The sequence below is a fragment of the Sminthopsis crassicaudata genome, chromosome 3 (genome assembly GCF_048593235.1).
Source record: "Sminthopsis crassicaudata isolate SCR6 chromosome 3, ASM4859323v1, whole genome shotgun sequence".
Classification (NCBI taxonomy): Eukaryota; Metazoa; Chordata; class Mammalia; order Dasyuromorphia; family Dasyuridae; genus Sminthopsis; species Sminthopsis crassicaudata.
In genome coordinates, this window is record NC_133619.1 from 647572382 (window position 1) to 647644470 (window position 72089).

General features: G+C 39.6%; 2 protein-coding genes across 6 annotated transcripts; one reads left to right on the forward strand and one right to left on the reverse strand.

Annotated features, from left to right (window-relative positions):
* The first annotated feature begins 10891 nt into the window (after nucleotides 1–10891).
* On the forward strand, nucleotides 10892–28818 carry LOC141564574 (uncharacterized). 5 transcript variants are annotated; one of them, XM_074307203.1, is made up of 5 exons: nucleotides 10892–11051; nucleotides 11599–11667; nucleotides 22413–22539; nucleotides 25201–25258; nucleotides 25399–28818. In XM_074307203.1, the coding sequence occupies exons 3-5, from the start codon at nucleotides 22516–22518 to the stop codon at nucleotides 27390–27392; spliced, it is 2076 nt and encodes a 691-aa protein (XP_074163304.1). In that variant the 5' UTR covers nucleotides 10892–11051; nucleotides 11599–11667; nucleotides 22413–22515; the 3' UTR covers nucleotides 27393–28818. The 5 variants fall into 5 exon arrangements, with proteins under 5 accessions (XP_074163304.1, XP_074163302.1, XP_074163305.1 ...); XM_074307201.1 differs by lacking the exon at nucleotides 25201–25258; XM_074307204.1 differs by lacking the exon at nucleotides 11599–11667.
* Nucleotides 28819–30795: 1977 nt separating this feature from the next.
* Nucleotides 30796–52379, reverse strand: LOC141564573 (uncharacterized). Its single transcript, XM_074307200.1, has 5 exons — nucleotides 52072–52379; nucleotides 51475–51591; nucleotides 44808–44934; nucleotides 42972–43067; nucleotides 30796–35624 (listed from the first exon to the last, which is right to left on the reverse strand). Exons 2-5 carry the CDS (start codon nucleotides 51493–51495, stop codon nucleotides 33442–33444), a joined length of 2427 nt encoding a protein of 808 aa, XP_074163301.1. The 5' UTR covers nucleotides 51496–51591; nucleotides 52072–52379; the 3' UTR covers nucleotides 30796–33441.
* Nucleotides 52380–72089: the final 19710 nt, after the last annotated feature.

The following is a 72089-nucleotide window of genomic DNA, read 5'->3' on the forward strand; positions in this document are numbered from 1 at the left end:
CTTGGGGTGACGATTTCCATTGTGGACATGTTGCCTTTGAGCTCCCTAAGGGTCATCCAATTCAGGTTATCTAGTGGACAGTTGGTGATGAGGGACTGGAAGATAGGAAAGAGCCAAAAGCTTTATATTTAGCTTGAAGGTCATCTTCATTAAAAAGATCATTTAATCCATAAGCTCTGATAAGACTATTGAGAGTGTTTAGAAAGAGAAGCATGGAATTCTTTAGGAAACTTTTCAGTTAGGAAATTGGAAATGGATGATGATCCAGCCAAATAGGACCAGAAAGACAGGAAGCCTGTCGAGAGTAAATAAGCTCAGAGAACCATAGAAAATAAGATTCCAAAATGAAAGAGGTAGGACTGGCTAGTGATCTCAAAGATGGAAGACACTGTGTTTTCTGATTCATGTTCTCATAGTTTCCTCTATAAGAGACACCACATTTTTGTTCTAAGGACCTAGAACTACATTAAGTGTTTTCTCAGAAAGTGCCTAGTACCATTTGGGACAATTGTCCCAAAGAAGGATTAGGCTCCTCAATCTTGGTGCTTCTCCAATCTTTCAAGGCCCATTAATTTCTTTTCGATCCCATTCTGCCTTCAACTCCTAGAAGTCATGGGAAAAAAATTATAATCTCCCCATTAGGCCCCCATCAGCCTCCATCAGCTTTTCTTTCAAGGTTTTTGCTCTAGTATACACTGGTATACTCACTCTTCCCCTTCATTATCTTTGTGCTTGGGACAACAACATAGTCTGTCCCTGTGCCCCAACTACTGCCTGCCATCCCCTCTGCCTCTCAGAATCTCTGGCTCCCTTTCATGCTTTGCTCAGAAGCTACTTCTGGAAAGAAACCTTTCTTGATTCCCCAGTTATTACCTCTTGCCCCAGATCCAACCCAATCACTTTACATAGATATTTTTACCTGTATTGTATTCCTCAGGGTTCATTAGGAACTTGCATTGCCTTAATAGTGTCTTCTGCCTTATGGTGTCTTCTCCCTTGTTGGTTGCTAAATCTCTTTTTCTTTGCTAAAACCCCATATGAATTTAGCCTGCCATGAGCAGCATAATAAAAGCTTTTCCTCTTGATTTGCAAAACCTTCCATCCCTCAGACCACAAAAACCACTGCACTACTCCAAAGCATGTTTATTGTATAATATTTCATATGAATGGTTTCTGAATTCCAATTCAAAAACATTAATCATCTTAGAAGAATCAAAATGAGAAATTGCAATATTCCTCCAGTTATCCCTCAGCTATACTGTGAATCCAAAGACAGAGCCCATGCTTACCTTAATGTGGTGTCTCCCCACTTTGTCTAGTATAGTATTCTGTACCCAGAAGATCAATAACACCCGAAAGACTGATTGGAGGCCTCATTAAGGTGCTGAGAGAGCATGAATGGCATGGGGGATAATAAGGCCTCATGATGATTCCACAAGGGCCACCTTATGATAAATTCTAGTTGTACAAAGTTAAGACTTTTCATCTTTAAACAATGGACAATATGGCCTGTCTCTCATTCTTTTTTTCTCTGAGTATTAATAGCTTTTTCTATTTCAAAATACATTCAAAGATAGTTTATAACATTTACCCATACAAAAATCTTGTGTTCCGAATTTTTCTCCTTCCCTCTCCCTCTTTCATCTCCCCTAGACAACAAGTAATCTAATATAGGTTAAACATGTGCAGTTCTTCTAAACATATTTCCACATAATGCTGCCCAAGAAAAATCAGATCAAAAGGGAAAAGTGAAAAAGAAAAGCAAACAAACAACAAAAAAGGTGAAGATACTATGTTTTGATCCACATTCAGTCTCTATAGTTCTCTCTGCTTGCAGATACCTCTTTCCATCACAAGTCTATTGCAACTGCTTTGAATCACCTTATTGTTGAAAACAGCCAAGTTCATCATAGTTGGTCATCACATAATCTTGTAACTATGTACAATGTTTTCTTGGTTCTATTCCCTTAGCATCCGTTCATGTAAGTCTTTCTCAGCATTTCTGAAATAGCCTGCTGATCCTTTCTTATAGAATAATAATATTCCCTTACATTCATACACCATAACTTGTTCAGCCATTCTCCAGCTGAGGGGCAGTCACTCAATTTCTAGTTCAAATCTGGTCTCAGACACTAAGCAATTCCTAGCTGTGTGACCCTGGGCAAGTCACTTAACCCCAGCCTCAAAAAAAAAAAAAAAAAAAAAAAAAAAAGAAAGAAAGAAAAGAAAGGCCAAGGTTACCCACTGGGGGGGGGGGGGAAGGAGTTGTTCTCTTTTTCCTTGTCAATTCTATTTTTAAGGAGTTGTTTTCTTTTCCATTTTACCAAATCTAATTTTATTTTTAATTTTTTATTATAGCTTTTTATTTACAAGATATATGCATGGGTAATTTTATAGCATTGGGGGCAAGCTAGGTGGTGCAGTGGATAGAGCACCAGCCTTGAATTCAGGAGGACCCGAGTTCAAATATGGTCTCGGACACTTAACACTTCCTAGCTGTGTGACCCTGGGCAAGTCACTTAACCCCAGCCTCAGGGGGAAAAAAAATTTATAGCATTGACAATTGCCAAGCCTTTTGTTCCAATTTTTCCCCTCCTTCCCCCTACTCTCTTCTCTCAGATGGCAGGTTGACTAATACATGTTACATATGTTAAAGTATAAATTAAATACAATATATGTATTCATGTCCAAACAGTTATTTTGCTGTACAAAAGAATTGGACTTTGAAATAGTGTACAATTAGCCTATGACGGAAATAAAAAATGCAGGTGGACAAAAATAGGGGTATTGGGAATTCTATGTAGTGGTTCAAAGTCATCTCCCAGAGTTCTTTCTCTGAGTATAACTAGTTCAGTTCATTACTGCTCTTTTGGAACTGATTTGGTTCATGTCATTGTTGGAGAGGGCCACGTCCATCAGAATTGATCATCATATAGTATTGTTGTTGAAGTATATAATGATCTCCTGGTGCTGCTCATTTCACATTTCACTCAGCAGCAGTTCATGTAAGCCTCTCCAGGCCTTTCTGAAATCATCCTGTTGGTCCAAATCTATTTTTCAGAAATTATTTTTCAATATATTTTTCCATCTCATCAAATATATTTTATTGAAGCTTTTTATTTTCAAAACATATGCCTGGATAATTTTTTAACACGAACTCTTACAAAACTTTGTATTCCAAATTTTCCCCCTTCCTCCCCACCCCCTCCACTAGATGGCAAGCAATCCTATATATGTAAAATATGTTAAAGCCAATATATGTATACATATTTATACAATTATCTTGCTACACAAGAAAAATCAGATCAAAAAGGGGAAAAATTAGAAAGAAAACAAAATGCAAACAAACAAAAAGAGTGAAAATGCTATGTTGTGGTCCACTCAGTTCCCACAGTCCTCTCTTTGTGTGTAGATGGCTCTATTCATCACAAGATCATTGAAACTAGCCTCAATCATCTCACTGTTGAAAAGAGCCATGTCCATGGAATTGAACATCATATAATCTTGTTGTTGCTGGTACAATGATATTATGTTTCTGCTCCTTTAATTTAGCATGAGTCCATATAAGTCTCTCCAGGCCTCTTTGAAATCATCTTGTTGATCATTTCTTATAGAATAATAATATTCCATAACATTCATATACCTTAACTTGTTTAGCCATTCTCCAGCTGATGGGCATCCACTCAGTTTCCAGTTTATGCCACTACAAAAAAGGCTGCCACAAACATTTTTGCACATGTGGGTCTCTTTCCCTCTTTTATGGTCTCTTTGGGATATAAACCCAGTAGAAACACTGCTGGATCAAAGGGTCTGCACAGTTTGATAGCCCTTTGGGCATAGTAAACTTGCTCTTCATAATGGGGATTGGATCAGTTCACAACTCTACAAACAATGTATTAATGTCCCAATTTTCCCACATTCCCTCCAAAATTCATCATTATCTTTTCCTGTCACCTTAGCCAATCTGACAGGTGTGTAATGGTATATCAGAGTTGTCTTAATTTGCATTTCTCTGATCAATAGTGATTTATAGCACCTTTTCATATGGCTAAAAATAGTTTCAATTTCTTCATCTGAAAACTGTGTGTTCATATCATTTGACCAGGAGAATGGCTTGAATTCTTATAAATTTGAGTCAATTCTCTATTTATTTTAGAAATGAGGCCTTTATCAGAACCCTTCCAGTCTTGTCTGCATTGGTTTTGTTTGCACAAAAAAATGTTAACGTTATATAATCAAAATTAAACATATATATATATATACATACATACATATGTATATATATATATATATATATATATATATATATATATATATATATATATATATATATATATATATATATATATATATATATATATATATATATACTTAATATAACCAAAACAAAAATTTTGTGTTCAATAATGAACTCCAGCTCTTCTTTGGCCATAAATTTCTTCCTTCTTCACAGATTTGAGAGGTAAATTATCTTTTTTTCTTCTGATTTGCTTATAATATCACTCTTTATATGTAGATCATGAATCCATTTCGACCTTATCTTTGTATACAGTGTTAGGTGTGGGACAATACCTAGTTTCTGCCATACTATTTGCAATTTTCCCAGCAGTTTTTGTCAAATAGTGAGTTCTTATCCCAAAAGCTGGGGTCTTTGCATTTGTCAAACCCTAGATTACTATAGTCATTGACTATTTTGTCCTGTGAACCTAATCTATTCCTGTAAGGGTAAAAAAGCCTCTAGAAGCAAGGAATGCAGTTCAAGGATTGTGGGAGGACCTGAGGGATGAGAGGTTCTGAGGCACAGGCGAGTCCTACGTGGAGGTGGGACAGAGCCCCAGGTGTCTGACTCCAGGTACCACGCCTCCCTCCTTAGTGCTCTCAAAGCACTAGCATTAGCATGCATCCCTCCTTCTTCTCTGGCCAATCCCATTATACCAGGTTCGTAGAGGACCTCCCCCTTCCCCCAGATCCTCAAGGGGGTATAAATATATTCTATCTAAGAATAAAGCTCTCTTTTCCTTTACCCCTTCCTCCTGTGGTCTGCCTCTGTTGTGCCCGAAGACGGGTAAATGTGGCCTAGCCGTGCCATTGACAGACAGGCATTAAGAATAGCTCTAAGGGGAGCTGCCAGGTTAGAGAAGTCCATAGGGGTGTAACAATTCCACTAATCTATTCCACTCTGTTTCTTATTCAGTGCCAAATGGTTGTGATGACCACTGCTTTATAATATAGTTTTAGGTCTGATAAAGCCAAGTCACCTTCATTTACTTTTTTTTCACTAATTCCCTTGAGATTCTTGACCTTTTGTTCTTTCAAATGAACTTTGCTATTATTTTTTCTATCTGTGTTTCTATCTGTAAAATAATTTCTTGGGAGTTTAATTGGTATGGCACTGAATAAGTACATTAATTTAGGTAGTATTGTCATTTTTATTATATTAGCTCAGTCTATCCATGAGCATTTGATATTTTTCCAATTGATTAGATCTGAAAGTGTTTTGTAGTTGTGTTCATATAGTTCCTGACTTTGCCTTGACAGGTAGACTCCCAAATATTTTATATTATCATCACTTATTTTAAATGGAATTTCTCTTTATATCTCTTGCTGCTGGACGTTGTTGGTAATATAAAAAGGCTGATATTTTTGTGGATTTATTTTATATCTCACCAAGGAGTTGGTTTCTTTAGTCAATTTCTGTGTCCCCTTTTCCAAACTTTTCTACAAAGCTCTCATTTACTTCCCCATTTTTCTTCTATTTTTCTTTTAAGATCCTTTTTGAACTCTTCCAAGAGAGCCTTTTGAGCTTGAGACCAGTTCATGTCCCCACTTTGAGGATTCATTTAGAGGTGTTTTATCTTTGATGTTGTCTTCTGGGCTTGAAGTGTTCTGGTATTGCCTATCTTCATAGTAGCTCTCTATGATCAGTCTTTTTTATTTTTTATATTTTTTGATAATTTTTAAAGATTACGATCTTCTCCTAGGGCACAAAGGAGATTGTTCCAAGCTTTCTGTACAGGTGAGTGTAATAGAAAATCACCATTCCTAAAGAAATGATCACAATGAATACAAAGAAGCATGGAAATATTTCAATGAATTGATGCAGAGCCAAGAAATGACTACATTATACATATATATATATATATATATATATATATATATATATATATATATATATTTATTTATTTATTGAGGCTGGGGTTAAGTGACTTGCCCAGGGTCACACAGCTAGGAAGTGTTAAGTATCTGAGACCAGATTTGAACTCGGGTCCTCCTGAATTCAGGGCTGGTGCTCTATCCACTGCACCACCTAGCTGCCCCTACTTAATAATTATAATAATGTAACTAGAGAGATATACCAAGACAAAAACAAAAATAAAATGTTGTAAAAAATATAACGAACAGGCCCTAAATAAGAGACATGAGAAGGCGCCTCTTCTTCCTAGATCTTTGCAGGGATTGGGATCCATAAATGTGGGATGCTACATATAAAATGCTATTTTCCACTCTTGGCCATATTTCAGAAGTTGTGAAAAAAAATTAAGAAAATTTGACAGCCTTGAAGGAAAAAGTTCTGAAAAGAACAGGACTAAAAAGACTGTTTTTTTTTTCCCTTTCAAAAACTTACCTCCATTTTCCAACAGATTCCCTCATCTCCCACACAAAGAACTTAACTTAAAACCAGTGATGAAGAAAGCCAGTTCAGCAAAACTAAGCAATATATCTGCCAAGTCCATCTGACATGATGTGTGTGTTCTGTAACCCCTTGTAACAAGGATAGGGAAGGGATTGAACTGCATTTCCTAGTGCTTCCTCCCTCCCAAGCTTGTTTTATTTAATTACTTTGTTAAGTTTCAATTGATTTTGTGCTCTGCCTTGTTACATTGCTGGAGTCATTGTATAAAGAGAGATGATTCCTAACCATGATAAGGAATATCTGCTTAAAATTTATTGATGACAGCAAATTGGAGGACAAAGAACCATTAAAAGTGGAAGCAAGTCAAGGATAGACTGTGACTCAATCACATGAACTTGGATGTTTTTGCCATAAATGAAAGCAGAGGCCCAAGAAAAAGGCAGTGAAAGCAGAGGTGATACATCTTCTCACTGCCAGGAGAAAACTTGCTTTTTATCAAGTAGTCAAAGACAATAGGAGACAATACTTCCTACCACACCATCAGGGCCCATGGCAAGAAGAACACAGAAAAATAGCAAGCAAGAAGAGTTTTAAATTTTGAAAAATCACTTCCAAATATTGCCTTGAATCCTCTCACTCTGGGAGGTAGGGCTATCATTATCCTTCTCTTGCAGATGAAGAAATTGAGATAGACAGTAATAAAATGGCCTGCCCAAGGCTGCAGAGTAAGTCTCTTTAGCTGGATTGGACCCCAGGGCTTCCTGATCCAAAGCTCTACCCAGTGCCCCATCTAGCTGCCTCTTAAAGACTCCCAGGAAGATACTGAGCTTAGATGCACACTCCCCATATAGAAGATGAGGGCATGGAGGGCAACTGAGGCAAGAACTCCAAAGACCCCCTGACACTCAGTAACTTCATTGCTGTGGTGGCCACTGGGAAGCCCAGTGAGATCAAAGACTTGTAACCCCTGGAGAAAGTCAAAGCCAACATACCTGTGGTCTCCCACTGTGATTGGTCAGGACTCCAGAAGCTATTTCTTCCTCCTCAACCTCTTCCTCTTTTAGGGTCCTTTGTTGGGGAAAGGGAGAGTTCTGAGAAGGCAGAGCTATAGGAGGAAGAGAAGCCATGGGAGAGACTAAGACGGGCCTGCAGCTCCCAACCTTTCAAGCTCCCCAGACTGGAATGCTCCCCAGAGAGGCTGGACTGACTTCTATGAGCAGAGCACAAAAACAGGGCTGAGGAATAGGTGGGCTGCCTTATGAAATGAGAGAGAAGAGTTGTGGCCCTGAACACCAGAGAGCCCAACAGGCCCTGGCTCCCAGAGGTTTCAAGAGCGCCCTCCAGAGAGTTAGGATGCCCTATGCCATGCAGTAGTCCTCAACCTTTTTAAATAGAGGGCCAGTTCCCTGTCCCTCAGACTGTTGGAGGGCTGGACTATAGTAAAAACAAAAACTCACACTCTGTCTCCACCCCTCAGCCCATTTGCCTGCAGGCCGCATAAACGTCCTCAGCAGACGGCTTCTGGCTTGAGAACCCCTGCGCCTTGTGGAGACCCAGTCAGCTTCACAACTAGGAAGCCCTGGTACAAGACCCACCACTCACATATTGCTTCTTGAGCACAACAAAGTCACAGTGTCTTAGTGCCCAAGGCAGATCTCCCAGACTCGGAGTGAAGCTCCAGTGAGGGTTCTTGAGTTTGGCAGTCTGGGGTTGGCCAAAAAAGAGTCGAATGGCAGTGCTCCCTCATGGGAATGGCTCAGCGCTACAAGGGTAATGGGGAAAACAGATCAGGTCCAACTGGCGGGTGGGATTCCTCTCAGGGAACTCAGGGTGCCAAGGCTGGAACTTTTGGAAAGGGAGGCTCTCCAGGAAGAGTGTGCTGTCCCTGCTCACCATTTGAAGGGCAGAGCTACCCCCAACCACAATCCTGAGGGCAGCTTGAGCAACCCTGCTGCACCAGGCTGCAGGATGGGACCCAACCCTGAAGGGTCCCCCTTCCCAAAGGGTCAAACAGACCCTTTGTCCCTCTATCTTAAAAAGTTAATTTTAATATCTTGATATTGATATCCCCTGCATTTCCCACCTTGCCACCCTAAGGAAACCATTCCTTATCATTTAGAATAAAATAAGAGGAAGAAAGTCAAACAAATTTCAAAGCACATTAGCAACTCCAATGTCTCAGATTATATGCAGTTTCCTACGCCTATGATATCCCCTCCCCTTTCCTGCACAGAAGTAGTCCTGAAGTGGTCAAGAAGTCAAAAATACCCAGACTCAAACCCATTCCATTCCAGTGGAATAGCTTTATTGTAATTCCACAAGGCAAAGTTCCCTAGCAGAATTCACCATTAACAAGGGGAAAGGGGAGATCTTTTATAGTAAAGGAATCAAAGCAAAGAATGTTAACTGTACTAGTGACTTGCCTCAGAAAGTCATACAAAGTAACCTGGGGGGCGGCATCTATTGCTTGGCCTCCTGGTTGAATAGAGCAACTGTGGGGTCAAGATGATCCTGCCAATGCCCTGCCTGGGCCCAGCTGGACACCGGGACACGCCCTCATGCCGGGGTCTTGTTCTCCCCATCAATCCTTCTGTTAGCTAGTCACAGTGCATTTATAAACCTGTGATAACCAGCCCCACTCACACAGTGGGATGATACGTTTGAAAATCACATACGTACATATACAGATATAGATATAATAGAAATCGTACAATGCAGATGTAGATAGACCATGTAGGATATATAATGTATATGGTAGATAGACTATTCATAGCAATTATTCTGATATTAAAGAGAACAGGCCAGGTAGACTTGAAGGGGATAGTGGCTGGAGGAAATCCAGACCCTCAGTTGGACTGCACTGAAAGAGATCAGGAATGAACAAAGTAACCTATCTGGCCAAAAATGATCTGCCACCTTAGTGTGAAAGGTCATGGTATAAAAAAAGGAGCTCTGGGAAGGAGATGGGATCTTAAGCCATCTGGAGACAGAGACAGTTACAGAGGAGAAAAGGCTCCGCTGGATTACCTAAAGTTAAAGGCTTCTGAAGCAGAAAGCATTGGGGACCAAGGGAAGAGGTCAGATGGGAGAGCGCTCTGTAGCCAAATCTCTCGGGGAAAAAGGGTGGAGTCCAAGATGTGGAGACCCCTGAGCTGCGTGTGTCTGTACATGTACACATAAATAGGTGCATGTGCACCCGCACAGGAGTACACACAGGTAGCCTGGCTCTTTTGGTTTTATTGGCATCCCCAACATTCCCTCTGTCTCCTACTCAGCTAAGCGGAAGCGAGAGGAAACCCCGCTCTGCCCCGGCACCGCTCCGGGGTGCCAGTCTATGCCCTAAGGCTGCCCTCCCCAGCCCTGGCACCTGCGGGCCCCTGTCCTCCGCTGTTCTTTGAAAGATAAAGTGAAAAGAAAAAAGCCAAAGAAGGTTCGCTAAGGATCTCGTGGCGGGGTTGGAGCTCCGTGCACCTCCTCTGGCCTCCGGCCGCCATCCAGGCTTCCTGCCGTCCCCTGCTCCAGGACCGGGACGCCCAGCTTCCTGCCCCTCTCCCCTCCCCATTAGCACGGGGTTGGGAGGGTGGAGAGGGAACAAGCGGGGTGCACTGCAGTTGCTGCATCAGGTAGCAGCCAAGCGCCCGCTCTCGGAGGGGGGCGTCAAGGCTCGGGTAAATGAGAAGGAGGCTCATAACCCGGGCAGGGGCGGGCGCCCTGGGCCCCGGGGGTCCCGACTTCCCGGCCGCAGCCGCCCCGGAGGATCCGGCTGGGTTCCTGCTGGGGGAGGGGGAGACAGAGGGAAAGCTCCTCGGTGAGGCCGGGGAGCCAAGGCTGCCGGGGCCGGAGAGCGAAGTTGGATGCGCGAGGCCGGGCTCCGGGGGCCCAGGGAGGCCTGAGGGGGCGGGGCCGCAGGAGGGGCATGTCCTTGGCAGGAAGAAGTGGAGTGAGGCGGGGGGAAGAAAGCCTGCTTCTGCTGGGGAGGGACCGAGGCCTAAAGCAGGGGGGAGAGTGGAGTAGGAGCACAGCCCTCAGAGAAGACGGCCAGGTGGGTGGGGCCCGGGTGGAATCGGAGCCTGGGGGTGGGGTCTGGAGGCCTGGGAGGAGGAGGGCGGAGAAGGGGCCAAAGCAATGACCAAGGCGTTCCATGTGACGGAGGCGGGGCTTGGGGAGGAAAGGTGGGCGGGGCCTGAGGGCCTGGTCCTGGGTGTGATTGGAGGAAAGGGGCCGTGCCGGGGGCCTCCGGGGTGGGCGGGTGGAGCTTCGGGGCCCTATCTTCGGGGCCACTAGGAGACCCCTGCTAGGGAGGGCTGGCGGAAAACAGGAACTGAAACAAGCACCGCGCCACCTTCTTCCCTTGCCAGTGAGTCTCTTTCTTCCCTTTTGAGCTGAGATTTCTGCTTCTCTGCCCCTACAGTCCCAGGTAGGTCTGGGCCAGGCCCCTCCCGGCCCCCGCATCCTCTCGGGCAGTGTCCCCCGGGGAAGAGCTCCCTCCCGGCCCGGCTCCGGAGCTGCTCCCTCCCGGCCCGGCTCCCGGGCTGCTCCCTCCTGCTCTTGTCACATCCCAAAGGTCCCGGGTGCTGTCCCCCACTTTACCAGTAAGTCGCAACTTCCGAATCTTCATTTTGCCCCCAAAACATGAGAAGGAAAGAGAGCTGTGGGTCCGGGAGAACTGAGGCCCTGCCTGGTCTCATCTCACCTGGGATCCGAGCTCCTTCTGCCTCCCGCTCTCTGGAGGAGGTCGGGCTAGAGCATGATGGCAAAGAGAAAGAATTGGGGGAGAGGAAAACCCTCTTCCTGCTCACACCCGGCTGCTTCCAGGCCTGACCCTCCCCGCCTCCTCCTGGGGAGCAGCCGCTCCCCACCGTCCCTCAGAGCTCTGTCCCTCAGTGTGGGCAGGTCCGCATCCTCCCCCCGCAGAGGAGCCTCAGGCCCCGTCCTCCCTGTCTGAGCTCCCTCTCCCTCCCCAGCTCCTCAAGCAGAGGACCAAGCCCGGAAGCAGAGCCATGGCCCCCGGCAGCCGGAGCCCCTCGTGCCAGGTGAGTGCGGTCCCTCCCCGGAGCTGAGCAGCATCAGTGCAGGGCGAGCCCAGGAAGTTTCCTTCTGTCAGAGGGAGGGGGTCCCTGGCAAGGGTGGCAGCAGGGCAGGAATCGTTCCCCAGGCACTGCCCATTTCCTGCCCCCTCAGGCCACACGGCTGCTCCTAGGACTCTTTTGAGTCCTTCTCCTTTGCCATTTCTTAGATCAAGTCAGTAAGCATTGAGAATGTGGCACCTCTGTGCCAAGCACTGTGCCAACCTACTGGGGATGCAAAGAAAAGTTGAAAATAAAGCAGTGCCTGCCCTCCATGACCTAACAGTCAATTAAAAAAAAAAAAAAACATCTCAAAACAAGGTCTCTATAGTGTGGATGGGAGGCACTTGTAGAGGGAGGCTCTACCAGTTTTGAGGACCAGCGAAAGCTTGTTTTAGAAAGTTTAGCTGAGATTCAAAGGAGGAAGGAGGACATTCCCAGGGTGAGAGAAGCCTCTGGATGCCAGCGTTACGGGAGGGAGGGTCTTGGTGGAGACTCAGCCACAGCCCAGTGACCCTGGCTCCAGGAGGAGGAGGGGAAGAAGAGGGGAGAAAATTGGCAGGGCTTTGGGGATTAGTTCGGTGGTGTCTGCCATGTACCAGTAGCCATGTAAATATGATCTCGTTTGCTCCTTCAGAGTCCTTGCTAGGAACAGCCAGAGACTAAAGTGTGCTTTACTTATCCATTCAGGAGGGTGACATTTTCCACGAGTGGCTGAGGGATATGCGTTATCTCATACTTCCACAGGTGACAGAGACCCACACTTTATCTCCTCTCCGAATCTTGAAGTCAGATTTAAGATTGTGTGAACCTTAATCTTGTCGGATTTGGTTCAAAGAGAGAATATCAGACATATTTAGTTTCATAGAGAAACTTTTTTAACCTAAAGGGAAGTAGGAAAGAAAAGGGGAAGGGGCTGTTTGAGGGAAGTGGTGGGCAGAAGTCCAGAAGTCTGGGTGAGATCTGGTTAGGACCAAAAGAAAGAAATTATTTGGAAAAGAAAAAAAGATGTGAACCTGTGGATTTAGAGTTAGAAAAGTCTGTTACAGAGGGTTTTAGCGTGGCTTCATACATCAGTCCAAGGAAAACTGTGGCAGGTTGATTAGTCCAGGAAGTTAATAAACATTTTCTAAGCCCTTTGTGCCTTTTTAGACTCAATAACAGGACAGGAAGTGATCCAGGAGTTTTTTTTTTGTTTTGTTTTGTTTTGTTTTGTTGGTTTTTTTTTTTCCAAATCTTGGTTTTTATTAAGATGGAAGCAAAAGTATTTCTTTTTTTTTTAATTTTATAATTATATTTTTTTTGACAGTACATATGCATGGGTAATTTTTTTTTTTTTTTTACATTATCCCTTGTATTCACTTTTCCAAATTTTCCCCTCCCTCCCTTTACTCCCTCCCCTAGCTAACAGGCAATCCTATACATTTTACATGTGTTACAGTATATCCTAGATACAATATATGTGTGTAAAATCCAATTTCTTATTGCACGTTAAGAATTGGATTCTGAAGGTATAAATAACCTGGGTAGAAAGACAGTTGTGCACACAGTTTACACTCAATTCCCAGTGTTCCTTCTCTGGGTGTAGCTGTTTCTGTCCATCATTGATCAACTGGAACTGAATTAGATCTTCTTTATGTTGAAGATATCCACTTCAATTAGAATATATCTTCATACAATATCGTTGTTGAAGTGTATAGTGATCAGGAGTTTTCTTAAAAGGATTGAGAGAAGGGAGATATAAAAGAGGACAAAGCACATTCATATAACAACAATCAGTGTAAAATCAAGTGGAGTCAATTATATCTTCTCAAAAATTAACATTTAAATGCTCCACTTGCCAGATGAAAGCCTTAGCGTTAAATGTTATGAGTTATGAATACAAATGATATGATTGTATTTCCCAAAGTTCAAAGAGGAAAGAAATTGGGAAGGTGAGAGAAAGAATTAAGATCTTTTGTTCCCCTGAAAAGGGGAAATCACAGGGACTAGTTAACATTATACTTAATAGGATGTGGGTGTCGTCTCCTCCAAGTCCTAGAGCTATGTCTACCTTAGGAAATGTGTAAGTAGGACAAAGGTTAAGGCTTGCATTAACTAAGCAAGCTTACTAGTTTATGAATATTATTTTCTCTGCCTTGGAAGAAGCTAAGGCTCATTTTAATGGACACGCAACACATGTGGTAGGAGAGGGTGATATATCAAGGATCAAATATGTAATGACCAGACCAGGAAGTTTTGCACTCTGTAGTACTTTGCTAATGGGGAAACAGAGCAGAGTTGTGGCAGCTAGAACAAAAATAAAAGGGTTGGATCTTACTTCTAAAAGTGTGCCTCTTCTATAGTCACCCACTTTGCCAGTTGCATAATTAAAGACTTTTAACTTCACCTCTTCCATGCCCAGTGGCTTGAAATTTCTCACAAGTGATGAACATAGACATATATATATTATATATATAAAGATATTTATAAAGATGGACAGAGAATAGTAGTGGGGGTAGAGAGGAAGATAAGGGTTCATCCAATTGGGTAGTCTCCTCAGTCAAAAGAGCATAAATTCGCACACCCTTTTGAATTCCAATAGGAGATATTGGGGCTCTCATAACCCCCACCGGGATCTGAGCCAACTTGGGCTGTCCCAGCCCCCATTCTAATGATCTTCTCAGGTTTCCCAACCCCCACCTAGCAAATTATAGCCCTCAATGAAACCCATTGAGGAACCAACTTAGGACTCCACCTATAGGCCCCTTTAGCTAAATCTCTCCTTATAAAAGAGCCAAGCTGGAGTCCTCTCTTTGCAGAGGGTCAAAACAGGCCAACTCTCAGCCTACTGGAACACTGGGTCTGGTGTCCTCTTCTCTTTACCTTTTACTAACTAAATTTAACCTTACTTCCAAACCCCATAATAAACCTCTTTTATCAATCTAGGTTTTCGGGTCTGCAAATTCCTTTACAGGGGACTTTGTGCTACCACTAGACCTCATTTAACTCTGTATCCTTGCACCAAATCCAAAGGGGTTGCAGGGAAGCTCTATTTGACTCCTTGTACCCCAAACCTACCACTAGACCTCAATTAACCCTAATTTCATTTAGTTACGCCATTCTAGATTTCATCAAGGTAACTATAAATTCTTTGTTTCTAGGAAGTTCTTTGGCCTTTTGCAGATAGGGCTGGGATAAGATCTTAAAAATCTTAATAGCCTTGAGTCATTGCCTAAAGAATATCAAGTCCTACAATAGTCTTATGATGTCTCAGAGAATCCAATGATTCCTGAGGGCTTTCAAGTCCTACAATGATCTTATCATGTCTCAGAGAATCCAATGATTCCTGAGGGTTTTCAAGTCCTATAACGGTCTTATCACACATCTCAGAGAATCCAATGATTTCTGAGGATTTTCAAGTCCAACAGTTTTTGATGTCCATGAGTCAAATGCCATAACTGCCAGGTTCTTTCAGTGATGGGCACAGTCAGCAACGGAACCACCCGATGTTTCTTGGGTCTTCTTCCTTTCAAGGGTCTGCTCCATCTCTCTCCGATGGACAAGGTGAATATGGCTCGTTGGCACCCATCTGATTCCTTCTCCATCTGTGGAGATGAAAGCAAACCCTTTCCCCCAAGCAATTAACCTATCTGGTCCCTTCTATTCCCCACTTTCTGGGTCTCTCCACTTCACCTGGCGATTATCTAAAGACAGTGGAGCTGCTAGCACTGGATACTGCCCTTCTGGTGGGTTATAAAACCTGTCTGCCGGAGCCAATGCATCTTTTGTCAAAAATTTAAAAATTAATGGTATAGGGAACTAAATTTAGAAGTTCTCTAGGGTTACCCGTGGCTCCTCCTTTCTTTTGTTTTTGGAGGAGTGTCTTAATATCTCTGTTTCTTCCCTCTACTATTGCCTGCCCTTGAGGATTAAAGGGTATGCCTGTGGTATGTAAAATCTTATACTGTGCACAAAAGTGTACAAAATGTTTAGATGTATATGCAAGTCCATTGTCTGTTTTTATTGCTTGTGGCACATCCATAATTGCAAATGCTTGTATAAGGAATTCAGTGACCACTCAGGCTGTCCCTTTTGCTGCTGGCATTGCAAATGTGAATCCTGAAAAGGTGTCTACCATGACATGGATAAAAGATAGATGACCAAAAGATTTATAATGGGTCACATCCATTTGCCAAATCCCTGGAGGGAGTGTAGGAGCATGGAAAGGAAGGCAATCTGTACAGGCTTTTACTATGCTTTAGCATCTTTTATTATTCCAAATTGTAAACGTAAAGCTCGGGCAGCCTGATGATATTTAGAATGAAGTTCTTGTGCTTCTTGAAATAAAGGAGTACTGGCCAACATGGTCAGAAGACTATCTGCCTTTGAATTACCATCAAAAATAGGACTTGGAAGTCCACTATGGGAGTGGATATGCAAGATATAAATCTTACCTGGGTGCTTTCTCACTCACTCTTGAAGTTCCTTAAAGAGGTGATATATATTGGAGGCTACAAATTTTATTTGGGCTGTGGCAATTCTTTGTACCACACCTGTAACGTGCTGTTGTCAACAGAAGTTGCCGATCGCTCTCTGGGAGGAGATCTGCTGTGTCAACTCAAATCTCTTGGACAGATTCTTCTTCCTGTAGAGAACCGTTGTCTCCAGACAGTTGCCGTTAACTCTTATCCAGAGAAGTGATTTCCCTTCCTGCAGAGAGTTGCTTCAAGTCTGGTCTAGAGCAGAGACTTCCTTTTTCCTCCAGAGCTGCCCTCTTTATCCTCCCAGAGAATGGGTGTGGGATAATGCAAGGGCTTCTAGGAAGAATTACTTCAACCAATGAACTTGCTCCTCCTAAGCATGCAAGCTCTTCCCCAGAAAAGGCCGGAACTAGAGAATTGTCAAGTACCGACTTAGCACTTAGTAAGAACCTAATATCTCATTATCTCACTAGCACTTAGTAAGAACCTAACACACACCTACTGAATAGGCCGAATCAGATATTATATTTATGTCTCCCGGATAATAAGCAAGAGCTAGAATGATTGAATACAATTCATTCTGCTGAGTGGACTGAAAAGGAGTTCTGATCACTCTCTTTATAGTTAAGTCACAAGAATATAAAGCGCAAATATTATGCTTGGATGCATCTGTAAAGATAGTTGGTCCTTTAAGAGGAACTTTAGAAACCTTTTCTTCAAGAATCCATCGCAAATTATGTAACAGTCTGGTTATCTTTAAAGCAGACCTGGGTGTAAAATTTGGAGCCACGGCCAATAAAATTTGCCACTCTGGGACGGTTTCACAGCACACATTAACTTGTACATTAGTATAAAAGATGTATATCTTATCAGATTTTATCCCAGATAATTTTGCTGCTCGTTTAATGACCTTTAATAAAATTCTAGCCACAAGCACTGGGTAAGGAATAAGGCTTTGTTTTGGTTGTGCTGGGAGGTTCACCCACTCTATCACACTGTCTCCTTGATGAAGGACTGCTGTGGGTGCCTCTTGTGTAGCAAAAACTGATATTTCCAAGGGTTTTTGAGTGACTGTTTCAACCACATTGGTTATAGCCAGTTCAACTTGTCTCAAAGCCTCTTGAGCTTCTTTTGTAAGCTGGCGTGGTGAATTTAAAGCACTGTCTCCCCTTAAAATGTCATATAATGGTTGCAATTGACAGGTAGTCAAGCCTAGCACGGGACGCATCCATTGGATATCTCCTATCAATTTCTGGAAGTCATTTAAGGTGTTTAGCTTCTCTGTTCTTAAGGAGAGTTTTTGTACTTTAAGCACCTTAGGATATACTTCATATCCTAAATATTGAAAAGGAGCATATCTTTGAATCTTTTCTGAAGCTATGTGCAATTTATAATTCCTTGGTGTTTCTATGGTTTTTTGTAGACATGCTTCTAACATTTGTTCCTCAGGTGCACATCCCAATATATCATCCATGTAATGTAATAACATTACTTTTGGAAATGCTTTTCTTACTGGACTAAGAGCAGCAACAACATACATTTGACGCATAGTAGGGCTGTTTTTCATTCCCTGTGGCAAAACTGTCCATTCATATCTTTTATAAGGCTCAGCTAAGTTAATGTTGGGCACTGAAAAGGCAAAACTTTTCATATCCTCCTTATCTAGAGGGATAGAATAGAAACAATCCTTAATGTCTATAACCCACAGAGGCCATTCTCTAGGCAACTGAGTAGGAGATGGAAGTCCAGGTTGAAGAGTTCCCATAGTTTCCATCTGTTCATTTACCTTTCTTAATAAATCAGTCAACATCTTCCATTTTCCAGATTTCTTTTTTATAACAAATACTGGGGAATTCCAAGGACTTAGAGAAGGTTGTAAGTGTCCTTGGTCAAGTTGTTCCTGTACTATGTTTAGTAAGGCCTGAATTTTATCGCTACCTAAGGGCCACTGTTCTATCCACACTGGTGTTCAGTTTTCCATTGCATAGGAACAGGTTAAAGTGGTGGCAGGCCTTCACCAGCAGCCCTGCCTAAAAAACTGAAGTACTCATTTTTAACCCTAATTGTTGTAAAATGTCTCTTCCCCACAGATTGATGGGGATTTTTTCAACTATAAAAGGAGTAAAAACTCCTGTTTCACCTTCAAATATCCATCTTAAAGGGGTAGCACTAGCTTCAGCTGCTATTGATCTTCCTACCCCAGACATGTAGGTGTCTGCCTTAGTCTTTGGCCAGTGACTGGGCCAGTTGGCACCCCTAATGACTGTTCGATCTGCACCTGTGTCCACCAGCCCTTCTAATGTTATGCTATTTATATAGATGGTGAGCATAGGTTGATCAGCTGTTACAGCTGCAGTCCAGTATATTCCTGGGTTTTGCTGCTTGGAGTCAGAACATGGGTGACTGTCATCAGATTGCTTATTAGGGGTCTGTATCAATAAATTCAGTGCTACTACTTTCCCTGGTTGATAAGTCACACATTGTCTCCCTGTGTTAGTGACTGGGATATTATCTACACATTCCCCAGTTTCCCACATCAGTGTATGAATAAACACTGTCTTGTAAGTACTCTCAGGAGGTGAAATGGTCAAGCCTACTGTCCCTGGAGGCAAAGGATCCATAGGTTGGAGAGGAACAGATTTCACCTCTCCAGGTCCATACAACTCTATCCTCCCTAATTGTAGTCCCTTTCTCCCATCATGTTGCTTCCTGGCTGACTGATTGTGTAATCCCTTTCTCCTCTCAGATGGCTTCCTGGCTTATTGGTCATGTCTGGGTATTAGACTTGGAGGCACTCTCTGGGTGTGGCATTGGCTGCCATCATGCCCCAAGTGTTTTTTGCCTGGGGTCCTGGAGCTGGGCCCCTCATCCCGTTTCCCTGAATCAGTCTACACTCTGATGTCCAATGGAGTCCTCTGTTGCATTTTGGACATGGGGTTTGGGGTCTTGTTCTCCCAGCCTATTTTCTCACTCTGTTTCTATGCCAACATTGAGCTTTCAGATGTCCTACTTTACCGCATTGAAAGCATTGACAAGTCTCTCTGGAAGTCCCTTGCCAAAAGGGACCCTGTCTTCCTATGTTGGGATCTTGGGAAATCTGCACCATAGCCTGGCTACAAAAGGTATTTGTGCCCATTGTGGCACAGTGTCTTATGATCTCCTCTAAAGGAGCATCCCTATGTAGTCCTAGTATAATCCTTCTACAAACCTCATTGGCATTGTCTCTAGCAAGTTGCCTCACCAAAGTGTCTGTTACTTAATTTTTACCATTAGTCCGTGTGACAGCTGTCTGCAAACGTGCCACAAAATCAGCAAAGGGTTCATTTGGTCCTTGTACAATTTTTGTGTAGGTCTCACACTTGTAGTTTTTACTGGGAGAGAAACCCATGCTTTAATAGCAGCAGCAGCAGCAATTTGCTCAAATGCTGTTATGGAGTAATTAATCTGTACCGAAGCATCTGCATAGGAACCTACACTTGTTAGTAGGTCACAGGTGATTGAAGTATTAACTCCACTTTGACTATTTTGTTGGGCTTGAATGCCTCAGAGCTCACTATATTCAGAAAACCACAACAAGTTTTGTCTAGGTTCTAAGCACAACTTTGCAATGATTTTCCAGTAACTAGGGGTTAAAGTTTCATAAGCCAAATTGTGTATTAACATCTTAACATAATTTGATGTAGCCCCAAAGAGAGTGCAAGCTTTTTTCAGGTCTTTAAGGACATCCATATTAAAAGGAGTATATGTTCTACTTTCTTGACCTGCAGAATTATGCTGTTGAATCACGGGAAAATTTTGAAGTTTGAAATCATTATCTATTTCTTTTCCATTTTGAATGGCTTCAATAAGCTCTTTCTGTAATCTAGTTATGGGGGTTGGTGATTGCTGGGGGGGAGGTGCCGATGATATCACCACCCCTCCCACTACTCCTCCCTCCATCCCTGAAGGTGAAGTTGATGTGGGCTGATCAATAATCTGCTCTGTAGAAAGGGTTGAAATTTCTTCCGGATAATCAGAGTCAACAAACCCTAATTCCTCATTCAAATCCCCTTGCCCTCTGGCAAGGCCTTGAGTTTGCTTATTTTCTATCTTTTGTTCCTCACACTTCCTCCTCTGTTCACTTTTCCTTCTCCTATAACTTGCTCTATAGCTTAAGTCTAATTGAATCACATTGTATATATAAAATACCTCTGCAGAAATTGAACAAGGCCCATTTTTTGCATAAAATTCTTTCATTTCAAGTCCCACTAGCTTCCAGTTATCTATGCTTAGTTTTTCTTCCTTTAAGAACCAAGGGGACGTGTGATTCAATGACTCTAAGAGACTATCCATTTGTGGGCTGGTTACAAGTAAACTCTTCTCGTCAATTATCTTAATTATATCCTCTATAGGATTATATTATAATAATTTCCCTTAGAATACTCACCTAATCTCCTGGTCACCTGAGGACTTCAGTGGAAGGAGGATGCCAGCCCCACATTGGGCGCCAAAATGCTGGAACTCTGTCTTCCCAGAAATCAGCCACAGTCAGGATCACTAAACTCTTTATTCTTGATCTTTTATGGTCAAGGTCAGGGGGTTAGGCCTAGCAACCTCTCATATACACCTTCCTCCCTCAAACGCTAGGAGAGACTGAGTCAGCTTCTGCGTCTCAATTCCTCTTCCTACTCCTCCCACACAGGTCACTTCCCCCTCTTTGTCCCACCAATCAAGTCAGCACAGAACAGCTGGGGAGGGTCAACCTTCAAACAAGTTAATAGGGAACTGTCCAATTGGCAATTAGTCTCACCTGCTTCATTATCCAAGTGCATTGCTCAGTTCTAGCCCTTTACAGAATATAATGATCAGGAAAATTCTCAAATTCCACTTGGTAGCTCATTTGTACTAGTTACACATTTGAGTTCATGTACTCTCAATCAGCTCAGGCTTTATTTAAAATGGAAATCTTTCCCTGAAAACAGTTGATATTAGATTTTGGAATGCAGAAAATAAGAGAATGCCTCTTTGATTACTCAGAAATTCAATATAGAATGGAAGGTAAAAATGAAATATATATTGGAAATAGAAGACAAGTCAGATATTTCAAAGAAAATCAAAATGACAAAAAAGGAAGAGATTTTTATCTTCAAGAAAGAGAATTACTTCCCCCCTCACCCCAAAAAAGAGCTTTTGAATAAGGGAATCCTATCATTCTGCTGGAAATTGGAAGAAAATTAAATGGAAGAGCATCAACTGCCAAGTATATTTGTCAAACCAGGATTCTACATGTCACAAGCTGGAAAATAATGATATCTTCCTGTTTATCAAAGAAAGGATTTGCAGATATGGACACTCTCTTATATTAGAGCCAGAAGTTGGTCTCTTGACTCATTCATTTTATCCCTCATCCCCAATCTTCTAGAGTTCTTACATGATTGTTGAAGCAATTTCTTTTTCAGAAATAAATTGATCGATGTTTTTTCTTATGCATTAGCACAAGCTCCACCCCAGCTGGTCGAATATCACTTTTTTAATTAAGCGAAGGAAACCCTCCTTTCTCCACAGAGAATTTTTCAATAATTCAGTATTAAAATGAATGGATACATTCCATGAACAAGTGAAAGCAATTATTAAGCAAGGACAGTAAATGACTTTGACCATGACCCATCAAACCTAGCGTCATCTCAGCCCTTCAGTATAAGAATAGAGAATGCTGCTTCACTTAGCTGAAAGGAGTCCCATACCACTCAGTTGTGGCCATATTGGGAATAATTTCTCTAGGATTATTGTCTTAGTTTCACCTAGTTAAGATTATTTCAGATTTTAAGGAAATTTGCCAAATCATTCCTTTTTCTTTGTTCTTTCCTCAGTGTTCAATTTTCAGTCTTCCCTCCCACCCCTGGATACAAAGTACTTGCCAACTTCTCCCAAACACTTCACAGAATTTTTTTAATATGTCACTCATGACACTTCTGATGGAGCAAAGATCTTTTCTCTAATTTCATTGGGAGAAGCATTATATAGTAAAATATTTTTACAAACTTAGTATTCCAATGTGATTGTCACTTCAAATAGAAAAGGCTTTTCTCAATATTCCATTGAGTTCCTAATGACTCGTTTCAAGTGTTGATTCTGTCATTCATAAAAGTTATATGATTTTAAGACAAATCCCACCTCTGCTTTAGTTTCCTTTTTTGTGTTCATGAGGGTTGTACTAGATGAATCCAGAATCTCTTTCAGCTTTAACTCATATGACATTTAATGACTTAGGTGTTGGTGACATTCAAGGATATAGTGGTAGACTTCACTGAAGAGGAGTGGGGGCTCTTGGACCATTTTCAGAAGGAGCTCTACAAGGAGGTTATGTTGGAGAATGTCCAGAATTTGCTGTCTCTGGGTAAGGACCATTTCCTGTCTTTTCTTGGTATTAATTGTCAGGACAAGATTAGCATGTCACAAAGAATGGATCCATTCTCTGGTGGATCTCAAACTTAGGAGCTGTGTGGAGTGCACAGTCAATTGTGTGTACCAATTTTCTCTCTACTTTGGTCTTAGCTTGTAGCCTTGTCAAGTTGAATAATTTATCATCAACCAGATAACTGGAAACTGATGGTCTGGGTTCATTGTCAGAGGAAAAACATAAAGTTTAAAAAGCCAAACCCAGTTCTAAGAAAAATTTCAAATGGCCTCAAGCCCAAAAAGAATTCTTGGAAAAATTTACAAAGCCTTTGAAGAAACCAAAGGAGAAACTGAGGAAAAATTAGGGGAAATAAAGAAAAGCATACCAAAAATTCAAGAAAATTTGAAAAGAAACTCAATAAATCAGAAAAAAAGAAATCCACAAACTTAAGGAAGAAAATATCTTAAAAAAAAAAAAATATATATATATATATAATAGGGCAAGAGGAAGTTAAGACACCCAGAAATACTTAAAGCCAAAAGATTAAAAAAGCAGAAGAGATCTGAAACATTTCATTAGAAAAACAAATAGTATGGAGAGTAGAATAAGGAGAGAGAATATAAAATTGTTGGATTACCTGAGAGTTGTAAGGGACTCATTAAGGTTAAACTGTTTATTCTTAAAATATGAAAATGTTATGAATATTTTTTAAAATGTCCTCTTGGGTAGTTTGAAAGTAAAGCTTGGATTGAATTGAGGATGGTGGATTGATTCTAAAAAAATAAAATTGGGTTGGGAGAGATAAGGAGCAGTTTTCATATACAAATAAGTCCTGAAAGCTAGACCTGACACAGAAGAAGCAGGTGGGATTGGAGGTCTAGTAGTGTTAGAACCTTATTCTCAGGGGATTAACAGAAAAGAAAATAGAATATCTACATAATCATATTTTACGAAATAAATTAAACAATTCATAAATGAGCTTTCTAAAAATAAAGCATCAGAACAAGACAGATTGGTAAGGGGATACTATCGAACTTTTAAAGGTCAACTGACTCAAATATTACATGACTTAATTTTGAAGAATAGGAAAAGAAGGGGTACCTACCACCAAGCACCTTTCTGAAACAAATATAGTATGTATATTCAAACCAGAAAAAAAAGAAAGAAAATTATAACCCAGTTTCATTAATATATACAGACGCAAAAATTCTAAATAAAATACTACCTAGGAGAATACAACAATACCTTATATTATATATAGTGATAAGTTAGGATTTATACCAGGAATGCAGAAATGTGTTACTTAAAAGAAATGATTCACATAATTGATTATATCAATTAGAAAAGAAACAAAAAACATATGATTACATCATAGCTGAAGAAAAATCTTTTGATAAAACACAACTCATTTCTATTAATAAACCTTCAAAGATATTTTAAAGGATTTTTTCTTAAGTTAATAAAAAGCATTTATGTAAAGCCATCAACAAGTATTATTTGTAATAACAATTAGCTAGAAGCCTTTTCACTAAGGTCCAGTATGAAAAAGGATTCCCTCTCTTATCAATATTATTCAATATTGTATTCTGTAATAAAGCAATTAGGTGGCAGAGTGGATAGAACACCAGGTCTGAAATTAGGAAGACTTCTCCTAGAGTACAAATCTGATTTGAGACTTTTACTCCTGGAAGTAGCAAACCACTCCAGTAGCAATAAGAAAAAAAGAAATAGAATGAGAGTAGGAAATGAGATAAAAAATATCTCTTTTAGTTGGTGCTATGAAGATATATATGAGAAATCACAAGACTCAACTAAAAGTTAGATAAAACAACAATTTTAGTAAAGTAACCAGATATAAATAAATCCACATAAATTAGCTGCATCCCTGTTTATCAAGAACAAAAGCCTCTGAGAGAGTAAGAAATACTCCATTTAAAATAACTTTAGGCAGTATAAAATATCTGTAATTATACCTGCCCTAACAAGCCCAGGTATTACATGAACATAAATAAATAAAAAAGGCTTTTTTTTTTTTTTTTTTTTTTTTTTTTTTTTTGCAAATAAAATCAGGTTTAAGTAACTGGAGAAATAATAAGTGTTCATGCATAAGCAGGACCAATATAATAAGAATGACAATTTTATTTTCCCAATTTGATTATCCCAATCCAGTTACCAAAAACTCATTTTGCTGAATTAGAAAAATAATAGCATTTATTTGGAAGAGCAAAAGATGAAGGATATGAAAGGAACTAATATGAAGGAAAGAGGTTTAGCAAAATCACTTCTTAAATTGTATTATAAAGCAGTCATTATCAAAACATATCTGATACTAAGAAATAAAAAGATAGATCATTGGAAGAGAGTAAGCACACAATTTACAGCAGCAAATAAACAGAGTAATATTTTATTTGACAAATATAAAGACAAGATTTTAGGATAAGAATTTATTATTTGGTAAAAATTGTTGGGAAAACTTGAAGCAATATTGCAGAAATTGTTGACATCACATCTGGTAGTTTTCTGCCTTTTGACTGTTTTTGTTTAATGTAAATATTTAGCTTGGAATGAATAAGTGTGTGATGACATCAACACTTTGTAGTGTACATCTCATTAGTCACTTTCATATCCTGTCTGTCTCTTCTCTTTACAATGACATAGATGATTAAAGGTCAATTTTTGCTGCAACAATACATCCATGAAGTTTTATTGCATTTAGGTGAGTGGTGAGATTTTATTGAATTAGGTGAGTAATGAGAAGGTCATGAGCCTCATAAGTCTTAAATAACCACTGATGTTCTTTTTATTTAAGTGTGTATATCTTTTAGTATATTTATGTTAATTATTTATTTTCTTCAGTTGTAGAGACCAGGATTGAAGTAAACGAGATGAGTAGAAAGCTGAGGATTTTGATGGAAGAAAGTAACCTACAGAGATTCTTGAGTAATCCTTCCTGTAACTTCACTTTGAGTGAAACCCATGAATCTAATATCAAAGTTAATCAAAGTTTAATCGAAGTTAAAAATCCAAAGAGTGACTTTGAATTTAATGAAACTGGAAAGAGATTCAGACAATCTTTATTCCTAAATCACTGTCTTCTGGATTGTGACTATAGGAAATATTTTACTGAACTGATAAAGGATTTTCAGTCTCTGGAGAAGCCTCCTGAAATGCAAATATATCCAGATAATCAATCAGAAATGGCCTTCAGCAAGAGTTCAGACCTCATTAGACATCAGAAAAGTGATACTAGAGAAATATTTTGTGTTGGTAAGGAAGCTGGGAAGGCCTTGAATAAGAACTCTAAGCTCATTACTAATCAGCAAATTCACACTAGAAAGCAACCTGATAAATACAATGAATCTGACACAATCTCATCTCATTATTCATCTGTGGTTTACCCTCCTAAATTTGATCCTGGAATGAAAAAATATGAATTTGGTGAGTGTGAGAAAGCCTTTGGTTGCAACTCAGATGTTGATAGACCTCAGAAGATCCATATTGGGGAGTTTTATAAATGTAATGAATGTGGGAAGAGTTTCTGTTACAAATCACTCCTTTTTTGCCATCAGAGAATCCACACCGAACAGAAACCATTTGAATATAATCAATGTGGAAATACTTACACAAAGAGGTCTACTCTTGCTGAACATCAGAGAAACCACACTGGAGAGAAAACTTTAGATTGTAATCAACCTGGAAAGGCTGCGACCAAGAGCTCCAATCCTGCTCAGCATCAGAGAATCTATAATGGAGATAAACCTTTTGATTGTAAAGAATGTGGAAAGGCTTTCACCAAGAGGTCTCTTCTAGCTACACATCAGAGAATCCACACTGGAGAGAAACCTTTTGTTTGTAATCAGTGTGGAAAAGCTTTCACACAGAGGGGCAGTCTTACTGAACATCAGAGAATCCACACTGGAGAGAAACCTTTTAAATGTAATCAATGTGGAAAGGCTTTCAGATATAGCTCCCATCTTGCTGAACATCAGAGAATGCACACAGGAGAGAAACCTTTTGATTGTAATCAGTGTGGAAAAGCCTTTACAACGAGATCCTGTCTTGTTAAACATCAGCGTATCCACACTGGAGAGAAACCTTTTGATTGTAATCAGTGTGGAAAAGCTTTCACACAGAAAGACAGTCTTGCTGAACATCAAAGAATCCACACTGGAGAGAAACCTTTTGATTGTAATCAGTGTGGAAAGACTTTCACCAAGAGGTGCCGTCTTGCTGAACATCTGAGAATCCATACTGGTGAAAAACCTTTTGATTGCAATCACTGTGGAAAAGCTTTCACAATGAGGTCAAGTCTTGCTACCCATCAGAGAATCCATACTGGAGAGAAGCCTTTTGATTGTAAATATTGTGGAAAGGTTTTCACAAAGAGCTCCTATCTTGCTCAGCATCAGAGAATTCACACTGGAGAAAAACCTTATGAATGTAATCAGTGTGGAAAGGCTTTCACGCAAAGATCTAGTCTTGCTAAACATCAGAGAATTCACTCTGGAGAGAAACCTTATAAATGTAATCAATGTGGAAAGACGTACACAAAGAGCTGTAGTCTAGTTGTACACCAGAAAATCCACACTGGAGAGCAACATTTTGATTGCAATCAATGTGGAAAGACTTTCACAAGGAGGTGCCATCTTGCTAGACATCAGATAATCCACATGGGAGAGAAACATTTTGATTGTAATCAGTGTGGAAAGACTTTCACAAAAAAGTGCCATCTTGCTAAACATCAAAGATTGCATAGTAGGGCTAATATTACAAAAATGACAATTTTGCCTAAACTAATTTCTATATTTAATGTCTTTTCTAATGACCAAAAGTTTATTTTAATGAATTAGGGAAAAAACAATAACTATTCATTTGGATGTTCAAAAAGCCAAGAATAACATTTTAAAAACCCACTAAGGGGGTTTGGCAGTATCAGACCTTAAATTCTTTTATAAAGCAGTCATTGTTAAAATTGTGTGGTACTAGATAAGAAATGGAAAGGTAAATCATTGGAACAGGAGAGAAACAATTTGTAGCAGCAAATTATTATAGTAATCTGATATTTTATAAGTGTAAAGATCAGAGTTTGGGGAATAAGAAATAGTTATTGATAAATATCGTTGGGAAAGCTAGAAAACAGTCTGGCAGAATTGGGCAAAGGCCAATATCTTAGACCATTCACCAAGATAAGATCAAAACAAATACATCATCTAGATCTAAAGAGAGACATTATAGAAAAATAATTTATTAATATGGAAAATTCTCAGGTTTGTGGATAGGAAGAATTTATGAATAAACAAGAGTGTGAGATATAAAATGGACAATATCACATTAAATTAAAAATCACATTATTTGTACAAATAAAGAAATTTAGCCAAAATCAGAAGGATATAAGAAAACAGGAGGAAAAAAATATATAGGGAGTTTCTTCCAATACAGGTTTCATATCTTAAATATATTAAAAACCCTTGTAAAATCTGTGAGAATACTAGTCATTTCTCAATTGATGAATGGTTAAAGGATATCCATGGATAGCTTTCCAACGAAAAGAATCCAAATAATAGTCATCTGAAGAAATGCTCTAAATCAGGGGTGGGGAACTTTTTTTTTTTTTTTTTTTGCCATGAGCCATTTAGATATTCATAATAAAACTAGTGAGCTATACAAAGTTAGATAGAACTCACACAGTGGGAACACCAACCCTAAAGTCAGGAAGATGTGAGTTCAAATCTGATCTCAGACACTTAACACTTCCTGGCTGTGTGACCCTGGGCAAGTCACTTAATCCCAAATACCTTAGCAAAAAAAAAATTATATTTTATGACCAAAAAATCCATATATTTAAAGCTATGGTTTTTCAAGAAGCAATGGAAGTCTGTGAGTCTTGGACTCTGAGAAAAGGTGAGTGCTGCAGAATTGATGCTTTTGAATTATGGTCCTGGAGAAGAATTTTGAAAGTCTTTTGAATAGCAAAGAGATCAAATTAAGCAATATTTAAAGAAATTAATACTGGAAATCAAATGCTGAAGCTGAAGTCTAAATACTTTGGCCATATAATGAAGAGACAGGACTTATTGGAAAAGACCCTGATTTTGGGAAAGAGTAAAGCAAAAAGAAATGGGGATGAGATGGACAGAGTGTGTCATGCAAACAATGAACATGAACCTGGATAGACTTTTGAGAGATAGTGAAGGATAAAAGGGCCTGGAATGCTGTGGTCCATGGGATCAAGAAGAGATGGACAAGCTGAATGACTAAATAAAAACAATAAAACAATGGAATCATTTCCTTTGGTCTCTTCCTCCCCCCACCCCCTTTCTAAAGATTTTCTTTTCCTGTTGGTTTTCTTGTGTATGGGCCCTCACTGATGTTACCCTGAACTCTTCTGTATCTTCTTTGGGTCAAGGGGCTCAGGAGAAAGAAATAAACTTACATGCATGCATAAACACACACACACATATCCATACTTACATGATCTTTGAAATGAAGGATCCAAGTGTCCATTCCCTGATGATGTGGGTCACACTCTTGAGTGAATAAAAACAATCTGTACCTGTCTATCTGTACTCTGTACATATACTCTGGCTGTCCTTAATAAGGACCCTGACAGTCTTCACAAGATCAAATGAGATTGTATTTATATCGCTCCTGGAACATGGCAGATACCACATAATCAACCCCTAACCTTTTCCAGTCTTCTCACACCTTAGTCCTCCTCTTCTCCTCTCTGACAAGGGGGCAGGCCTGCAGGATGAATCTTGACTAAGACCCTCCAGCCCAAAATTCTTGCCTTCCAATGGCTTCTCTTATATTTGGAATGTCTTTCCTCCTCACCTGGGCCTCCTGGATAATCCCTGACCAAGACCTTCCACTCCATAACTCTGCCTTTCCCATGGCTTTTTTCATGTTTGGAATGTCTTTCTCACTTGGCCCCCTAGCTTCTTTAAATTTCACCTTCTGAAAACAAGCCTTTCCTCATCCCTGAAACTGCTGGAGCTTTCCCCCTTAGAGTGCATGCATACTTCAGAGAGCTTCTGTGGACACAGATGCTCATACTTTCTCCCACATTAGAAGGTGATCTCCACAGGAAGAAGTAGCTTTTCTTCTTGCTGAGGCAAACATCTTTACATGCACAAATAGTCCTACTCTATTCTGTTTTCTCCAGTAAATTCTCCCATCTTTTATCCCCTTGTCATGAAATCTTCAGTCTCACCTATCTAGTGGCTCTTCTTAATAGATGGCTTTATGCTGCACACTTGATTGGTTCTTGTCCTTCATTCTTTTAGAGAAATCAAAATGACATCATTATGTTGGAGTCAAGGTACAGTGGATCTGCTTTGCTCATAAAGCAGTGCCTTCTTGGATGTGAGCATGCCATTAGTGTGAACTAATACAAAATACAGTAAGCAGAACCAGCAGAACAATTTATATAGGAAAAGTATTGCTAAAATGTCTTGGACAACTCCAATTAATGCAATGTTAAATCACCACTTCAGAGACCATACGATGAACTAGGCTCCCACTTGCTCCTAAAAAATGAAGAACTCAGGAGTGCAGAATAAAACATATTTATTTGAACATGGACAACACAGGACTGCTGTCCTTGATTGTCCATGCTTGTAATATGGATTTTATTTTCCTTTCTCTATTTCAGGTAGATAGGATGAGTTTGGGGAATTTTTGTTTATTAAGAACAAACAATAGGGACAGCTAGAAGGTGCTTTGGATAGAGCACTGGGCTTGGAATCATGAAAACTCATCTACATGAGTTCAAATCCAGCCTTGGGCATTTAATGGATATATGATCCTGGGCTTAACCCTGTTTGCCTCAGTTACTTATTTTAAAAATGAGCTTGAAAAGGAAATGGCAAACTACTCTAGCATCCCTCCTCTCCAAAAAAAATTGCCAAATAAGGCCAAAAAAGTTTGTTACAACTGAAATGACCAAAAAGCAACAAAAACAAAAAATAAATGAAGATTAAATTGGAAGAGAAATTGTAGAATGGACAATCTGTCAAATATTACCTGAAAAGTTATCAAGAAAAGTCATTTAAATCCAAAATATGGAGAAAACCAACATTTGTGTACCAGGAACCATTACCAATAGATGTGAGCTGAAAGGATGGGAAGTTTTCCAATATCATGACAAATGAAAACATATTCCAAAGCACTGATAAAAAGACAAAGTCATATTAAGATAAAATTTTGCCATTTCTTCTCATGCCTTCAAAATTGATGAAAGAGGAAACCATCAATATTTAATTTTTTTATTTTGAAATTCACAAACATAAAATAAAGTGAATATTTCATATATATCATAAAACAGAAGATTGCACATAAAACACGTAGAAAATGCATAGCTTCATTTTTCTTTTCAGTGATTAAAAAATTCAACATGTCACCTTCAAAGATATTTTCATTCCTTCTGAATTCAGGTATGATTAAAAGCCATCAATTTCTTTAATATTTTTTGTTGGATCAAGACTGTGGGAAGACTATTTCTAGTCCCCCTCACACTACTATTCTCTCATGCCCCAAATTGTGGGGGAGGGGAATGGTAATGAAAGCACAAGCAAGCCAAATCAATTCCCACATAGTCCATTTCTCAAAATGTAGTTTTTATTGTACATCTCATATCCATGACCTCTGGAACAGGAGGCAGACTGCACAGATTTTTGTAACTCCCCTGCTATAGTGGTTGATCATCACAATAATCAGGAGTGTGATATATTTCAAAGCTGTTGGCCTTCACAATGTTGCACTTATCATCAATACTCCCTGAAGTCTGCAGATCACAATATTCTACCAAGGTATTCACTGAAGGATGTATGTGTTTTTGTTTTTTTTCCCATGATTTTATGTCCCACCATTCACATGCCAAAATTTGTTCAGCCATTCTCTGCACAGCTGCATATAATCAAGATTTCTTCTTTATATACTTTGGACAGGCCTTTATGAGAGAAACTTACAGCAAATCTTTTCGCTGTTAATTACCTCCCTTTAAATTTTAGATGCTTTGAGGAGTTTTTGTGTCAGAAAAACTGGCCATTATCTTTTTTGTGATCCTGTGTGTGATGAACTTTTCCATTATTCAGAAATGTCTCTTATTTCTAGTTCCTTTAAATTGAAGTGACCTTTCACATCTAAGCCAAGAATTCATTAGAAGCTTATCTACAGTATAAGATGTTGGTCTATATCTATTTTCTGCCAGACAACTTTCCAGTATTTCCAGGTCTTTGTAATGGTTAGTCAGTCTTGACTCCATAATGGAGGTCTTTGGATTGATTAAGTAGTTATTATACTGATTTTCCTTTGTATATTAAACACTAATCTCAGTTTCTCCAGATCTTTAATTTTAAATAGGATGAAAAATAGTTTGGATGACTACTTCTTCCTAGTATGGTTTCAGATTTAGTCCTGTGGGGCCTCCTTCCTAGAAAATCAGAAGAGGCTATAGAAGCATGAATATACTTTGGATAAATATACATGTTAAGAATTGGAAGGGAACATAGAATCTGAGGGTCAATCTCATTTTAGAGATGAGTAAAGTAAGGCACAGAGTAACTTGTCCAAAGTTAAAGATCTAGAAAGAACATGAGTCAGGATTCAAAACCAAAACTTCCTGATTCTAAATCCAGAGTTCTACCATTTATAACTAATGCCTTCCTCTACTCTGTTCTGAATATCAATTTGAATTAAAAGAAAAGTGAGTGAAGTATCCAGATCTTGAAGCCTACTGACTTCACTAGGACAATTATGACCCAAGGAATAATAATCATTTAAAAACCTAGCAATTCCCTAATGATTTGAGTCTAGGAGAGTGTTTTAGAGACATTGTCTCTTTTAATGCTCATGTTAATCCTGGAAGGTAGGTACTCTTGCTCTCCTGAGAGAAACTAGATTAAATGATTACCCAAAGTACTATAGCTAGTAAGTTTCAGAGCCCAATTAGAACTCAGGTTTCATGGTTCCAAGAACAACACTCTATCCACTGGGCTAAGAAAGCGGCAGAAATAGATGTCCAGCAGATGTCCAAATATGTATCTGAGAATTTTTTGTGTCAGAAAGCAACAGGATGCAAAGTGAGTATCAATTAATTGGGAAACACCTGAAAAAGGTACAATACATGTATGCCATGAAGTCATAAGGAGTAATGATAAACAACAAGATTTTCAGAGAAAAAATCATTACATTTAAAAGACCTTCTGCACAGTATGAAATTTAAAAGGTCTACCAAGGTCTCCATATTGGGAGATCTAATGAAGTCTGTGCTGTAACAAAAGACCTCCTGTTAATCAAACCCCAAAATTCTATTTTTGAGTTCTCCATGTACAGTCAGGTATGAGCCCTAGGTGAAAGATACTCTTCCCACACATAATGCTTCTAAAAGCCTTCATTCCTATAGGAATATTGTTGTCTGTTGATTTTCCTCTTTCTCAAAAATGTTTTGGAGTTTTTTGAGAACATTCATAAGTCTTCTCTCCACAGTGAGTCCTCTGATGTAAAGTAAGAGATAATCTCTGGCTGACGGCCTTTTAACACTGAATCCATATAGAGCTTCTCTTCAAATGATTTTTCTGACATTAAACAAACTCTGTACTTCATTTTAGTGCCTTTCCTCATATATTACAGTGATAAGATTTCTATTGAGTATGAACTCTCTGGTGGAGGAAAAAAGAGTGGGAGGGGGAAATGAATGTTTCCTGAAAGCTTTACCACATTGCTTATATCCCTCAGGTTTCTTTCTGAGATGCATGATATTCCTGAAGTGTCTCTGTAATATCGATTCTCACACATCCAGAAAGACTGAAGCCTTTCCATGCTGCTTACATTTGGAAGATTTCTCAGCAGTGTGAATTCTCTGATGTTCAGCATGATTATAATTAAATCACAAAACTTTCAAAACTGATTATGTTCATGTGGGTTCTTTCCAGTATGGATTCTCTGATTGACATGAAGTAAGATTGGAGTTCCACAGGAAAGCTTTTCACATTGACTATGTTCATAAGAATTCTCTTTTGTGTGGATTCTCTGATGTACAAAAAGATTGGAGCTTTGAGTGAAAGCCTTTCCACAATGATTACATTCATAAGGTTTTTCTCCAGTGTGGATTCTCTGATGTGAAGCAAGACTTGACTTCCTTGTAAAAGCCTTTCCACATTGACTACATTCATAAGGCTTCTTTTCATTATGAACCCTCTGATAACCAGAAATATTGAAGTCCCATTGGGAAGTTTTTTGACATTGATCATGTTGATAAGAATTCTCTTTTTTGTGGATTCTCTGATGTACAGAAAGATTGGAGCGCTGAGTAAAAGCTTTTCCACATTGATCACATTCATAAGGTTTCTCTCCAGTATGTGTCCTCTGATGTGTAATGAGACTGGACCTCCTTGTGAAAGCCTTTCCACATTGATTACACTCAAAAGGTTTCTCCCCAGTGTGGATTGTCTGGTGGGCAGCAAGATGGGAGTTCTTTCGGAAAGTCTTTCCACACTGAATACATTTATAAGGTTTCTTTCCAGTGTGGGTTCTCTGATGTGCAATAAGATTAGAGCTCTGTCGGAAAGTCTTTCCACATTGATTACATTCATAAGGTTTCTCTGCAGTATGAGTTCTCTGATGTGTAGAAAGACTGGAGTGGTTTGTGAAAGCCATTTCACATTGATTACATTCATAAAGTTTCTCTCCAGTATGGATTCTTTTATGTTTAGCAAGACTGGAGAGGTATCTGAAAGCCTTTCCACATTGATTACATTCATAAGGTTTCTCTCCAGTGTGAATTCTCTGATGTGCAGCAAGATCAGAATTACGCTGAAAAGCCTTCCCACATTTATTACATTCAAAAGGTTTCTCACCAGTGTGAATTTTCTGGTGGTGCAAAAAGCTTGATCTGGAGCAGAAAGCCTTCTCACATTGATTGCATTTATAAGGTTTCTCCCCAGTATGGATTCTCTGGTGGGCAGTAAGACTGCAGTTCTGTTGGAAAGTCTTTCCACATTGACTACATTCATAAGGTTTCTCACCAGTGTGAATTCTCTGATGGTGCAAAAAGCTTGATCTGGAGCAGAAGGCTTTCCCACATTGATTACATTCATAAGGTTTCTTGCCAGTGTGGATTCTCTGGTGCACAGCTAGATTACAGTTCTGATGGAAAGTTTTTCCACACTGATCACATTCATAAGGTTTCTCTCCTGTGTGAATTCTCTCATGTATAGCAAGGCTGATACTCCATCGGAAAGAATTTTCACACTGTTTACATTTATAAGGTTTCTCTCCTGTATGAATTCTTTGATGGCCAATAAGGACTGATTTGTAGCAGAAGGCCTTCCCACATTCATTACATTCATAAGGTTTCTCTCCAGTGTGAATTCTTTGATGGCCAATAAGACGTGATTTATAACCAAAGGCCTTCCCACATTCATTACATTTATAAGGTTTCTCTCCAGTATGAATCTTCTCATGTCTAACAAGATCTGATTTCAAATGAAAGGCCTTCCCACAATGTTTACATGCATGGATTTTCATTCCAGTATGAAATCCAAGATGAGGAAGAGATGGGTGAGGTGATAATGTGGTTTCACATTCATTATATTCATAAAGCTCCTTTCTGATGTGAATTTTCTGATGAGTAACTACCTTAGAGTTCTGGCTGAAGGCCTTTTTTCCTTCCTTGCATATATAAAGCTTTTTGCCAGTATAACTTTTCTGATGTTCAATGAGATCTGAACTCAAGCTGAAGGGCATTTTCTGTTGATTACCTTGATACATCTGCATTTCAAGAGGCTTCTCAAAGGACTGTTTAGTAAAGCATTCCCTATATTTTCTGTATTGAAAACAATCATTCCTTGGAGTAAGTGTCTTACAGTGATTTAGGTCTGAATACTGTGCAAAGCTCTTTTCAACTTCATCAGATTCACAAGGATTCTGCAGATTTTTATCTACCTTGATATGAGAGTCACAGATTTCTTTCCCATTGAAGTCACAAGAACCATCACTGATGAATCTTAGCTGGCCAGATTCTTCCAAAGAAATGCTCTGATTTGTAGTGGTCTCATTCATTTTAAACCTCATCACTGCATCTGAAGAAACAAACAAATATAATATGTAAATTTGTGTAAATGTGTATGTAAATACATGCAAATATATGATTTTCCCTCTAATGACAGAAAGGAAACTAAAATTTATTCTGTTTCCCCAGACAAAAAGAAAATGAATTTTCAAACCTAAATGGGCAGAGTCAATCATCTGAATATGCCATTTGCTCATATCCTGTATGCTCTACAAGAGAGAAGAGGTCTCAAATCCTATGACTGTGTGCTCCTTTTACAGATGGCCTTTCTCCATTGCACTTGCAACACTTTCTCCAAATCCCTTTTTAAAATTTTTACTTTTTATTTGTCAGATCTTAGGTGTTCTATCCACTTACTATATTACTTGTTATTAGTGGAGAGAGACAGATAAACAGACAGAGGGACAGAGAGATATATAAAACACAGAGAGGCTAGAAGTAGAGATATAGATAATTCTAACATTGAACTAACCCTGCATTCCTGATATCAATTTCACCTAGTTATACTATATTATCCTTGGTAATATGTTGCTATAAACTCCTTAGTATTTTATTTAAAAATTTCACTTCAACATTCATCAGGGAAATTGGTCAATAGTTTTGTTTCACTGTTTTTGCTCTTCCTGATTTCAAGGCATCAGCACCATATTTGTTTCATAAAAGGAATTTGGGAGGGTGCCTTCTCCTATTTTTCCAAATAGTTTATATAGTATTGAAATTAATTGTTCTTTAATTATTTGATAGCATTCATTTGTGAATCCATCTGACCCTGGGAGATTTTTTTTTTAGGGATTTCATTGGTAGCATGTTCAATTTTTTTTTTCTAAAATTGGATCGATTAAGTATCCTATTTCCTCTTCTGTTAATCTGAACAATGAATAAATTTTGTAAATATTCATCCATTTAACTTAGATTGTCAAATTTATTGGTATACATTTGGGCAATATAATTCTTAACTATTGCTTTAATTTCATCTTGGTTAATAGTAAATTCACCCCTTTAATTTTTGATACCAATAATTTGGTTTTCTTTTTTTTTTTTTTTTTTTTTTAACCAAACTAATCTGTGGCTTATCATTTTGGTTTCTTCATAAAACCAGCATTAAGGGTTTTTTTTTTTTAATTGGTTTTTGGTTTTCTTACTTTCAATTTGATTATTCTTTTCTTTGATTTTCAGAATTTCCAATTTGGTGTTTAATTGGTGACTTTAATTTAGTATTTTTCTTATATTTTTAGTTGCATGCCCAATTCTTTTATCTGTTCTTTTTCTACTTTATTGATATGTTTAGAGATATAAATTTTCCTCAGAGGAAAATTTCCTTATAGAGATATAAATTTGCTTTGCTTGTGTCCCATAAATTTTGATATGTTGCCTTATTATTATAATTCTCTTTAATATTTAATATTTTTATTTTCCCAAGTTACACGTACTTTTTTTTACATTTATTTTAAAATTTTTGATTTCCAGATTTTCTTCTTTTCACTCTACACACAAACTTCCATTGCGAAGATCCATGTGAAATTGGGCAAATCATTCCCATAAAAGTCATGTTGCAAAACAAACAAACAAATATAGATTCCACTCTCCTCCCCCCCAAAAAAAACCGTCAAGAAAAAAAAAAAAAAAAGAAAGTTTTAAAAAGTATACTTCAGTATGTATTCAGACACATTCAGTTCTTTCTCTGGTATGGATAACATTTTTCATCATAACTTTTTCAGAGTATTCTTGGATCACTCTCAGCAAAAGCTGAGAACAGTAAAGTCATTCACAGCTAATCATCCCACAACTTTGCTATTACTATGTATACAGTACATTTCATTTTGTTTGAACTCATGGAGGATTTCCAGATGTTTCTGATAGGAATCTGTTCATCATTTCTTATAGAACAATAATATTTCTTCATAATCACATACCAAAATTTATTCAATCCTTCCCCAGTTGATGAGCATCCTCTCAATTTCCAATTATTTGCCTTGAGAAAAGAGCTGATATATGTAAATATGTGTATGTGTATGTGTGTGTGTGTGTGTGTGTGTGTGTGTGTGTGTGTGTATAAATCTCTTTGGAGATTCATGACTAGTAGTGGTACTGTTGGGTCAAAGGCTATATATGATTTTATAACCCTCTGGACATAGATCATATCTTTTGATCATTTATCATTTGGGGAACTGCTCTTATTTCTTTTTTATAAATTTGTCATTCTCTTCAATAAAATTATTTGTTTCCATGATTTGTTCTTTGATCTACTTATTCTTTAGTATTAGTCTTCACTTAATTTTAAATCTCTTCCCATGACTCATTAGTAAACTTAATTTGTAAATTTAATTTTTTTTTACATCATGATGTGAAAAGGATGCACTTAGTATTTCTGCCTTTCTGCATTTGGTTAAGAGGTATTTATGCACAAAATCAGTTTTTCTGTAGCTTCTGTATAGATCTGGGGGAAAAGATATATTCCTTTCTATTCCTATTTAATAATCTTCAGAAGTCTAGCATGTTCAGTATTTCTAACATGCAAGTTCCTTAAATTCTTTCTTGTTTATTTTGTGATTATATTTATCTGGTTTTGAGAGGGAAACGTTGAGGTTCCCCACTAGTATCATTTTGCTGTTTTTTTCCTCCTGCAACTCATTTAGCTTCTCCTTAAAAAATTTAGATGCTATGCCATTTGTTATACATATATTTAGTACTGAAATTACTTCATTTTCTGTGGTACTTCTTAGCAAGATGAAGTTTCTTTCCTTATCTCTTTTAATTATATTTATTTTTGCTTTTACTTTGTTGCTACTCCTGTTTTTTTGTTTTTAACTGCAGTTGAAGCATAACAGATTCTGCTCCAGTTTTTTGCCTTTACTCTGTGTGTATCTCTCTGGTTTAGATGTGTTTCTTGTAAATATCATATAATTGGATCCTGATCTTTAATCCATTCTGCCATCCCTTCCATTTAATGGGTGAGTTTATCCCATTTACATCACAGTATAATTACTACCTGTGTTTTCCTCTATTTATTTTTCTCTTTTTCTTTTTGCCCTATTCTTTCTCAGCAGTATTATTTCTGACCACCACATTCCTTAATTTTCCCTCCTTTCTATCAATCCAATTTTCCTTCTATTTTCCTAAATGATAAGATAGATTTCTATACCCAACTGAAACCTTCCTTGCACTGAAACTGGCTCAAAGAGAGAATAAAATAAGTGTTAAGAGATTTCCATTCCCCCATCTTTCCCATCTCTTTATGTGATAAAATTTATTGTTTCCTCTTCTTCTTCCCTCTTTTTTCAATGCAATCTTCTTTGTCACTCCTTAATTTTGTTTTGTTTCTTTTAATATCAACGCATCAGTCAACTAATACCAACACTCTTTTTATGCATATTCCCTCTACCTCTACTAGTGATAGAGTTCTTAAGAGTTATAAAAATCATCTTCTGAGGGCAGTTAGGTGGCACAGTGGATAGAGCACCAGCCTTGAATTCAGGAGGACCCGAGTTCAAATCTAGTCTCAGACACTTAACACTTCCTAGCTGTGTGACCCTGGGCAAGTCACTTAACCCCAGCCTCAGGGAAAAAAAATTTAAAAATAAAAAATAAAATAAAAAAATAAAAATCATCTTCCCATGGAGGGATATAAAAATTATAACTTCATTGAACCCTTTAATAATAATAATAAATTAGTGTTTGATAAACACAAAGATTAAAAATTTGGGAATTAAAAACTCACAATTTGAAAAAAAATCTGCTGGAAAAACTAAAAAACAGTACAGCAGAAACTAGGTACAAACCAAAATCTTATATACAAAAATAAGGTCAAAATGGGTACATGATTTGAACATAAAAGGAAATACCATAAGCAAATTAAAAGAGCAATTAAGAGTTTACTTGTCAGATCTGTGGAGAAGGGAAGAATTTATGACCAAGCAAGAGATAAAGAGCAGTATAAGGTGTAAAACTGATGCTATTGAGATTAAATTTAAAAATTAGATTAAATGCAACAAAAATTAGAAGAAAGCAGAAAGCTTTTTTGCAAGTATCTCAAATATGTAGATAACTGAGTCAAATTTATAAGAATTCATTTCCCTAACTTAAAAAAGATCAAAAGATATAAACAAGCAGTTTTCAGAAGAAATCAAAACTATGTATGGTAATATGAAAAAATGCTCTAAATCTATTCATCAGAGAAATACATATTAAAACAACTCTGAGCTATCACTTCATACCTATCAAATTGGCTACTATGACAGGAAAAGGGGAATGATAATTGTTGGGGAGGATGGGGAAAATTTAGACACTATTGCACTGTGGGTAAAGTTGTGAACTGATCCATTCATTCTGGCAAACAATGTAACTATGCCCAAAGGACTATAAAATAGTGTGTACCCTTTAATTCAACAATATCACCACTATATCTGTATCTGAAAGAGATTAAGAAAAAGGGGAAAGAACCTATTTGTACAAAAATATTATAGTAGGTTTTTTTGTGGTAGCAAAGGATTGGAAATTGAGGAGCATCCACCTCCCAGGTGTTGGGAGGATCATTTATATATTTGCAATTTGCTTGGAACATGAAAGGCACTATTTGAATGTTAGTTATTATAATTATGATTTTGGCTATTTCTTCACCAACTCTATTCTTCTTAAACTGCTTCTATTCATTTGTTTCCCCTTGAATTTGGTGAATTTTCTGGGCAAAACCCTCTTTTTATGTGGCTCAACTAAGTTGAGTAAGGCTCATGATCTGCTGTGTCTTCCCAGACCATCTCAATGTTTGTAGCCTGGATGAACAGCTGCACTATCTTTTACCTTCCTTTGATTCCCCAGACTTATAGAGAACCTAGAACACAGTAAGCATTTATCAATAGTTATTGACTCACTGAGCTAAGGGCTGAGATGGGGTCCAAACCATTACCTCACTCCCTGGATGCTGGTCTCTCTCCTGTTCAAATGCAAATTCTGATGTCAGATCTGCTTCTATCTCTTCTTATACCTTATCAATGACAAGGAGTTGCCTTTGTCTAGTTCCAACTCCAGTGAGATCTGACCAGACCAAACTTGATCACAAAGGCTTCTAGGCTTCCAGAGAGTCTGGATCTATGGGATGCCCGGGAGTCTCTACCTCTCAACCACCCAGGGAGATCATCTTCAAGAATCTGGTCAACAATTTTTTTTTAACTTTTAAAAAAGTCAGAAAGATGAGAAGCAGGGCCTTGGGCTGATGCCTTGTACTCTGTACTCCAAGTTTCTACTTTATTGTTCACCTCAACCTACTCTCTGCAAAGTTGTCAAAAATCTCCTAATTGCTACATCGATTTTTTTCCTTAAACTTCCTTTTTTACTTCTCTGCTGCCTATGACACAATTGATCACCCTCTTTTCCTTGATACTCTCTCCTCTCTAGATTTTGAGGACAATACTTTCTCCTGGTTCTCCTAGGATATCCAAGACTAAATTCATTATATTTCTCCCAATTTTCATCATTTTTAATTTTCCTTTTACTATCCCAGGTACCATCCTCCCAATTGTCTGGCTTCATAACCTAGATATCATCTAATTCTCATCATCTCTCCCGTTCTCAAACTTCACACCCTCAATTCAACCTTGTGGAAAGTCCTACTGATTCTGCCTTTGTAACATCTCTCACATACATACCCTTGTCTTCCAATTTTCTTGGTTTAATCATCTCACATCTGAAGTATTATTGCAAGAGTCTATTGATTGGCTTCACCGCATCAGTTTTCTCTTCCATCCGTTCAATCCTCCACCGAGCTGTCAAATTCATCTTCCTAAAATGCATTTCTCTTCCTATCACTAACTCATGTTGCTTTTTGTCATCAGAATCAAGTACAATCAAGTACTTGGCTGTTAAAGCCCTTCATCATCTGTCCTTCTCCTCCTCCCCCCTTCCATATGTGTAGTAACCAGTGGTAATGACTTTCTCTTTGCTCCTTGACTAGTACACTCCATCTTCCAACTCCATGTTTGCTCTGGTTGCCTCTCCTGCCCCTCATTCACATTGTCTTCCCTGAAGTCCTATTCAAAATTTCTCATTCTACAATAAGTCTTCTTCAGTAGCCTTACTTCCTCCCCTCTCTTGGTTAACTGCAATTTATCCTTGATGTGGTAAGTTTCTAAATAGTGATATACATGTTGTCTTCCTCACTAGAGGGTGAAGTCCTTGAGAGCAGAACTTAACCTCTGCCTTTCTCTATATATTAAGCACATTTCTGGTGCTTAACAAAGGGACTGGAATGTAGTAGGTGCTTAATGAATGTTTGCTGATTTAAAGAAAATCTAGGGTAGACCAAGATGGCACTGGCCTTACGACTGCTGCTACAATCCATCCCAGTTCCTCTCTAAGGCCAACTATCCAAGGCCATCCAACCAAAATGTGGTATACATTTTGACATTTGGGATAATGAAAATGACAAACACAACTGGATGAAAGTTATACTAACCTGGGGACTTCTTTCTCCAACAACATGAAAATATTTTAGTGTGTAAAAGAAGAAAAGGGCTAAAAGAAATTATTTGAATCTGCTTCTTTCCTAATTGTGTCATATAAGAAGTGATGACATCCATTGAGTGATTTTATTTATATATTTATACAATTTGTGTTATTATTTCTCCACAGTAACACAGAACATACAAATAAAAATTCATCTGAAAAAGGATACCTGGCTATTTTTCTAATTTTTTTTATTTATATCTAGCCTATCAACTTGTAGAGTAAATCTGAAACCAGTATTTAATCCCCTTGTGCAGATGAGAGGGACCTTACTTATACTTAAAAGGCATTAAGCTAGATAAGCAAATTAAGAATTTCAATAAAAACTAAAAATCAAAACAATAAAAAAAAGACAATATAGGAAAGTGTTCATAGTGGACAGCCACCTTCTTTGGATGCTTTCAAGAGAGTCTATGTTCAAAATTCCAAACAATGACTTTATATGATTGCATGTTTATCATTAGAAGGGAATAAAACCCATAGAGTCTAACTATCTCATTTTACAGATGAGGAAACTGAGGTTCAGGGGTTCAATGACTTACCAGGATCACTTTCTTTAAAAGTATCAAAAAAGAGAAAGGAGGGGGGATTCCAAGTCAGATTTCCAGTCCCCAAGACAAGCACTCCCTTCATTACAAAACACAAATCCCTTATAAATCTCCCTCATTTTACAGATGAGGAAACTGAGGTTCAGGGGTTCAATGACTTACCAGGATCACTTTCTTTAAAAGTATCAAAAAAGAGAAAGGAGGGGGGATTCCAAGTCACATTTCCAGTCCCCAAGACAAGCACTCCCTTCATTACAAAACACAAATCCCTTATAAATCTCCCTCAAATAGTTGGCTTTCATCTCACTCACCTGGACAAAAGTTCCTTGGCCATTTCCCCCCCAGAATCCATGGTGTTCCTGTTTTCTGAAAATAGGAGATCAAATCTTCTCTGGCAACTGGAAATCCTAGGCATGGGGAACACAGAGAGGATGAGAATGAAGAGAAATTCATAATTTGGTCCTCTTGAAGCAAAAGGATATGTAAGCAAAAACAATGAGATGATTCCAAGACTCTTCAAGAATGGTTTCCATGGTATTGATAGTTAGACTCTTTGGAGGGGAGATCATGGAATCAGGTAGGGAATCGGAAAATGTCATTTTTGTTCAATTCTTTAACAGAAAGATGGAAATATTCCACTCTTAAAATTAGAAACAGCTGGAAGCATAGTGTTAAGAGACCTCATCTGGAGGCAAGAAGGTTTGATTCCAAATTCAGTCTCAGACAATTAGTAGCTGGCTACTTTTCTGCAAATTACTTCACCTATGTCTACCTCAGTTTACACTTAGTGGGTATATACACATGCTTACTACCTTTCCTTCTTTTTCCATCACATGTGCAAGATTTAGGGGGAACAATAAAAGAGAATAAAAATAAACTTGTTATACTACTGAGATGATTAAACTGATTGAGCATCATCATATTGATCCCATCTATAAATAATTAATTTTGTCCTTTAATCGATTGTCATGGTTCTTTCTCTGAACTTCATTCAGAATTCAGCTGGTGTGCAATGATTTATTTTTTAAATCAAGCTCTCCTGCTAATCACTAATCCATTTCACTCAAGGAATTTAGTTGTCTTTGAGGGATGTGTGTGAACAGTTGGGTTTAATATCTTTAGGACACTGAGCCATCCTTCAAAAGAGAGCTGGTCTGTTGTCCACAAAGTTTGGTCTGTTATCTCTGAGACACTACAGGTTTTCTAAAACACTAGTCAATTCTTAGTCACATGAAAGGAAGGGTTTGTTGGTAGCTCCTCATTACCAACTTCCAAATAATTACATTGTTTCCTGTGCCTCCATTCTGTAACCAGTTATTTTGTTCTCAATCCCATGATACCATCTCTTTGTTTTGCTCTTGATTCTGCATTCTCTAAAACCTATAAAAGAAGAACTTTCTGACTGCTTGGGAGCTTTGGCCAAAGGTATGGCTATGCCAGGCCAAAGGTAGGAAGGCCGCCCCTGTTAATAATGGTAATCTTGCTCAGAGAATTATCTGTTTACCTTACTGTTCAATTCCATATACAACATATTAGGAGAAATGAACTATAAATTGAAACCTGTTAACAAGAAGACATTTCTAAAGTCTAGACCCATCCCAAAGAGGAAGGGATTGCCTTGGCAGATAGGGATTGTTTCACTGGCCATCTTCAAGGAAAACTGTATGAACAATTTTCAAAGATTTTGCAGGCAGAATTTTGCTCCAATTAGAAGTTACGCTAGGGCAGCTAGGTGACACAGTGGATTGAGTACCAGGCCTGAAGTCAGGAGGACCAGAGTTCAAATCTGATCTCAGACACTTAACACTTCCTAGCTGTGTGACCCTGGGCAAGTCACTTAACCCCAATTGCCTCAGCAAAAAAAAAAAAAAAAAAAAAAGAAGTTACACTAGACACAATCTTTAAACTTAGCTCTGAATCTCTAATCCTGGATTGACTTCTGACATGAAGCTATCTAAAATAGAAGAGGCAACTTCAGGAGCAACAAGTGAAATTGCCAGCTTCCCATCACACAATTCAAAGATCTTTCTTAGGAAAGTCAGGCAGCCAGTGGAGCCTATGGAGAGAGCAGCACTTTGACTGTTCAAATAATTGATACAGGCTCAAACCCTACACACTAAGTAGGAAATGAAGACATTGGTCCTTACCCAGGCTGAGAAGGTTCTGGACATTCTCCAGCATGACCTCCTTGTAGAGCTCTTTCTGAGAATGGTCCAAGAGGCGCCATTCTTCCTGGGTGAAGTCCACAGCCACATCTTTAAACGTCACTGACTCCTAAATCATCAAAAATCACATGATTTAGAACAGAAAGACAGTTCAAAATTCATCTGGCCCAATTCTCATCAATGTCAAGGAGGAAACTAAAACATAAAAAGGGATTTACCCAAAATTCATAACCTTTAAGTGAATCAGAGCTAACACTTGAAACCATAGTTATTGAAAGCACAATGGAATGTTGAGAAAAGCATTTTCTATTTGAAGTCAAAATCATGATGGAAAAATAAAAGTTGGACAGATGTCTTAATATGAACTGCTTCTCCCTATGGAATGAGGGAGAAGATATGTGTTCTCCCAGTGAGGGAAGAAAATCTGTAGAGGAGAAAGAGAGGGGACATGAAATTCCTCCTCATCAGAAGTGTCACAAATGACAGGTTTTTAGAAAGAATTTGGCAGAATGTAAGAATCCTAACATCTCCCAGGTTTCTTGGGGGAGCTTCTGGAGATAGCCTTCCTTTCAGTTCAGTGTAAGAATCACCCCAAATATAGCCAGGAATTAAAGTCCAAATCCTTTATTGTCTCCTTCCTGGGGCCCAGTTAGCTTTCTGGAGGCCTATCTCTCTCCTTGGTTCTAAGATATTTTCTGTAGTCTTGGTTCCATGAGCTTAAGCTGCCTTCTCTGGCCTGTGAATCACCTTGACTAAATTTCCCAGAGTCAATCCTGGTTGAGGCTCCTAGCTTATATATGCTCTCTTAAAGGTGTGAATCTTGTAGAATTACAGTAAATACTGTAATATATGTAAATGTAAATATAATATATGTAAATGTAAATACAGTAAATACTGTAATTCTCAATTAGAGAATCATTATCTCATCAATTAGTACCTTGTTTCAAGTTTTAGCCCATAACATCTCCTAGTAGGATTAAATCAATCATACTGAACCATGCTAAATTAGATAATTATTGTCTCTCTCAATTCCACTGACAGTACCTTGTAAAATCCTAACAGGAGAAACTGACAAGTGTTAGGTTCCTTACTAGGTGCTAAGTCGATACTTAACAATTCTCTAGCTCAGAGTTCACACCTTTAGTTCAACCTTTAAAGGAGTTTATATCTTTGTAATACTCATTGGTTCTATATGGAGTACCCACAAGCCCATTCTCTGGGAGGATATAAGGAGCCAGGATTCAGGAAGGAGAGGTCATTGGAGATTCAAGAATACCATGTATCTGGGAGAATGTGTTACTTGTGATCATGAAGAGAGAGCAAAGAAAGGAAAATTATCTAGTTAATTTTCTAAACAAAGTCTCAATAAGTTGAAAGCTAAAGAGGATTTTTAAGAGACAGTACTATACTCAGAACTGAGTGATATGGGACTGTTTCCAGTCAAGTAAAGAAGAGCTATCTATTGTTTTATTGAGGGCTTAAAGGATCATCTAGTACGATATGTCAAAGCCAAAAAAGCTTCTATCTTTGCTTTATGGATCCTTTCTCTTGTTGATGGCACTCATGACTTACTTTTCATTATTAGTTACACAAAAATGAGCAACCATGATAGGAATTAGCTCGTTGTAATTAGCCCAAGAAAGACAATGACAGAATATTTATGAGGAATAAATTATTTCAATAGACACCTAGAACTCTAGAACATAGGAGATCAAGAGTAATGAGTTAAAAGACAGATTTATGGCCACAAGGTCATCACATTTAAAAATCCTTTGATATGGGGCAGCTAGTTGGTGCAGCAGATAGAGCACCAGCCTTGAATTCAGGAGGACCTGAGTTCAAATCTGGTCTCAGACACTCAACACTTCCTAGCTGTGTGACCTTGGGCAAGTCACTTAACCCCAGCCTCAGGGCGGGGGGGGGGAATCCTTTGATATTTGTGAGGGGTCATCTATTTTTCAGTCTGATACTTGGAGATCTTGTAATTAGCCATTGTCTTTGATGCTCTTCCATTTCCTTTTCATCCATTTCTAATAGAATGATATGATTCACTTTTTTCAGAGGTTCTATTATTTTGGAGTGTCTCAAACTTATAACTGAGGTATCATTCTTGACTTCTATCCTATATCTCACCCCCCTTATCTAATAATTTTGTTATTTGGTTCTGTTATTAATATTCTCTATCACATGGATAAAAGTGTATTTTCATTTTTTCATTACTTGGTTTTCTTCTTTAAGACATTTGATTGAGGGGGCAGCAAGGTGGTGCAAAGGGTTAGAGCACCAGCCCTGAATTCAGGAGGACCTGAGTTTAAATCTGGTCTCAGACACTCAACACTTCCTAGCTATGTGACCCTGGGCAAGTCACTTAACCCCAATTGCCTCAGCAAAAAAAAAAAAAAATAAAAAAAAAAAAAATAAAAAAAAAAAGACATTTGATTGAAAAGATTCTGTCAAGATGGCACAGTGCACCAGAAAATTCCAAGTTCTTCAGATTTCTCCCACAAACAAGACAAAACTGCACCTCAGGCAAACATCAGGTAGCTAAAAACAAATGAGTGGAAACAGAACAGTGATCCCTCAAAACAACCTGAGAAAACCCTAAAAAATCTATCAGGAAGATGTTAGGCCCCTCTGAAGCATGACACCTCCAAACTAGTTCCAACCTTGGGACAAGTTGTATTGGTAGGTAATCTCAGCCCCTGACAGTTGGGAGTCTGAGTCTGGGAAGATTGAGGGAAGCTCTGTTAATAAGAAACAACAGGGCCAGCTCTGCTGCTTAAATACTACCCTGGATGAGAAGGAACCAGCACATGCTGAGTTAAGTGCAGAAGCAGCGGGGCAGGGATGCTACTGGCTGTAGGCACTTGCAAGAGGGTAGAGTTCTCAGTTTTAATGTCCAAGCCAGAGGGGAGAAATGAAGAAGGATTTGAGGCCAGAGGCACCATTTTCTCCACCACCACCACAGGGCAAGATGTGATTACACTAACAAACTCTCATTTCAATAAAAACAAACAGGAAAAGGAGAAAGAACCCAATCATAGAAAGTTACTATGGAAATAGGAAAGACAGGATTCATCTTCAGAGGAGGTTATCTCCTACCCCAATGAGTAATCAAATGATTACCTGCCCCAAAAGAATTCAAAAGAGACTTTAAAAAAATCAAATGAGAGAGATTGAGGAAAACTAAACAAATTCAGAACAATGCAAGAAAAATAAGAAGATTATGAAAAGAAAGTGTGCCCCAAGAGTCTTAAGGAAGAAAATAACGCTTTGTAATTCAAAACTGGGCAAGGGGAAGCCAGTTAATTTATAATAGACTAAGAAATAATAAAACAAAAAAGAAAGAATGAAAAAAATAGAAGAGGATGTGAAACATCTCATAAGAAAATAACAGATCTGGAAAACAGATCAAGAAAAGAAAAGACAAGAATAATTGAACTACCTGAAAGTTATGATAAAAAAAAATTTTGAATACAATAATACAAGAAATAAATAAGAAAATTGTCCTGAAATGTTAGAAAAATAGGGGAAAGAAGAAATAGAAAAAATCCGCCAATCACCACCTGAAAGAGATCCTACAAGAAGAACTTATAGGAAATATTATTGCCAAATTTTATTACCAATAACAACAATAATTCAAATATGCTGAAGCCACAATTAGAATCACAAGACCTATCAGTGGCCACAATAAAAAACTACAGATCTTAGAATACTATATATTGAAGATCTAAAGAAAAATTAAATCCAGAAAAATTGAGTACAATACTGAATTTTTAAAGTGGACATTAGGTAACCTGTCAGATTTTCAGAATTTTGTTACAAACAAACTTGAACTTAATAGAAAATTCTATATGTAAGAGTGATCATCAAAGACTAATTTCAAGGGACTCAATAAGGACAAATTGTTTATGTTTTATACTTGGTGATGTAAACCTTATGTCTAAGATTATCATTAGTAATTGGGGAGTTCAAGAGTAAGATCGAGGTTGAACTGAGTATACGACTCTAAAAAGCAAAACAGTGAGAAAAGAGCTATAAACAATAATTATGCTCTATGAATAAAATGCAAGAGTCATAATTGACACAGAAAAATTAAATGGGGAAGGAGGGCTTGTAATTTTGAAATCCTGCTCAGATCAGGAATAGGTTAGAGAGAATAATATATATCTAGAAAGGCCATAAATCTGTCTTATAACTGATTACTCTTGATCTCCTATGTTCTAGAGTTCTAGGTGTCTATTGAAATAATTTATTCCTCATAAATTCCTCATTAATTAATAAAGTCAAAGTTAAAAAAAATTTCATGAAATGAGAAAAATCTACATTATGTCAGTTATATTAATATTTTTAGATGTATGTGTATTTTAGGTGTGTGTGTATGTATATATCAGTGTGTGTATACTTAAATATATCCATGCTTAATTGTAGTCTTCTTGAGAGATGTGAGGGAGTGGGAGGGAAAAAGAATGAAATAAAAAGTACACAAAGAACAAAAAAAAAAAATCTATAAGGCTGTGCAAAAATGTTTGTGGTGGTTTTTTGTAGTGGCTAGAAACTAGAAATTGAAAGGATGCCCGTCGAAAACATTTTTACAGTTAAAGGTTCTGATAAAGGCCTCATTTCCAAAATACAGAACTGACTCTAATTTATAATAAATCAAGCCATTCTCCAATTGGTAAATGGTCAAAGGATATGAACAATTTTCAGATGATGAAATTGAAACTATTTCCACTCACATGAAAGAGTGTTCCAAATCACTATTGATCAGAGAAATGCAAATTAAGACAACTCTGAGATACCCCTACACACTTGTCAGATTGGCTAAGATGACAGGAAAAAATAATGATGAATGTTGGAGGGGCTGTGGGAAAACTGGGACACTGATGCATTGTTGGTGGAGTTGTGAAAGAATCCAACCATTCTGGAGAGCAATCTGGAATTATGCCCAAAAAGTTATCAAACTGTACTTACCCTTTGAACTAGCAGTGCTACTATTGGGATTACATCCCAAAGAAATAGTAAAGAAGGGAAAGGGACCTGTATGTGCCAAAATGTTTGTGGCAGCCCTTTTTGTAGTGGCCAGAAACTGGAAAATGAATGGATGCCCATTAATTGGAGAATGGTTGGATAAATTGTGGTGTATGGATGTTATAGAATATTATTGTTCTGTAAGAAATGACCAGCAGGATGAATACAGAGAGGCTTGGAGAGACATGAACTGATGCTGAGTGAAATGAGCAGAACCGGAGATCACTATACACTTCAACAACAATACTGTATGAGGATGTATTCTGATGGATGTGGATCTCTTCAGAACCTTCCCCAGCCCCACATTATAAAAGAAATCTCTCAAGATAGGAAGAATTCCAGAACTACCCCCTTCCCTTTAGCTAGCAAATCTGGTAAGGAACAGCAGCTTAACAAAGACAAATGGACCAGCCGATTATCAAAGAAGCTACTGTTTCCTTTGTTGTTGAGGTTCACAATTTTGAATCTTATCCATCCCATTTGGGATGTTCTTGGCAAAGATACTGGAGTGATTTGGCACTTCCTTCTCCAGCATATTTTCTGTCTCAGGAAATTAAGGCAAACAGGATTAAGTAACTTGCCCAGGATCCCAGAGTTAGTATCTGAGGCTGAATTTAAAGTGAGGTATCCCTGACGTCTGGCTGGGCAGTGTATCTACTGGACCACCTAGCTGCTAAAGGCCTTTGAACAATAGAAGCAACCTCTGTCATCTTTCCTTCCTTCTTTTCCCTTCTCATATTCCTTTCCTTGCCTAAGTGCCCTAGATCAAGGAGCTGAGGAAGAAAGATACAAAGAACGTTAGAGAGAGATACAGATATATATGAACACATAGCTTCATTCATCGATCCAGAACATTTGAGCAAAATGTCGATCACTCTTGAATAGATCCCAAAGCCGTCATGTACATGTGTGACTGCATCCAGTACTTTCATTTCCTGCTGTTCCCAGGAAGGGCCCTGACAATTCTCCCAACAGACTCAAATGATTTAATCATTCTGACATGTAATGGACACTATGTAACCCAGCCCCTTTCTAATCTTGTCACACCTTCCTCCCTTCCACCTGCTCTCTCTGACCCAGGGACACTGGGCTCCTGGCTGATCCTTGACCAAGATCCTCCATCCCGATGGCTTCTCTCACAATCAGAATGTCCTCCTTTCTGCCTCCCCTCCTGACTTCTGTCACATGTCAGCAAAAATCTCACTTCCTGAAAACAAAACTTGTGAAGCCTCCCTCAGAGTCTGGCGCCTACACTGTAGGATGCTTGTGTGGGCACAGGTGTTTAGAGTGAGAGTTCTTTGAGGGCAGGAACTGATTTTTCTTTCCTTTGGGGATTGAGTTTCTTTGATTTCTTGGCTGGATACTTTGTATCCACAGAAGAACAACAGCTGACACAGTGTAACCCTTTTCGAAAGGCTTTTTGACTTAAGAACTAGCAAAGGAGAGGGATTCAGAGAGCCCTGGGAGCAACGCTTGACTGGGGGCAGAAGGAAATGGGCAGGAGGGTGATTCCTGCCTTGCTGCCAGCCCTGCCAGGGCCCCCTCCCTCTGACAGGAGGAAGCTTCCCAGACTCCCCTGGGCTGAGGCTGCTCAGCTCCGGGCAGGGACTGCACTCACCTGGGACTTGCCAGGAGCCATTCCCTCCGATTCCCGGCTTGGACCCTCGGCAGACCAAGCTGGGGAGGGGCAAGGAAAGCGGAGGGAGGTGACTTTTTCTTTGCCTTCTCTGCTGGCCTACCTGCAATTAGAAGGAGAGGTCTCAGAGGAGTTAGTTGGCCCTCCAGTCAGGAGGGGGGCAGCTGGGAGGGTCACGCTTGGAAGTGAACTTGCTCTGAGCAGGAAGAGGAGTTGCCTCCCTCCCGAACTCCTCCTGTTTGGTTTCATGCTCTTCCCCCGCCTCCCACAGAGATCCAGGAGGCAGAAGGGGCTTTGAGATCCCAGGTGGGATGAGACCAGGCAGAGCCTCAGGGACCCGAGCCCCAGAATTCTCTCTCCACCATATGGCATGGGTCAGATAGGATGTTGGGGCAGCTGGCCCACGGTAAAACTGGGGGTGGCACCCCGGGACCTTTGAGCTACGAAGGGAGCAGGGGCAGGAAGCAGCTCCCGGAGTCAGACCTGGAGAGAAGTCTTCCCTGGCGGAGCTGTCACACTCTCCAAGAATGGAACGGGCAGCCCGCAGAGGAGGGCGCAGCAAGGAGTCTCCCCTCAGACCTACCTGCGATCTGCCTGGGCGCAGCTGACCCTAACAAGGCTCCTCATGAAGAGATCTCTGCTGCGAGAGAAGATGGGAGAGAGATCTCAGCTCCGAGGGCAACAAGCGGAGAGATCTCAGCTGAGATGGAAGGAGACAGAGAGATCCCAAGTCCGGGGACGGCCCCGGGATCTCAGTTCTGAGGGAAGGAAACAGAAAGATTTCAGCTCCAAGGGGAAGAGACAGAGAGATCTCAGTTTCAAGTTCCTGTTTTCAGCCGGCCCCTTCGGGGAGGGTCCTTCTAGTCCCCGAAGTCCCACCTGCCCAGCCCCGGAGGCCCCCGGCACGGCCCCTTTCCTCCAATCATACCCAGGACCAGGCCCTTGGGCCCCGCCCACCTCTCCTCCCCAAGCCCCGCCTCCGTCACGTGGAACGCCTTGGCCACCGCGGGGGCCCGTTCTCCCCCCTCCTCCTCCCAGGCCTGCACGCTCCTCCCCAAGGCTCTGATTGCACCTGGGCCCCACCCACCGGGCTGGTCATCTCTGAGCGCTCCCCTCCCCCATCCCTTCTGCTTCCTATTTCCACGTCTCCCCCGGTCCCCTTGCTCTGGGACTCAGCCCCTCCCCAGCACAAGCTCGGACTCTTCCAGCTCTCCTCCCCCGCTCTCCTCCCCTTCCTCCCAAGGACGTTTCCCCTTCCATCCCTCTCCCATTCCCCTCACCCCCTCAGGCCTCCCTGCCTCCGCCGCCCCCCCGGAACTCAGACTTGTGCAGCCCAACTTAACTTTCCCAGACCCCTGGCCTGTGTCCGTTCCTGCCCTGCCACATTCCCCCCCTCCGGAAGAGGCTTCTCCTTCATCTGCTTCCTCAGCTGTAGCACAGCTGGATCCTCCAGGGCTACCCAGGCCAGGAAGTCGGGACACCTGGGGCCCCAGGCACAGGATTCGGTGTGTGTTAGAAAGCTTCTCTCTTCGTTTACACAAACCTTCACAGTCCCCTCCGAGAGCAGTCCGTCTCCCCATCGCTAGTTCCCTCTCTACCCCTCAAAACCCCAGGACTAATGGCAAGGGAGAGATGCAGAAAGCTGGGGGTCCTGTCCTGGAGCACGGGAATGGCAGGAAGCCTGGATGGAGGCCACGGACGGTGGGGGGGAGGGTTGCTGTTGGGAGTGCAGGGAGCTCAAACCCCTGGAGATCCTTAAAGAACCTTCTTTTCTTTCTTTCTTTCTTTCTTTCTTTCTTTCTTTCTTTCTTTCTTTCTTTCTTTCTTTCTTTCTTTCTTTCTTTCTTTCTTTCTTTCTTTCTTTCTTTCTTTCTTTCTTTCTTTCTTTCTCTCTTTCTCTCTTTCTCTCTTTCTCTCTTTCTCTCTTTCTTTCTCTCTTTCTCTCTTTCTTTCTTTCTCTCTTTCTTTCTCTCTTTCTTTCTCTCTTTCTCTCTCTCTCTCTTTCTCTCTTTCTCTCTCTCTTTCTCTCTCTCTTTCTCTCTCTCTTTCTCTCTCTCTTTCTTTCTTTCTTTCTCTCTTTCTTTCTCTCTTTCTTTCTCTCTTTCTTTCTCTCTTTCTCTCTTTCTCTCTCTCTTTCTTTCTCTCTTTCTTTCTCTCTTTCTCTCTCTCTTTCTTTCTCTCTTTCTCTTTCTTTCTCTCTTTCTCTCTTTCTTTCTCTCTCTTTCTTTCTCTCTCTTTCTTTTTTTTCTTTCTTTCTCTTTCTCTCTCTCTCTCTCTCTCTCTCTCTCTCTCTCTCTCTCTCTCTCTCTCTCTCTCTCTCTCTCTCTCTCTCTCTCTCTCTCTTCTCTTTCTCTCTCTCTTTCTTTCTTTCTTTCCTCTCGGTTCTGGTTACCTGGGTTGGTTTGGAGATACAAATAAAAGCAAAAGAATGAGTAGATGTATCTATATGCAAATATTCACATATACATGTATGCAGCTCAATGGTCTCTACATCTTAGATTCCACACTTTTTTCAGAGAGATTTGGCTACAGAGCATTTCCCCATTTGACCACTTCCCTTTCTCTTAGGGTCCCCAGTGCTTTCTGTTCAGAAGCATTTAATTTTAGATAATCCAGTGGATCCTTTGATCCTTTGTAATTAATTGCCTCTGTCTCTGGTTTGGTTAAGATCCCATCTCCTTCCCAGAGCTGGCAGAGGTTTAGGATGTGTTTCTCATCTGCTTTTTTATAACATGACTTTTCATATTAAGGTTGCAGATCCGTTTTAAAGGTATTGTGGAGTGTGGTAAAAGGTGCTGGTCTAAGCCTACTTTGGAATAGACTGCTTTCCTGTTTCCCAGTAGATTTTAATCACATCTGGAGTTCTCCTTTAGGAAATCTCTTTTCTTATCAAATGAATCTCCTTGGGTTATTCTTTTCCATTGACTTCTGTGTTTTTGACAATTCCCAGATGGTTCTGATGACTATTGCTTTAAAATGTAGTTTAAGTTCTGGAAGTATTCCCACATCATCTGCCTTTTCATCAATTTAGAAATATCTAGGTGGAATAGTGGAGAGACTGCTGGGTATGGAGTCAGCAAGACCTACATTCTAATCTGACTTCAGTGACTCTGGGCAAGTCACTTTACCTGTTTGCCTCAATTTCCTTACTGTAAAATGGGGATAATATAACCCACCTTCCAAGGTTATTTTGAGGAGCAAATGAAATGATCATTCATTGTAAAGCCCTTAGCACTGTGCCTGGAACATAGATAGAAATGTTGGTTATTATTAACATTTTGGGAATTTAAAAATAATCTTTTTATTCTCCTTGCAACTTTTGGTTAATATTAGCCTCACCTGACCAAAATCTATTCCAGTAAATGTGAACATTTACTGAGAGCCTTAAACATTTCTTAGAAAAGAAATCAGTGGAAGAATCTCAGTTGTCCTTAACTCCTTGACTCCAAGGAAATCCTCCTTCTCAATCAGCTTAGTAACTAACTCTAACATAATTTGTAAATTGATTTAGTTTACCTATAGAGTTTGAGCTCATTTGCTTCTTTAAGGAATTTATAAGATTATGAATCTGTTTAATTAAATTTGTTCAGGAAGGATAGGATTACTGATCTAAGTTTTCTTGAAATTTTATGGCCTTGGGGGAATGTACAAGATTGAAATATTTAAATGAAGGATTTCTCTATCAGTCTAATGGAATTGTGTCTCTGAAGAGCCTTGTCACAGTTTTCATGTTGGTTCCTGTTTTCTCTAAGGCCTGAAGCTATGTTCCAGCACATTCATAAGATTTAGATAAGATTTTAACACCTATGATTTCATAAGATTTTCCCATCTATGATTCTGCATTGTGGGTGGATTTTTTTTCAGCAGTTATTCACCACTCCTGGCCTGTTTCCAGCACAATCCAGTCCCCTAACTCTTTTTAAGAAAAGCAAGGAGGAGTCATGAATAGGAGTATACATATACTCCATCCAGATTTAGAAGCAGGAAAGGATTCAAGCAGCTTCAAGGAGGATTTCTGGCAGCGGAGAAGAGAGCTGATTATGAGCTCAGAGAAAAGAGCCCCAGCTCTTGGGAGCCAGGCTGTGCAGAGGTGAGGACTCTGGCAGTCTGAGGTGCTGGGAGGAGGGGGCTTTATGAAAATCCCCTTGCAGCAGGGACTGGATGGAGTATAGAAGGGAGGCAGGGAGACCCTGGGGGAAGCTGTGACATAGTGCCAGTGAGTGAGAGCTTTCCATGGGCTGCCTGCAGGTTGAGGGGCAGGAAAGATGCAGGCTATGGGCTAGGTAGGTGGGCTGCAGACATGGCCAGATAAGAGGGAGGCCCAAATCCTTCCAACTCAAAGATCCCAGTCACTATGACATGTAGTGTGGCCATGAGAGCAGTGGTGAGGATGGCAGGCGGTGATAAAGTGCTTAAGTGCTTTTATAAAGGACGAACAGAAGGAACTGACCCCAAACTCAAAGACTCAGCTGAGTGACCCTGACCAAGGCACTTTGAGCAGCTGGCCGCAGTTTCCTCATTTGTCAAATGAGCTGGAGAAGAAAGTGACAAGCCAATCCAGGATCTCTACCAAGAATGCCCCAAGTGGGGTCAGAGAGTTTAACAATAGCAAAATCTGAAGTGAGACAAAGATCAAATTAGAAGAGAAATAGTAGAGTGGAGAATATTATCTGGAAAATGATCAAGAAAAGTTATTTGTTATTTTGAAAGGAGTTAAGTTATTTTGAAAAGGAGCCTTTCCCAAAGGATACAAGCTAAAAGGATAGAAAGTTTTCCAAAATCCTGACACATGGAGACATGTTCCATATGTTGAAAAGATAGTCATATTAAGATAATGTTGCCTTTTCTTGGTACACTTTCAAAACTGGTGAAAAAGGAACCATCAATATATATATATATATATATATATATATATATATATATATATATATATATATATATATATATATATATATATGTTTTAATTTTGAAATGGACACACATGAAAAAATAGGAACATTTTATATACCATAAAACAGGGGTGGGGGAGGATTGCACATAAAACAAGCTATAAAATGTATGGTTTGATTTTCCTTTTCAGTAATTAAAAAATTCAACATGGCACTCTCAAAGATATCCTCATTCCTTCTGGACTTCCTTCTGTTCAATTTCCTTTATTGGGGGGGGGGGGGGAATAGAGATGGGGAAAGAACAATTCTATTGCTAGTCCTTCTCACACTATTATTCCCGCCTACTGAAAACTGAAAAGAAAAAGAAAAAAAAGTTAGAGCACAGTCAAGCCAAATCAATTCCTACATAATCCAATTTCCCAAAAAGTACTTTTTGATGTACATCTCATATCCATCATCTCTGGATCAGGAAACAGGCTACACAGATCTTTGTAACTCCCCTGCTACAATGGTTGACTATTCCAACAATCAAGAGTGACATCTTTCAGAGTTGTCAGCCTTCACAACATTGTGATTGTCATCAATTGCTCCCAGCAATCTGTAGTTCACAAAACTCTCAGGAAGTTTCACTGAAGTTTTATGTGTTGTTTTGTTGCTTTTTCCAATGTATATTCATGCTCCATCATATGAAAGAATTTGTTCAATCATTTTTTACATAGCTACATATAATCAGCAATTCCTCTTTATATACCTTGGACATGAGGCCTTTTTGAGAGAAACTTGCTACAAGTCTTTCCCCAGTTAATCACTTCCCTTTTAAGTTTTAGATGCTTTGTGTGTTTTGTGACAAAAAAAAAAAATGAAATTTTCTTTTTTGTGATTCTCTCTATCCCCTGTTTGGTGATGAATTCTTCCACAACTTCTTTGTTGTTTCTTTAATTTATTTGAAGTGATCTTCCACATTTAAGTCATGAATCATTAAAAGTTATCTTAAAAAAAAAAAAAGTTAATCTTGGTCTACAATGTAAGATCTTGGTATGTTTGCTGAGATAATTGGGGTTAAGTGACTTGCCCAGGGTCACACAGCTAGGAAATGTTAAGTGTCTGAGGCCAGATTTGAATTTAGGTCCTCCTGATTTCAGGGCTGGTGCTCTATCCACTGCACCACTTAACTGCCTTGTGGTCTATATTTTCTGCCAGCTGATTTTCCAGTGTTTCCAGCTTTGTAGTGATGCCTTGACTCCATAGTGGAGATTTTTGGATTTATTGAACAAGTGGCTACTATACTCATTTTCTTTTGTATATTACACACCTGATCTCTTCCATTTTTCTAGATCATTAATTTTAAGTAGGATGAAAAAGTTTGAATAACTGAACTACTACTTCTAGTATACTTTCAGATTTAATGCTGCAAGACCTCCTTCCTAGAATATTGGAAAATGGTGTAAAAATATATGAATGTGCTTTTGATGAGTACATATCTTAAAACTTGAAAAGGAATATAGAAGTTGGGTGCAAACTCATTTTAGAAATGAGTAAAGTAAGGTACAGAGAGGTTGTCTTTCATTCTCTTAGATAGAAATAATGAGTCAAAATTGGAACCAAAATCCTTCTGATCTCAAACCCAGAGTTTTAACCTTTACAAGTGATGCTTTCATCTACAATGTCTGGAATATTAATTTGAATTAAAACAAATTACTCAACTATCCACATGTTAAGCTTACTAACTCCACTATAACCCAAGGAATAATGATCATTTCTATAATGATTTAAAGTTTTGGGAATGTTTTATGAATATTGTCTCATTTGATGCTCACATCAACAATGAGAAGTAGGTGCTCTTATTATCCCCATTCCACAGATAGGAAAACTCAAGTAGGAAGAGGTCAAGTGACTTGCCCAGGACAACACAGTTTTAGAGACCAAATTGTAAGTCAAACTTGTGATTCCAGGCATAACACACTATCCACTGTACTATTTATCTACTTAAGGGAAGCATGACAAAGGTCAGCTAGGTCATGCAATGGATAAAGCATTGACACTGCAGTCAGGAGGACCTGACTTCAAATCCAGACTCAGGCACTTGACACTTTCCTAGGAAAGTCACTTAACCATGAATGCCTCCATAAAAAAGTGGGGAGAGAGGAAAGCATGATAGAAATGAGATATCCAACAGATACCAAAATATTTATACAAAGACTTTTGTTGCCAACTAGGAACAGGATGCAAAGTGAGTTCTAATCACCTAGGGGAATGGCTGAAATAGTTAAAACATATGAATGCCAGGAAATATTTGAGTAACGGCAAATATCATGATTTCACCAAAAAAAAAATCTTATTTATAGGACTCTTTGCATAGTATGAAATCTGGGGTGTCCAATGAGGTCTCTTTCTTAAAAGAAGCACTAGAAGTAGTGAAGTGTATTGCAGCAAGAGATTTTCTCTTGTTAATTAGATTAATTATATCTAGAAGTTTTATCTCTAGTGTGAGTTCACTAATATTTGTATTTCATATATATTTATATATTTTTCAAGAATGACCTTTAGATAAAGGAAACCTTTTCCACAAACATTGCTTTTACAAACCTTCCTTCCAATATGAATATTCTGTTGTCTATTGATATTCCTCCTGCAGAAGACAGTATGTCCTACTGAGAACATTTATAAGTCTTCTCTCCAGTATGAATCTTCTGATAAAATGGAAGGGTGATCTCTAAGTGAATGCCTCCTAATATCAAGTCATTATAGAACTTCTCAAAGTGATTTTTATGTTGAACAAAGTCTTACTTCAAAGTTTTTCCTGATTAGTTACAATAATTCTTTTCACTCTTTTGGTTGTTGTTTGCTTCCACTTTAATTTGCTTCTCTCTCTCTCTCTCTCTCTCTCTCTCTCTCTCTCTCTCTCTCTCTCTCTCTCTCTCTCTCTTCTCTCCTGGTTTAATTTTATTTTTCTTGTGCAGCACAATAATTTTATAAATATGTATGCATATATTGGATTTAACATATATTTGTACAATGTTTAACATTGCATGTACCAGGTAGGTCAGACCCAGGATAGTTCATAGTTCTCCAACGGACATATCACCGAGCTTGCAGGTACCAGGTAGGTCAGAGACAGGATGACACATAGGTCTCCTAGGAACATATCACTGTGCTTGCAAGGTACCAGGTAAGTCAGAGCCAGAATGGCACATAGGCCTCCTAGGAATATATCACCATGCAGGTACGAAGTAGATCAGAGCCAGGATGCACATAGGCTAGATGAAAACTGATTTTTTTTTCCGAGGTAATTGGGGTTAAGTGACTTGCCCAGGGTTACACAAGCAGACAACTGATCTTTTAAGAGCAAAAGCCACCTCCATGGCCTTTCTCCTGACTCAGACCCAACTCTCTAATTCCCATCCAGAGGCTCTGTTCTCCTGACCGAAGAGAGTTCTCTACCCCCAACCCAAGGCAGATCCCCCAGCTGCTGCTCTCTGGCCATCTTGATGCCTTGCCCCACACTTTAACTCTGAGAAGCATAATCGCAACCCTAAAGCTGGGGTCTCAAGTGTTGTTAAAAGGAAAATTTATATCTAGGCCTTTGCACTGATTAAAAAGACAAATTTCAAGAAGAAAGAGCTTTTAAAGGGCTTATTATCACATCATGGAGGTAGGTGGTGTTGGGCTGGCAACTTGGCCCACCAGGATACAACAGGACTTCTGCTGTCAATAGACAAAAGAAGCATGTTCCCCATAAGGACAAAGCTGTTTTGTTTGGGTCAGGCAATCATAAGGAGATGGGACTGGTCCCCCCTAAGTATTTTGATTAGACTACCTTTCAAATGAATATGTAGAAAAGGTGAGCATGCTGCCACAGGCTCATTATGAGGAGATGCCATCACTGCAGGCCCAGAAGGTTAAAACATCTCTACATTGCTGACTAATTTGACACAGTAATAGGGTCATAATGGGTGCAGAAAGTGCATTTTTGGAGAACCTGTTTGGCTTAATTTGATGCTATATTTGCTGTTAAATAAACATACTGGATATTTCCTATAATACCTTGCTTCCCCCTGCCATTCATCTCTCTGAGCATTCTTAGAGATGCTTAACCCACCAGCTGGCTGCTGGCTGTGGTCCTTCAAAGTCCAGGCTAATCCTGGGGGACGGTGATTGGGAGGGATGGAGAAGACCCTTCCCCAAAATGACTACACAGAGATCATTCAGTAGAAGGCAGAAAAGTTGTTTATTGAAAACCTCTGGAGGATGAACTGTCCCATGAGATAAGAAAGCTTATGGTAGGAGGGCTAAAGAAGTAGTAAAGATGCATAGCTTTTATACAAGAAATTACATCACAAGTAAGAGAGAATTGAGAAGGGGAGGGGGAGGCATCTAATGGGTTGTTGCTATCTGGAGAGATTGAAATGGAAGGTTTCTGTTTCCCCAAAATCTCCTGATTTCTAGGAAACAGAAAATCAGGCCTTCAGGTTTAATCAAGCAGGTAGTGGTCCAGCTAGTAGACTCAATACCCATAAATGTCAAATACTGATAAATGTCATCAGCTCAGGTTAAGTAAATATGGGCCTGCACATATTATACAGGTCATAGGAAGAACACAAAAATAATGAAAATAAAATACAGAAAAAGAATTCACCTATTCTTGTAAGCTCTTCACCTTATCTTGCTCTATTCCCCACAGTGATCATCACTTCCAAGCTGAAAAAGGAGGGAGTCAGCACTCACCAACCAAAGATTTGCCCTCCATGGGACAAACTGATGCAGATTAATCCCAAGGTTTTTTTTGTATTGTCTTATCAGGGGATGCAGTCTGTTCATATATTTTTTACAATAAATTAATCTTCAGTCCAGTTCTTGTGATGGAGAGAGCTCTCTGCACTCAGAAAGAGGACTGAGTGTGGATCACAACATAGTATTTTTGTAGCGTGCTGTTGTCTCCAGAAGCTGCCGATCGCTCTCTAGGAGGAGATCTGCTGTGTCAACTCAAATCTCTAGGACAGATTCTTCTTCCTGTAGAGAGCCGTTGTCTCCAGACAGTTGCCGTTAACTCTCGTCCAGAGAAGTGATTTCCCTTCCTGCAGAGAGCTGCCTCAAGCCTGGTCTAGAGCAGAGACTCTCTATCTCTGGAGTGCTGTCCTCTTTATCCTCCCAGAGAATGGGCGTGGGATAATGCAAGGGCTTCTGGGAAGAATTATCTCAACCAATGAGCTTGCTCCTTCTAAGCATGCAAGCTCTTCTCCAGGAAAAGCGGGAACTAGAGAATTGTCAAGTGACGATTTAGCACTTAGTAAAAACCTAATATCTCATTATCTCATTGCTAATGCTACTCTTGTAGTTGTTTGTTTGAATTTTGTTTTCTTTCTTTTTTTTCCCTGAGGCTGGGGTTAAGTGACTTGGCCAGGGTCACATAGCTAGGCAGTGTTAAGTGTCTGAGATCAGATTTGAACTCGGGTCCTCCTGAATTCAGGGCTAGTGCTCTATCCACTGCGCCATCTAGCTGCCTTCCAAATTTTGTTTTCTTTATCATTTTTTCTTTTTGATCTGATTTTTCTTATGCCGCATGGTATTTATGGAAATATGTATAGAACAATTGCACATGCTTAACATATATTTGATTATTTGCCATCTGGGGAGGGGGTGGGGAAAAGGGAGAGAAAAAAATTGGAACACAAGGTTTTTCAAGGGTGAATGTTGAAAATTATCTATGCATGTGTTTTGAAAATAAAAAGCTTTAAAATAAAAAAAACCAATCCAATCTTGTTTTAGTGGGGAGGTGCAAGACTCAGAAGACAATGGTGTATGAAAGGACTTGTGTCCCAGGCTCAGGCCTCTGACACCTGGCTGAACTCTTTTAAATACACAGTTGTACACACAGCACCTCAGATGCCACCTGACTTCACAAGAGACTTGCCCAGGGTCACACAGCTAGGAAGTGTTAAGTGTCTGAGGACAAATTTGAACTCGGGTCCTCCTGAATTCAAGGCTGGTGCTCTATCCACTGCACCACCTAGCTGCCCCTACATGAACTGATGCTAAGTGAAATGAGAAAGACCAGGAGATTATTGTACACAGCAATAGCAAGATTATGTAATGATCAACTGATGGATGTGGCTCTTTTCAATTATGAGGTGATCCATACCAATTCCATAATAGAGATTGAGGCCTTACACTTGATAGGATGTTGAATTTATAGGTGATGAATATTAAACATCCTTTCATTTTTTAATATGACTATAATATCCTTGAATGATTGGAATCAGATTTAGCTGTTGTTGTTACAGTGTTTTAGAGTCATGGCCTACTCTCCATGACCCCACTTGGGTTTTCTTGACAAAGATACTGGAGTCATTTGCCATTTCCTTTGAGGAAACTGAGACAAACAGTTAAGTGACTTGTCTAGGTTCATATAATTAGAAAATATCTGTGACAAGATTTGAAGTCTTTCAATTAAATTCACTTTTTCAAAGGCCGATCCTCTTCTTTTTCCTATATTTCTTTCCATTCCTTCCCCCAGCCCTTTCATCACTCACATTGAAAAGAGAAACAATACTCCATTACAAAAATCATGTACAGTTAAGCAAAATAAATTCCACATTAGGAACAGACACACACACACACACACACACACACACCCACACACACCATACAATATAAACAACAAACTTGACCCCAAAGAGAGGCATGAGAAGACCCCTCCTCCTTCTCCCAGGCTTTAGTAGAGATTAGGATCCATAGGTGTGGATTCCTCAGAGAAAATCCTATTTTTCTGAAGGTGTTGATCAATTCTGCCATTTTTTTCTTTTTCTTTTAAAAAAATTCTTTGTTAAAAAGAATAGATATCTGGAAAATAAAAAGAAAAGATGCAAAGGAAAATCAAAATAATTTTTAAAATAAAAAAATGGATAAAAACCTATGGATTTTAAAAGGAAGGAGCTGTCCTTACTTGTGGAGACCAGGTTTCTATAGTTCTCCAGCTTCACATTTCTGTACATGATCCTCTGGCCAAGGTCCAACAGCTTCTACTCTTCGCAGATGATGGTATTAGCCACTTCCTTGAATGTCACCAATTCCTAAAACATCAGACAAAATTGTATTCTCTTTAACCTCAAAAAAATTAATTTATCTTCTTTCACTTTTCTCTATCTTCATCTAAATCAGCAAGTAGATGGCACAGTGCCTCTAATCAAGACATCTTTCTGAATTCAAATCTTGCCACAGATATTTTCTAACTATATGAACCTAGACAAGTCACTTAACTGTTTGTCTCAGTTTCCTCAAAGGAAATGGGAAATGACTCCAGTATCTTTGTCAAGAAAACCCAAGTGGGGTCATGGAGAGTATGCCATGACTCTAAAACACTGTAACAACAACAGCTAAATCTGATTCCAATCATTCAAGGATATTATAGTCATATTAAAAAATGAAAGGATGTTTAATATTCATCACCTATAAATTCAACATCCTATCAAGTGTAAGGCCTCAATCTCTATTATGGAATTGGTATGGATCACCTCATAATTGAAAAGAGCCACATCCATCAGTTGATCATTACATAATCTTGCTATTGCTGTGTACAATAATCTCCTGGTCTTTCTCATTTCACTTAGCATCAGTTCATGTAGGGGCAGCTAGGTGGTGCAGTGGATAGAGCACCAGCCTTGAATTCAGGAGGACCCGAGTTCAAATTTGTCCTCAGACACTTAACACTTCCTAGCTGTGTGACCCTGGGCAAGTCACTTAACCCCAGCCTCAGGGGGGGGGGGGGAAGCATCAGTTCACGTAAGCCTCTCCAGGCCTCTCTGAAGTCATCCTGCTGATAGTTTCTTATAGAACAGTAATATTCCATGACATTTATATAGCATAATTTATTGTCATTCTCCATGTGAAGGGCATCCAATTTCCAGTTCCTTGCCCCTATAGAAAGAGCTGCCAGAAACATTTTTGTACATCGAGAGTTCTTTCCCCTTTTATGTGATCTGTTTGCAGGATCAAAGGGTATATATATTTTGATAGCCCTTTGAACATAGTTCCAAATAGCTCTCCAGAATGGTGGGATCAGTTCACAACTCCACCAACAATGTGTTAGCATCCCAATTTCCCACATCCCCTTCAACATTTAACTTTATCTTTTCCTGTCATCTTAGCCAATCTGAGAGGCATGTAGTGGTACCTTAGAGTTGTCTTAATTTGTATTTCTCTAATCAATATAATTCAAACAATTTAAAATGCTTCTTCCCTACATTCGTACTATACCAGCATATATTATTCAGTTCAAAGTCACCAGTGGGATTTGTTTTTTAATTTTATTTTTGTAGACAATTGAGGTTAAGTGGCTCACACAGCCAGGAAATGTCGGAGGCTCCTAATGTTTATTGCACGAAGAAATGAGGCAGCATTATATTACATATAAGCACTTGCCCTTATCAATGGAACTTGCTGTGTGAGGAAAAAGAGAGGGACATAACAGCCTCAATATTGTTCTTTAGTTCTGTTTGATTTCAGCTACATGTTACAGTCAATAGCCAATCACAGAGAAAAGCTTACCAGGGGCCCCGAGGTATCACAGCCAAACTCAATTATATGTATGTGGGGAAATGCTAAGTGGGGAAACTAAGTCGAGCCTCATACCTTCACTTTGGCAAGGTCCTTTCCTCATCTTTCCCAGAGACTCATCCATTTATAACAGCAGGAGCACATGGCATTTCCCTTGAGGAGTGGACTAATGTGTTCTTGTGAAAGAGATCAGACATATCTGAAATGAAAACTTACAAGAGAGGCCCCCTAAAGATAAGAAACTTCCTCAAACAGCAACATTTCTCTGATTATAGTTTAGGGCTGTTACTGTTATTTCTCTGCTCTTACTAAGTAGCAAAGATGTCGCTTCCCTACACCCTGACCACTGATACAATATTGTGATTTTCCAAACGATCTTGCTTTCTCTCTAAAGTAAGGTGGTAAATTTCGCAACTCTGACCCGGGATTCGAACTCTGGGGTTTCCCAAGTTATTGTCAAAGGTGGTGATTAGGAGGGGCAGCTAGGTGGCGCAGTGGGTAGAGCACTAGCCCTGAATTCAGGAGGACCCGAATTCAAATATGGTTTCAGACACTTCCTAGCTGTGTGACCCTGGGCAAGTCACTTAACCCCAGCCTCAGAAAAAGAAAAAAAAAAAAAAAAAGGTGATTAGATTTTATGACTCAGACTGAAGAGAAACCTCCCAGCCCAGGCCTTCTTAAAGGATGTTGCTATTCTTTGATCCACAAAACCCCATTGTTTTTATTTTCTAATCTAAAATATGTTACATAGTTAACAGTTTCCAAACATGTGGTAATATTGTCTAACAGGTACATTTGTGATCTAATAGCATTTAGATTAAAACGGAGGGCAGGAACTCCAGCCTAAGGGAGAAGGGATGGAAAAGGGGAAAGTCAGGGAGGGGGAGGAGAAGAGGGAGAGAGGAAGAGAAGAGGAACGTCGAAGGGGAGAGCGGGAAGAGCCTGAGCTTCTGCTGGGGAGGGGCAGAGTGCTAGAGAAGGGGGGGAGAGGGATGACCAGCCCAGTGGGTGTGGCTCAGGCGAAATGGGAGCCTTGGGGTACAATCTGGAAGAGGAAGGGGGGGGAAAGGGGACCATTGAAGTGACCAAGGTAGTTCACGTTTTGAAGGCAGGATTTGGGAACGTGGGCGGGGCCTGAGGTGCTGGTCCTGAGTGTGATTGGAGGAAAGGAGCCCTGCTGGAGGCCTCAGGGGCTGGGCAGGTGGGCTTCGGAGATGAGGGGGACCCTCCAGGAGAGGGCTGGCTATTTCCAGTCAGATTGCTTTTCGTTCTTCCCTTACATCAGAGAGTCCTCTGTCTTCTCCCCCTGGAGCTGAGATCTCTCTGCCTTTTGGAAACGAGCTTTGCCCGTGCAGGTCTGAGGTAGGTCTGAGCAGGGACCATTGGTGGGAGCGCCTTTTTCACTGGACCTCTGTCCTCTTCCAGAGTGTCCCCCAGGTATGCCAGAGCAGACTCCCACCCAGGCCTGGCCCCCGGCGCTGCCCCCTGCCCCTGTCACAAAGTTGGAGGGCCAAAGTTCCGGGGGTGCCATCCTCACCTTTCCCTTTGGGTTTCAGATGCCATAACTCCACACCTCAGCTGTAATAGCAGATGAGGGAGAGCTCTGAGTCAGGACTCCGCCTGCTCCCAACCCACCTGGGATCCCAAAGCCCCTTCTGCCTCCTGGTCTCTGTAGGACCCGGCCAGAGACTAACCAGGCTTTCTCTCTCCCCTCCGGAGACTGAGACGCAGCAGCAGCAGGGGATGGAGCCCTGGGTTCCAAAGTTTCAGAGATTTGATGTGTGTTAGTGTTTACGCATGTGTGTATTAATCCATATGTATAAATGTATGTGCGAAATTTAAGTCTTTTAAAATTACATGATATAGAACTTTGTGACCTCATCTGGGATCGTTCTGGCAGGTTCTGGAGTGTTTGGGGAGACAGGACTGCTCCACGGTCACATGTCCTCCAGGTGGGGAAACTGAGGCAGACGGGGAGGGGTCTGTTCCCCCAGGGATCGGTGCAGGCCCAGCATTCTGTCCCTGGTCACTCCACGCCTCTCACTGGGGACAGGATTTCCCGGCTCCCTCAAAGGACGGAGCAAAAACTGACCCGGGCCTTGGACAATGCGACTGTCGGCCTCTGCCTCAGTTTCCCTGTCTGTAAGAATGGGCGGAGAACAGCAACAGCTCTCACCGAGATGGCTACTGTGGAGCGATGGCTACTGAGGGTCTGAGCCTGCCCTAAACCCCGAACAGAGCTCACACTGCAAACGGCGCCCAGAGCCCGAAGTCGAGTGGGAGGGGGAGGGGGAGAGGAAGGAGGACCGAACCCACAAGAATGACGTCCCAACCCCTCCCCCGAGGAAAACTCCGCTAGCGGGAGTCCCCTAACGCCTCGCAGTGACGTCACGCCCCGCCTCGGCCGGGCTGTGGTTCTGGCTAAGCCTCGGCATGCTGGGAGCCTCTCTTTGCGCAGGCGCAGCTTCCGCAGGGGGGGGGGGGGGCCTCGGGCTGTTTGCTCTTTGTGGTCTGGGCCAGGCGAGTGGGGGGAGGGGAAAAGGGTGTCACTGCACAGGCGCGGCCCGCTCCCCAAGCCGCGTGCGAATCCCCTCCTTCCTTGTGCCTTCTCCCCATTCCCCCACGCGCGATACTCCAGTTGGGTGCAGTCCACGTGGCAGAGTCCCCGAAAGCTTGACGGGTGTGGGGGTGCGTGAGTGTGCGTGGGCGCGGGAGAGGTCCAGGGTGTCCATGTGGATAAGTCGCGCACGTGCGTGGGTACGTGTGCCTGTGACGGGGGAGGGGCCGGTGCTTGTGCATCCCTGGGCACGATGGGGGAGGGGCTCTGTTGGGGTCTGAGTGTTTCTCTTAGCCGCTGAGCTCCCAGTTTTCGAGGGCCTCTTACGGGAGCTCCAGGGATCCTGGGTACACTTGGGGAGAGGGGCGAGGACCACGTAGCTTGAGCATTTGCCTCAATTTTCTCTTGTGTAGAAAGGGTTGAGAGCAGCCCTTCCCTACCCCCCTCGATGACATCACTTCTGTAAAGCACTAAGCACTGGGTAAACAGCAAGCACTCTCTAAATGTAGCCTTCGATGTAAGTTTTGCCCAAATCCCCATTTAGGTGGAGGTGGAAAAGTGACCCTGGCAGGAGGGGAAGGGTCTGCTCTCCCTTCTCCTTGAGGACTCAGCATTTCTGGGGCCTTCGAGTAGCCGGTTCTCCCGGCAGCCTTGGGAGGTGGGAGCCGCACATACAGAAGGGGAAACTGAGGCAGGCGGGGATGAAGGAGCTTGGCCAGGGCCACACCAGCCTTCCAGGACTTGGATGAAGGCCATCCCCTGTAGTTCATGCCCCAGGCTGACTTCCCAAAGTGTGCAGAGACGTTAATGTCCAGTGCTGGGGGTTCCGGGAGGATCTCCCTCCCCCATCCCCACCTTTCCCCTGCTGAGGTCCAGCCAAGGAAGGAGCTTCACCTCCATGACAGGGGTCAGAAGTGGAGCAAATGGGGCTTAAAGCCCCAGACTCAGCCTTCTGCAGGCAGTGGGTCTGCTTCCCATTGAACTGGGCTAGCTTCCAAACATGTAACATACATGGGCTGGCTCCTAAACACATGACCCCATGTGCCGGCAGACACATGCGCCGTTGGGGTGCCAGCTCCAGACACATATCACACATGTGCCGGCTCCCAATCATGTGCTGGCTCCTGAACATGCAACAGTGCTGGCAGATGGGTGTGCACTGAGGAGGTAGCCACTCCTAAACACGACAGCATGTGCCAGAAGACATGGGTGTGCACTGTTGGTGTGCCAGACCCAGACACATATCACATGTGTCCTGGCTCCTAGACATGTAACACGCGTGCCAGCTCTCAGACATGTACCGTGTATGCCAGCTCCCAATCATATAACTGTGCTGGCAGGCATGTGTGTGCAGTGTGGAGATGGCTGCTGCTAAACATGTGCCAGCAGACATATTCACTGTTGGGGCACCAATTCTAGACATGCAACACATTCGCCAGGTCCTGAACATTAACATGTGTGTGCTGGCAGGTGGGTGTGCACTGTGGAGGTGGCTGCTCCCAAACATGTGATGCCATGTGCCATGTGTGTGCACTGTTGGGACACCAGCTCCAGACACGTATCACATGTGTGCTGAATCCCAGACATGTAACACATGAGCCAGCAGACAGGCACATCTAGAGGAGCCCAAAGCTGCCTTTGTCTCAAGGACGCTCCTGGGAGGGGGCCCTGGGCAGCTGGGGGAGACCTTGGGCCATCTGAGTGAAGAGGCTGGTGGGGGAGGAGGACCCCAGAACCCCAGTGCAGTATGGGAGCAGGAGGGAGGCATGACGTGTTAATATAACCCATTATATTAATAGTTTTTCTTATGTTAAACTCTTTCTAGTATAAATCACACTTGATCAAAAGTGATATATTGTGATATACTGTTGTAGTCTCCTAGCTGGTATTTTATTTTGGATTTTTGTATCCATATTCATTAATGAAATTAGTGTAGAATTTCTTTTTTCTGTTTTTATTCTTCCTAGTTTAGATATGAATACCATATTTATTTCATATGAAAAGTTTGGTAGAATTCCTTCTCTGCCTATTATTCCACATAATTTAGTTAGTATTAGAATTATTTGATCTTTTGTCCATCAATTGGAGAATGGTTGGGTAAACTATGGTATATGAATGTTATGGAATATTATTGTTCTGTAAGAAATGACCAACAGGAGGAATACAGAGAGGCTTGGAGAGACTTACATCAACTGATGCTGAGTGAAACGAGCAGAACCAGAAGATCATTATACACTTCAACAATGATACTGTACAAGGATGTATGCTGATGGAAGTGGATTTCTTCAACATAGAGAAGAACTAATCCAATTCCAATTGATTAATGATGGACAGAACCAGCTACATCCAGAAAAGGAACACTGGGAAATGAATGTAAACTGTTATTTTTACCTTCTGAATCCAATTCTTCCTGTGCAACAAAAAATTCGGTTCTACACACATATATTGTATCTAGAATATAATGTAATACATTTAACATATATAAGACTGCTTGCCATCAGGGGGAGGGGGTTGGGGGAGGAAGGGAAAAAATCTGAATAGAAGTAAGTGCAAGGGATAATGTTGTAAAAAAAATTACCCATGCATATGTACTGTCAAAAAAATGTTATAATTATAAAATAAAATAAAAATTAAAAAAAAAAGAATTATTTGATCTTTAAATGTTTGGTATTATTCACTTGTAAAACCATCTGGTGATAACTTTTTCTTAGAGAGCTCATTTATGGTCTATTTAATTTCTTTTTCTAAAATAGGTTTATTTGGATATTTTGTTTCTTCTTCTGTTCATCTAGGCAGCTTATATTTTTATTAAATTTTTTGGCCAAGTAATGGGACAAAATGACTTCTTATAATTACTTTGATTCTATCTTCATTAGTGGTACATTCATTTTCTTTCAGCTTTATACTAATGATTTAGTTTTCTTCTTTTAAAAAAAATCATATTATCCAATGGTTTATATATTTTATTATTTATTTCATTAAACCAATTTCTAGCTTTTATTTTAGTTCAGTAGTTTTTTTTTTAATTCAGTAGTATTTATTTTTTTCAATAATATGCAAAGATAGCTTTCAACATTTATTAATTTTCTTTCTTTCTTCTTTTTTCTTGCTGACGAAATTGAGGTTAAGTGACTTGCTCAGGGTCACATAGCTACAAAGTGATAAGTGTCTGAGACCAGGTTTGAACTCAGGTCTTCCTGACTTCAGGGCTAGTGCTCGATACATTGTGCCATCTAGTTGCCCCCTCAATATTCATTTTTGGAAGATTTTTGAGTTCCGTGTAAGGGATAATGTTGTAAAAAATTACCCATGCATATGTACTATCAAAAAATGTTATAATTATAAAATAAAATAAAAAATTAAAAAAAAAAAAAGAAAATTACCCATGCATATGTTTTATCAATAAAAACTATAATAATTTTTAAATAAAAAAAATTTTAAAAGAATAAAAAAAAAAAAAAAAAAAAAGATTTTTGAGTTCCAATTTTTTTACTCTTTCTCTTATTTTCTCCTTCCCCAAATAGCAAGCAATATGATGTATATATATAATACATAATATATATATGCATATATATATTATATATAGGTTATACATGTGCAACTATTTTAAACATATTTCCATATTTGTTATGTGAAAGAAAAATCAAAGCAAGAGTGGAAAATCACAAGAGAAAAAGCAAGTAAAAAAAAAGTAAAAATATTATGCTTTTGATCCTCATTTGTTTAAAATTTTTGTTTTAATGAAACTTAAAAATATTTATAAATTTTTTGTAAAAAAAAAATGGAAGCAGAAAGCTGGGAAACAAGTTTTACAACCAGTGTTTTTGATAAAGACCTTATTTCTGTAATATATGAGAACTGAGTCAAATTCATAAGAAAATAAATCATTCCCCAATTGATAAATGGTCTAAAATATGAATAATTTTCATATGAAGAAATTAACTAACCCTCTTTCTTCTTCTTCTCTTCTAATTTTGGCTATATTGGCTCAATGGTTTTCTTATGTTTAATTTTATTAATCTTATCTTTCATAATTGTTTAATTGAAGATTTTTAGTTCGTCCTTTTTTCTAGTTTTTAATTGCATATCCAATTCATTGATATTTTATTTCTCTATTGATGTAAGCAATTAGAGATACACATTTTTCTCTAATGATTGTTTGACGGCATCCCATAGATTTTGGTATGGTGTCTTCTTATGATTATTCTCTTATTTCTATGACTTCTTTAACCTGCTCATTCTTTAAGATTAGGTTATTTAATCTCCAATTAATTTTTAATCTGTTTCTTTGGTCCCTTATGAAATATAATTCTATTTCTTTAAAACTAGGTTATTTAGGGGCAGCTAGGTGGCTCAGTGGATAGAGCACCAGCCCTATTCAGGAGGACCAGAGTTCAAACTGGTCTCAGACACTTAACACTTCCTAGCTGTGTGACCCTGGGCAAGTCACTTAACCCCAGCCTCAAAAAATAAAATAAAATAAAATAAAATTAGGTTATTTAGTCTCCAATTAATTTTTTAATTTGTTTCTGTGGTCCCTTATGAAATAGAATTTTATTGCATTTGGTCTGAAAATGATGCATTTAATATTTTTGTTT

Excerpts from the sequence above, each read along its gene's own strand:
- LOC141564574 (XM_074307201.1), top strand. The coding sequence starts at position 11,635 with ATGGCCCCCGGCAGCCGGAGCCCCTCGTGCCAG. Across the intron at positions 11,668-22,412 it reads GCCGGAGCCCCTCGTGCCAG|GTGTTGGTGACATTCAAGGA; the intron begins GTGAGTGCGGTC and ends TTAATGACTTAG. Across the intron at positions 22,540-25,398 it reads CCAGAATTTGCTGTCTCTGG|TTGTAGAGACCAGGATTGAA; the intron begins GTAAGGACCATT and ends TATTTTCTTCAG.
- LOC141564573 (XM_074307200.1), bottom strand. The coding sequence starts at position 51,495 with ATGGCTCCTGGCAAGTCCCAG. Across the intron at positions 43,068-44,807 it reads CCAGAACCTTCTCAGCCTGG|GATTTCCAGTTGCCAGAGAA; the intron begins GTAAGGACCAAT and ends CCCCATGCCTAG. Across the intron at positions 35,625-42,971 it reads GCCAAGGAACTTTTGTCCAG|ATGCAGTGATGAGGTTTAAA; the intron begins GTGAGTGAGATG and ends TTGTTTCTTCAG.